The sequence below is a fragment of the Mercenaria mercenaria genome, chromosome 17 (assembly GCF_021730395.1).
Source record: "Mercenaria mercenaria strain notata chromosome 17, MADL_Memer_1, whole genome shotgun sequence".
NCBI classification, from domain to species: domain Eukaryota; kingdom Metazoa; phylum Mollusca; class Bivalvia; order Venerida; family Veneridae; genus Mercenaria; species Mercenaria mercenaria.
In genome coordinates this window covers 55,339,942-55,400,889 of record NC_069377.1, presented here as the reverse complement: position 1 = coordinate 55,400,889, position 60,948 = coordinate 55,339,942, and the positions used below count along the sequence as shown (strand labels likewise).

The window sequence follows — 60,948 nt, the reverse complement described above, 5'->3', positions numbered from 1 at the left end:
CACCAGGTCAAACAAAGGAAAAGCTTGTTAACACTCTTAGGTCACAATTTTGACCAAATCTTAATGAAACTTGGTCAGAATGTTACTCTCATTAAAATCTTTGATGAGTTCGATATTGGGTCATCTGGGGTCAAAAACTAGGCCACCAGGTCAAATCAAAGGAAAATCTTGTTAACACTCTAGAGGTCACATTTTTGGCCCAATCTTAATGAAACTTGGTCAGAATGTTACCCTCATTAAAATCTTGGATGAGTTTGATATTGGGTCATCTGGGGTCAAAAACTAGGTCAAATCAAAGGAAAAGCTTCTTAACACTCAATTTTGGCCCAATCTTGGTCAGAGTGTTATTCGCAGTAAAGTCTTGGACGAGTTTGATATTGGGTCATCTTAAGTCAAAAACTAGGTCACATCAAAGGAAAAGCTTGTTAACACTGTAGAGGACGCATTTATGGTATATCTTCATTAAACTTGGTCAGTGTTAATACTGATGATCTTAAGGTCCAGTTTGAATCTGGGTCATGTAGGATCAAAAACTAGGTCACCAGGTCAAATCAAAGGAAAAGCTTGTTAACACTGTAGAGGCCGCATTTATGACTGTATCTTCGTGAAACTTGGTCAGAATGTTAATATTGATGATGTTAAGGTCCAGTTTGAATCTGGGTCATGTAGGATTAAAAACTAGGTCACTGGGTCAAATCAAAGGAAAAGCCAGTTTACACTTTAGAGGCTACATTTAAGACTATGTCTTAATGAAACTTGGTCAGAATGTTAATCTTGAGGATCTTTAGGTTAAGTTTAAATCTGGGTCATATCAAAGGAATAGCTAGTTAACACTTTAGAGGCCACATTTATGACCATATCTTAATGAAACTTGGTCAGAATGTTAATCTTGATGATCTTTAGGTCAGGTGAGCGATACAGGGCCTTCATGGCCCTCTTGTTTCTAAATATATCTCTACATGGGGACCCCAACTGTTTTTCTCCATATTCGAGTTTAAGTAAAGCAACAAAATGTTCTTAAAATCTTTACAGAATGTTTTTGTAGATTTAAGTATGTTTTTCCATTGAAAAGTGGTCAGGTAATTACGTCAACATGTAAAAATGAAAGATTTGTTTGTGACATTTTATGCTTATAATATTATACATGTACTACTGATATCACCATATATTCTTTGTAACTCTAAAACCTGAAATATATAGAACATGAAGTGGAATATTACGTTTTATAAAGTACCCCCATTTTTTTAGCAATTTTACTTTCCAGTAATTCCAGATATGCTTTATAAACAGTGGGTCAAGAAAATGCTCTATAAATTACAAGTGCAGTGACCTGTATTTTTTCTGCTCTTATATGGCTAAGAAACTAATGTTCTTCAAGCTCAGAGTACGAACAAATTAATTGTAGAAAAAATTTGATCATACATCCTTAAATATACAGCTGAAATCTGTTAAGTCACTGTCAGAGGAGAGGACTATTGTAAATGGGCTTATACATCAAAATCTACACTATGAACTTACTGTGTTAAATCAAAGAAAACAAAACATTTTCAAGCATATTTTAATGTGTGCATGATATATGATAAATAACTACCAACATGCAAATCTTTCCAGTCATAGTAAACAGTAACAAAATATACTGTGAAAAATCGCCATTTTGTCCATACACAGATAATATTTTTGATATTGTCCTAACAGTTATAGAACTTGTATTTTGTCTATACACAGTTAAGTATTATTCACATGACTTATACTACCACAATGCTGGAGTCAATTCCTTCTGAACAGTTTCCTTGGAATCATTTTAACCCATTTGCATATAAAATGGTCTAAAATACACTGCATAAAAAAGTATTTTTAGACTACCAGTATTTAAAACAAGAGGACCATGATGGTCCAGAATCAATCACCTCTTCCCACATGACCCAGTTTTGAGTATGTCGTTTTTTCTATTATTTGACATAGTGACCTAGTTTTTGAGCTCATGTGACCCAGTTTTGAACTTGACCTAGATATTATCAAGATAAAAATTCTGACCAATTTTCATGACAATCCATTGAAAAATATGGTCTCTAGAGAGGTCACAAGGTTTTTTATTATCTGACCTAGTTTTCAAAGGTACGTGACCCTGTTTTGAACTTTACCTAGATATCATCAAGGTGAACATTCTCACTAATTTTCATGAAGATCTCATGAAAAATATGGCCTCTAGAGAGGTCACAAGGTTTTTCTATTTTTATATCTACTGGGCTAGTTTTTGACTGCACGTGACCCAGTTTCGAAACTGACCTAGATATCATCAAGGTGAACATTCAGATCAATTTTCATGAAGATCCATTGAAAAATATGGCCTCTTGAGAGGTCAAAAGATTTTAATAATTTTAGATCTACTGACCTAGTTTTTGACCGCAGTTGACCCAGTTTCAAACTTTACCTAGGTATCATCAAGATGAACATTCAGACCAACTTTCATACAGATCCCATGAAAAGTATTGCCTTTAGAGAGGTCACAAAGTGTTTCTATTATTTGACCTACTGACCTAGTTTTTGATGGCACGTGACCCACTTTCGAACTTGACCTAGATATCATCAAGATGAACATTCAGACCAACTTTCATACAGATCCCATGACAATTATGGCCTTTAGAGAGGTCACAAGGTTTTTAGCTCAACTGTCACAAAGTGACAAGGTGGGCTTTTGTGATCGCGCAGTGTCTGTCGTCCGTCCGTGTGTCCGTCCGTAAACTTTTGCTTGTGACCACTCTAGAGGTCACATTTTTCATGGGATCTTTATGAAAGTTGGTCAGAATGTTCATCTTGATGATATCTAGGTCAAGTTCGAAACTGGGTCACGTGCCTTCAAAAACTAGGTCAGTAGGTCTAAAAATAGAAAAACCTTGTGACCTCTCTAGAGGCCATATATTTCACAAGATCTTCATGAAATAGTCAGAATGTTCATCTTGATGATATCTAGGTCACGTTTGAAACTGGGTCACGTGCCTTCAAAAACTAGGTCAGTAGGTCTAAAAATAGAAAAACCTTGTGACCTCTCTAGAGGCCATATATTTCATAAAATCTTCGTGAAAATTGGTCAGAACATTCACCTTGATGATATCTAGGTCAAGTTCGAAACTGGGTCACGTGCCATCAAAAACTAGGTCAGTAGGTCTAAAAATAGAAAGACCTTGTGACCTCTCTAGAGGCCATATATTTCATGAGATCTTCATGAAAATTGGTCAGAACATTCACCTTGATGATATCTAGGTCAAGTTCGAAACTAGGTCACGTGCCGTCAAAACCTAGGTCAGTAGGTCAAATAATAGAAAAACCTTGTGACCTCTCTAAAGGCCATATTTTTCATGGGATCTGTATGAACGTTGGTCTGAATGTTCATCTTGATGATATCTAGGTCAAGTTCGAAACTGGGTCACGTGCAGTCAAAAACTAGGTCAGTAGTCTAAAATAGAAAAACTTTGTGACCCTCTAGAGGCCATATATTTCATGAGATCTTCATGAAATTGGTCAGAATGTTCACCTTGATGATATCTAGGTCAAGTTTCGAAAGTGGGTCACGTGCCATCAAAAACTAGGTCAGTAGTCAAATAACTGAAGAACCTTGTATGCCTCTCTAGAGGCCAATTTTTCATGGGATCTGTATGAAAGTTTGGTCTGAATGTTCGTCTTGATGATATCAAGGTCAAAATCTAAAGTGGGTCACGTGCCATCAAAACTAGGTCATAGGTCAAATAATGGAAAAACCTTGTGACCTCTCTACAGGCCATATTTTTCATGGGATCTGTATGAAAATTGGTCTTAATGTTCATCTTGATGGTATCTAGGTCAAGTTCGAAACAGGGTCATGTGCGGTCAAAAACTAGGTCAGTAGGTCTAAAAATAGAAAAACCTTGTGACCTCTCTAGAGGCCATACTTGTGAATGGATCTCCATAAAAATTGGTCAGAATGTTCATCTTGATGATATCTAGGTCAAGTTTGAAACTGGGTCACGTGCCATTAAAAACTAGATCAGTAGGTCAAATAATAAAAAAACCTTGTGACCTCTCTAGAGGCCATACTTTTCATGGGATCTGTATGAAAGTTGGTCTGAATGTTCATCTTGGTGATATGTAGGTCAAGTTTGAAACTGGGTCAACTGCGGTCAAAAACTAGGTCAGCAGGTCTAAAATTATTAAAATCTTTTGACCTCTCTAGAGGCCATATTTTTCAATGTATCTTCATGAAAATTGATCTGAATGTTCATCTTGATGATATCTAGGTCAGTTTCGAAACTGGGTCACTAGGCCAGTAGGTATAAAAATAGAAAAACCTTGTGACCTCTCTAGAGGCCATATTTTTCATGAGATCTTCATGAAAATTAGTGAGAATGTTCACCTTGATGATATCTAGGTAAAGGTCAAAACAGGGTCACGTACCTTCGAAAACTAGGTCAATAGGTCAAATAATAGAAAAACCTTGTGACCTCTCTAGAGACCATATTTTTCAATGGATCTTCATGAAAATTGGCCAGAATGTTTATCTTGATAATATCTAGGTCAAGTTGAAAACTGGGTCACATGAGCTGAAAAACTAGGTCACTATGTCAAATAATAGAAAAAACGACGTCATACTCAAAACTGGGTCATGTGAGAAGAGGTGAGCGATTCAGGACCATCATGGTCCTCTTGTTCTATTATTTGACCTACTGACCTAGTTTTTGATGGCACGAGACCCAGTTTCGAACTTGACCTAGATATCATCAAGGTGAACGTTTTAACCAATTTTCATAAAGACCTTGTGAAATATATAGCCTCTAGAGAGGTCACAAGGTTTTTCTATTTTTAGACCTACTGACCTAGTTTTTAATGGCACGTGACCCAGTTTCGAACTTGACCTAGATATCATCAAGGTGAACATTCTGACCAATTTTCATGAAGATCTTGTGAAATATATGACCTCAAGAGAGGTCACAAGGTTTTTCTATTTTTAGACCTACTGTCCTAGTTTCTGATGGCATGTGACCCAGTTTCAAACTTGACCTAGATATCTTCAAGATGAACATTCTGACCAACTTTCATAAAGATCCCATGAAAAATGTGACCTCTAGAGTGGTCACAAGCAAAAGTTTACGGACTCACGCACGGACGGGCGGACGACAGACACCGCGCGATCACAAAAGCTCACCTTGTCACTTTGTGACAGGTGAGCTAAAAACCAAAAAAACTTGCTATTATTCATACTGTAGGTCAAAACATAGATGCTAAGTTCAAAGCTGAAATGTTTCAGTACTTAGCTCATAAAGCAACATGAGTCCTAGAGCATTATGACACACAATGAACTGTCATGGTTTAACCAAGCATTACCTGTAATACATTTTGTTCATACAAACAGGTATATTATAGAACATCACAAATGAAATTTTGGCATCCATGTTTCAGTTGTATGGTCCAGATCTGCATACTGATGTTCCTAAGCCTTTGATTGATCTGCTTACAGGACACTTCTTTATTATTCCGCGTAAATTACAGTAAGATTTTCTTTGGGAAGTCAAGAACAAATTCCAAGCCCCAAATCTGGGGAAGAGAAGTCTGATATTGGGAATTCTGCAATTATTTCAAATTCACAGGACTCTGAATCACTCCCACAGCTACAGTTTAAAGCAGGTGAACTTGCCTCACTATCAGAATCTAACAAGCTACACATGGTTTGAAGTTCAAGCCATTTAGTATTTTCCTCGCTGCTTTTAGCATTATTTTTGTCAGTATTGGTATCCTCCCCAGGTAAATTCTGAACATACTTCTGGGTGGCGACATTTTGTGGAGAAATAATATAGGAACCATATTCCTCCCAATCTGGTGTCCAGTTTACCATTGGTGAAATGTCTGTCCTGGATAATTTTTGACACGGCAACACAACAGCTTTTGACTTAGGTGAATACAGTTCTTTCATTGACATTAAATCAGTAGTTGTATTTGGTGGAGTGTTTAATGGGGTTCCGAGTATCAAATCAGTCCGGATATCACAGTCTGTGTTCTCCTGTGTCAGGTATAGAACAGTTTGGAACGAAGGACTGTTAACAGGTGTCATCGTACCATGACCAGATTCATTACTTGAAATGCAAATATCTGTAAAACATCAAATTTATAACATTTAAACTAAAAGCTTTTTTAATACATGTCTGACGTTCTGAATGTAAATTTCCTATATCAGTATGGGAAATTTCCCATTCTCGAAGTTTTCCCTACTTCCTGAGCAGGAAGCTTGATACAAAATCTTGTAACTTGTTTTCCATTCAGGAAGCAAAATCTTTTTTTTTTTACTTATAAAGGTCAGGTGCATAAGAATATACATTGTATTATCAAATGAAATATGCCATGTTATACTTGACAATTATCTGAACATCTACTTTTCAACAATATTTTTAATTTCTTACCGAATTTAAAGGAATCATTTAAAAGTAATAGAACAGACTGATCTTCCTCTGTCACTTTTAATATCATTTACTTACGGCCAGAGTATTAGAATTATTTTCATTGGTGGACTGTATTGTATGTCATTATCTCTATATTTCAAATGAATGCATGTTACATGCAACTAAGTAAACTGTGAATGCAAAAATGTGGTCTGAAATTTGGTAATTAAAGGGACTAACCCACATATTTTCGGTGAAAAATGATTTCACTTAAAAATCCATAAAAAGTGAGTACTCTGAAAGTGACTAGTGGAACAAATTTATTGACACAATATTTTTGAAAGATATTCTTATAAATAACCAAATATATTATACAGAAGGTGGCAAACCGTTGCAATGTTTTTGAAATAATGCAAAAAAAAAAATTCTTTTATTTTGACCCACTTTATCATTTTTCAGTGTGATATATATATTCTATGCCAAACTTTTTGGAAATGAACATGCTGAAGAGTTTTACCCAAACTGTGGGTGAGTAGCTTTAAAGAACAGAAAAATAAGGAACCTTCATTATTCCAGTCTGTGGTACATGTTGACAGGATTGGGTCAGGTTCTTTCACAGGAGATGGTACATTATGCTGGGGGTCTGGAGAAGGCACTTGCTGTTCAGGACAATCTAAACCAACATTTAGGTCACTTGGACATTCGTCTGTGGAGAGCAGTTGCCTGGCAATTGCAGCTATTTCCTGAAAATATTGAAAGAGAATTGAAATTTCTGTAGAAATTTTCTGCGGTACTCAACCTTTTGAATATCTCTTATGTTATTTGAATTTTATATGGCTGGCTAATCCACATTATGATGACCACTTAAAGTAGTGAAAGACTTAACATTTTTCAAAATTTTATAATTTGTAATTAATGACAGGTAACTCTGTATCAGACATGGCGAAAGAGTTTCAAGACTTGTCTAACATTCGGTCAAGCGACCAAGGATAATTCGTCTAACCGAATGGAAACTCATATGACCAAAAATATGTTTTGTTATGCAGAAAAATGGACAGGTGTGTAAGAAAAAAATAATTTTGCGGTAGTAAAAACCGACCTGCTAGGTACCATATTGGACATACAGTTGGACATCCCAACGCTCCACGTTGGACCTCACCATTTTTTGTCAGACAGGTCCGACCGTCTGATGGGATTTCGCCATGGCTGCTGTTTGTTGATTTATAACTTAAATAAATGCCTCTTAAGATGAATACATTTCTGGGAACAGAATTAGACACCTGATTCTGATGTTGCAGGTTTGAATTGCAGTGAGGGCAGAATTTGTCTGTTGTCTCAACAACCCTTTACTTAGGCCCAAATGCTGATTAGAAGTCTAGGAAGGAGTCATTGAGAGCCAAGTTAACATTAGTTATTAGACCTTATTTGCAACTGTTGCGAAACAAATAGGTTTAGGTAATTACCTGTGTTTCTTGTTCATCACTGATATAGTGTAGTGTTTCTATGCAAAGATTTTTCTCCACTGAAATGTATAATATGTACTTTAAATCAGTTAGATATATCAGCTAGTGAAGATTTGATAAAATCAGCAAACACCTTAAAAAAGAAAAGAAAACTGCAGATAGTCCAAAAAAGCTGCACTTGTATGTTTAGTTTCTAACAAAGTCTTAGAGACGATATGAAATGTTCTGTTTAATAATAATTACCTGGATCAGTACTCGATTTATTGTCTGGCAGCGACCATTCTTTTGGATTACTTTTATTGTTGATTGCCCAGTAACAACCTTTACTACTGATAAAACTTGAGTCGAAGCGAATCTTTCTGAACCATTTCTGGTACAGGGCATGTCTTATGGAACTCTGAAAAGGAATTGATATTACAAATGATTTAGGCTAACATGGTTATGGGTATTTTAAAACTAGGTGACAGTTATTACATTTATTAGTAATAATAATAATTAGTTAGACGTTGAAAAATATTGTGATGCAATTAAATTAGTTATGGTACTGACAATATGCTAAGTCATGGGTATTTTCAGCATTAACTTAAACAGGCTTATTTAACAGGCTATTTGTCAATGTTTTGCTGATAGAGCTTTTCAAAATAAACATCATTACCCTGTTTAATTTCCCCTTAAGGTTCCAGCTCATTCTTTGCCAATCAGGAAAACAAAACTTTAAGGAGTTTAGGTTTAGTTTAGGAAACGTGTTTGCCACAAGAATTAAGTCTGGACTTACAGATTGGAGTTTTGATTCAGCACATATATCGGAACCTGTACCAATATCCCGACAATTTTTTTTTTGTGTGTTTATAAATGTGCATTTATTAAGATGGCACATTTATACTGGATTTTCTCTCAAGGAATTTAGCACAAAGAAATAAATGATCAAAAATTAAACTTCCTTTTGAACTCGAAAAAGTTTTAATTGAATCTTACAGCATTGTAATATATGAGAGAAGTGATCAAATTTAATCAATATTTTCTTTATTTTTTTGTGCAATCGACCCTACATGACATCATTTTTATTACATATAGAAGGAGAACTTTTAACATCCTTCCTATGATGGCCTACTGTACATTGAATTAATAATTTATGTCTTTCAAACAGATTGGCGAGTGTTTGTGCCAAATTATCTAAATATCCAATGCTCCACAAAAAAAGTTACACAATGAACAAGAATGACCTTAAATCCTTTATCTGTGACCTTGAATGTGACATGTCTTGTTATAAAATTGTTATACATGGTAAATATTTGTGCCAAGCTACTTGAATATCCATGCACACATAAAAAAAGTTATACAGTGGACAAGAAAAATGCACAGAAATCTGATCTGTGACCTTGACCTTTGAGCTGGGGTCTGGATATTGCATGCAACACATTGTTTAACTATGATGGTTATTAGTGCCATGTTATTTCAAAATCAAAAACAGTAATCAGTAAGAAAAGATTTTATGCACACACAAAACCTTATCTTTGAACTTCCTTGTAGCAAGGAGTTTGGAGGTTGCATTTAACATGTTGACTTAAGATTAGGGTGTATGATCAAACCTATATTTTAGGATCCTGGATGAAACATGGTGCTTTCTCAGATAGGCACATCACTTATTCAGATGAAAACAAAGCATATTCTGGAACAGCAAATGAAATCATCCAAAAATGTCACTAATAAATCTCACACATTTAAAAGTTGATTTTACAGTTACTACCATCAGGCTTTCAAGTGAAAAAGTTAGTAGTAGCCTCTGATATACAAGAAATTGTTGATGCATGCACAGACTGACGGACGAAGGGTGATCACAAAAGCTCACCTTGTCACTATGTGACAGGTGAGCTAAAAAAAAGTAGGAGAAAAGAAGGAAGAAGGATCTTATGAGAACAAACTAACCCCACAGTCTCTTACATTTACTCACAGTTATACAGAAGGACCTCAATCACAATATACAGGACCGGATCCAGAAATGTTTGATGGGGGCACCTGCTTAGAGCAAAAGCGTCACCGGCATAGCACCAAGAGGGGGTAGGTACAGGAGAAGGCCTCTGTCCATATGAGGGGGGGAAGGGGTCTCCTCCCTGAATGTTTTTTCATATACAGAATGTGGCCTCTGGTGAATTTTGGGTCTAAATTTGGGAGAAAATATTATTTCTTTGCCAAAATATAGTTTGGGGCAACTTTGATGCATACAGATCACTTAATTCTCAGCAAACTTGGGGGTGGGGGGCAGACCGATATATAAGGTCTGACTATTTTACCACGCTCTAAGGTCTAATTGTACATACCAGAACCTCACCAGTAGTATACATCAGTCCAATTATGTAACAAAACTCATTCTACAAATAGACTAACAACATTTGTTAACATATTTCTTCTTCTTTAATGTACCCCCCACACACACTGCCACAGTACATTGCAATTTGACGCACATAAGATTGCATAATTATGTGGACTGTATAAATATAGACTGTATGTATATAGTATAGTAACAAAAAAAACAAAGTCCTATAACTCTGGACGGATAGCTCAGTGGTTTGCACGCTGGTCTTCCAATCCTGAGGTCGGGGGTTCGATCACTTGTATGAAGTTTCATTAAATTGTGTCAAGGGGATGAGGAGAGATGGTGCCCACAAGATTGTGTCTATGTATAAAGCATAGTAACAAGTCCCGTAACTCTGTAAAAAAAAATTCTGGAAGAACCTAACATGCCCCATGCACAACTACTGTTGTTACTGATCACTTGTGTGAAGTTTTATTAAATTGTGTCTAGGGGATGAGGAGAGATGGTGCCTCAAGATTGTGTCTATGTATAAAGTATAGTAACAAGTCCCGTGGGTACAACTACTAGGAGTAAATTTGTATAAAGAAAAGGTGAATAAACTATTGATTTAACATTTGTGTTGATTTCCACGCCCTTTTCTGCAATCATACAAAGTAAACAAGTGTTTCATCTGCGAGATATAGGTTTGACCATACACTGTGTAACATGGTGGTTATTAGTGTCAAGTTATCTTAAAATCTGACAATGCATAGCAGTTGTTGCCCAGACAAGATTTTGTGCAAGAATAACACTATATGCATCCCCATCCCTCTTTTTTAATTGCGGGAGCATAAAAAATTCACACTGATATTATTTCATGGATTGAATTTGTAGGGTGTAAAGTATTGAATATTTTTAAACACAAGTTAGGGACAAACTTACCCTCCAGCTGTTGATAGCTACTCTGTCCATGTATCTGAAAAATGGGTACTTGTTTCTGAAAAAAAAGTATACAATTAAGAATTTCAAGTAGACAAATAACAGATTAAAACAACTGTTTCCCGGACTGCAAATATCAAACAGTTCCAGTGTTAATTGATTCAAGCACATTTTCAGTTGTAACTGATTCTGCTATTAGAAATCTGTAGTTAACCTTGCTCTTTGAGACAACTTCCATGAGTGAGACTTGCATTTCAGTCCAGTATTTGATAAGTACACCATATACTGTATGTATATACGTTGATTTATCGGTGGTGGTTTAATTTTGGCTATATTGGCAGTCAACAGAGAATGCGCCAATTCTAAACATTGCCAAATATAAGCACCACTCTTTGATAACATCTGCCAATAATTAAACATAAGGGTGGTAACTACTTTGGGTTCAGCCTGCAATGACTACTCTGTTGGCAAATACAACAGAAGAACGGTTATTTGGCGCTTGTCATTGATTCCCTTTATTTGGACTTGCTTTGCACCTATAATACAAATGTATATTTAAATTAGCAATTTAGTGTTACACCTAGCAAAACAGTGATAGTCATTTTATCATTGATCTTCATAATAGGGAGCTTCTTGACACTGTATAATTTTGAAGTTGTCAATTATAGGTTGATATCTCAAATACGACAGGTGTAAAAACATTTACAATAACAAACATATGATAAAAGATGTACAAGTGGTTAATGAGTTTATTTTAATAGGTGATAAAAACTGTGTTTTAATTGTCAGAAAAACAGTAGGGGGTTTAATTTGTCAATTTTCTGACAGCGGGTTTTATTTTGGCGGTTCAGAACTATAGCACCAAATCTGAACACCGCCAAAAAAATGACAACATTTGGCCATGCAGATATAACAACGTATACAGTACTTAATTAAATTGTTCAGTTAAACAGAATGACTGAATATTTCCACTTTTCATTTTACCAGTCATCCATCGATGAATGCTGTAGCTAGCACATTTTTCGAACAGCAGAATGACAAATTGAAGTACTTACTGCAGGAAGGTGTAAATCTGTTGAACTTGTAAAAGGCCATCTGGGCTGCCACTAATTGCTAGAGCAACCAATTCAACAAGTTTTGTTGGTGGTTTCACAAGTCTTGTGCCTGGCGATTAAAAATTAAAACAGAATGATGAAGTCAGGGTATAAGGTAAATTTTAAATGAAACTAGAAAAAAAAAACAAAAAAAAAACAACACATGTCTCTTCATGTACTTAATCCTGATAAGGAACTTTTTCTTATAGAAAATTTAATTTGCAAGTAAATGTTAACTCATAGAAACATAATTATACTGTAAATTATGAAAGTTGCTATGCAGATTTGATAAAAACATTTTTTTAAGGGCTATAATTCTGTGGACTAATTCAACCATAAACTGAACAAGAGCTCGTCGAACACAAAATGCCCCCCTTGATGCATTCAGTAATTGTACAAGGAACAGAAATTATATGCTCACTGTAAATTAAAGTTCTACCATTCTGGTTTAACTGACCTTGACCTTTAACCTATTAACCTAACAAGAGATTACAGAGTGATCTTGGCGCCATCCACTGAGCCATTTTCGAATGTTCCAAATTTCAAGACTAGCTCAAGGTCAAAATCATGGTCAAATTTCATTTCGGTACAAAACAATGTGTATTTGGTCCAAATTTGAAAGCTGTGGCTTGAGAAATGTGAAAGCAGGTCACTAGATCAATTTCAAGGTCAAAGTTCATTTTGGTAGACAGAACTATGCATGTGCTTCAAATTTGGAGGCTGTAGCTTGAGAAATGTGAAAGTAGGTAATAGGTAAAAATCAATGTCAAATTTCAATTCAGAACACAAAAATATGCATGCGGTCCAAATTTGAAGGCTGTAGCTTGAGAAATGTGAAAGTAGGTCACTAGGTCAAAATCAAGGTCAAATTTTATTTCGGAACACAAAACTATGCAAGTGGTCCAAATTTGAAGCCTGTACCTTCAGAAATGTGAAAGTAGGTCACCAGGTCAATCTCAAGATCAAAGTTCATTTCAGTACACAAAACTATGCTTGTGGTTCAAATTTGAAGCCTTTAGCTTGAGAAATGTGAAAGTAGGTCACTAGGTCAAAATCAAGGTCAAATTTTATTTTGGAACAAAAAACTATGCATGTGGTCCAAATTTGAAGCCTGTGCCTTCAAAAATGTGAAAGTAGGTCACTAGGTCAATAACAAGGTCAAAGTTTTTTTTGGTACACAAACCTGTGCATGTGGTCCAAATTTGAAGGCTGTAGCTACAGAAATGTGAAAGTAGGTCACTAGGTCAAGATCAAGGTCAACTCATGTCAAGGTTCATCTTGCCACTCAAAACTATACATGTGGTCCAAATTTGAATGATGTAAGTTATGGACATGAAGATTCTAAGTTTTTCCCTATATAAGTCTATATGAACCATATGACCCCTGGGGCGGGGCCATATTTGACCCTAGAGGGAAAATTTGAACAAACTTGGTAGAGAACCACTAAATGATGCTACATTACAAAATATCAAAGCCATAGTCTTTGTGGTTTGGACAAGAAGATTTTCAAAGTTTTTCCCTATATAAGTCTATGTAAACCATGTGACCCCCAGGGCGGAGCCATATTTGACCCTAGGGGAATAATTTGAACAATCTAAGTAGAGGACCACTAGATGATGTCATATACAAAATATCAAAGCCCTAGGCCCTGTGGTTTTGGACAAGAGGTTTTTCAAAGTTTTTTTCCTATATAAGTCTATATAAACCATGTGACCCCCAGGGTGGGGCTATTTTTGACCCCAGGGAAATAATCTGAACAATCTTGGTAGAGGATCACTAGATTTTGCAACATACCAAATATCAAAGCCCTAGGCCCTATGGTTTAGGACAAGAGGATCAGAAACCGTTTAACTGTTCCTGGCCAATGCGACCTTGACCTTTGACCTCAAAATCAATAGGGGTCATCTGCTGGTCATGGCCAACCTAACTATCAATTTTCCTGACACTAGGCCCAAGCGTTCTTGAGTTATTGCCTTGAAACCATTTTACTGTTCCTGGTCACTGTGACCTTGACCTTTGACATACTGAACTCAAAATCAATAGGGGTAATCTGCTGGTCATGACCAACCTCCCTATCAACTTTTGTGACACTAGGCCTAAGCGTTCTTGAGTTATCATCTGGAAACCGTTTTACTGTTCAGGGTCACTGTGACCTTGACCTTTAACATACTGACCTCAAAATCAATAGGGGTCATCTGCTGGCCATTACCAACCTCCCTATCAATTTTCATGATCCTAGGCCCAAGTGTTCTTGAGTTATCATCCGAAACCGTTTTACTATTCAGGGTCACTGTGACCTTGACCTTTGACATACAGACCTCAAAATCAATAGGGGTCATCTGCTGGTGATGACCAACCTCCCAATCAACTTTCATGATCCTAGGCTCAAGCATTCTTGAGTTATCATCCGGAAACGGATTGGTCTACATTCCGACCGACCGACCGACATCTGCAAAACAATATACCCCTCCTTCTTCGAAGAGGGGCATAATAATGTATTTCTTGGGCTGAGCGCGAAACTATTGTAACTGTATATAAATAAAGAACAAGATACAATAGTTTCGTGCTCAGCCCTCGATTTGTAATTAGGCTTGCTGCTTATCATTCCTACCATCTGCTTATAGTAAACAATTAGCATGGACAAATGTTATGAAAGAGTAGTAAGTCTGCAAGACAAAATCTCAGTAGGACCTGCCAAAAAATATACACAAGGCTTTATACCAATAAGCTGAATAACTTCTGAGCAGTTTCACTGAAATCCAAAAACGAGTATTGTAAATGAAACACAGACAAGAATCTTCACTTAAACTTTCTGTATAATAATCAAAAGGACCATATCCTAATGAAAAAATCTTTCAACCATATTTCTGTAACTTGTCTTGCTACCTGCTGACTATCATGAAACTTCAATCAGATCCCACTAATAGTTACGGTGAAGTTGTTTGAAAACTAAAAGAAATTCCCACTTCAACTCTAAAAAGAAATATTAAACAAGAGGGTCATAATGACCCTGGATCGCTCACCTGAGTAATGTGAGCTACATGTATCAAATGTCAAACTGATGCTAAAATATTAAGGAAGTAGGTTAGCAGGTCACATTCATGGTCACTGAAAGTCAGTTTTAAGATCAGTGTGCAAAACTGTACATGTCACCCAAATTTCAAGGCTGTAAACAAGAAAGTAGGTCAGGCCGAGGCCTCTTTTCACCCTAGAGGTGAAATCAACTAGGCAATGATACATACCAAACATCAAAGGCCTAGGCCTTGAACTTTCAGACAAGAAGATTTTTTATTTTTTTTCCTATATAAGTCTGTGTAAAACTTGGGACACCCTGAGTGGGGCCTCTTTTCAACTAAGGGGCATAATTTGAATAATCTTAGTAGAGGACCACTAGGCAATGCAACATACCAAATATCAAAAGCCTAGGCCTTCCAGTTTCAGACAAGAAGATTTTTAAGGTTTTTCCTATATAAGTATATGTAAAACTATGGACCCCCAGGGAAGGGCCTCTTTTCACCCCAGGGTAATAATTTGAAGAATCTTGGTAGAGGACCATAAGGCAATGCTACATACAAAACATCAAAGGCTTAAGTCTTGTGGTTTCAAACAAGAAGATTTTTAAAGCTTTTTCCCTATACAAGTCTATATAAACCATGTGACCCAGGCCTGGGCAGGGCAATATTTGACCCTAGGGGAATAAACTGAACAAACTTGGTAAAGGACCAACAGGTGATGCTACATATTAGATATCAAAGCCCTAGGCCCTGCGGTTTTGGACAAGAAGATTTTCTAAGTTTTTCCCTGTGTAATTCTATATTAACCATGTGACCCCTGGGGCGGGGCCATATTGAGGGATACTTTGAACAAACATGGTAGAGGACTATTTGATGACGCTACAAGCCCTAGGATCTGTGGTTTTGGACAAGAAGATTTTCAAAGTTTTTCCCTGTGTAAGTCTATATATTGAAATCATGTGACCCCTGGAGCGGGGCCATATTTAACCCTAGGGGTATATTTTGAACAGTCTTAGTAGAGGACCACTAGATGATAATACATACACAATATCAAAGCCCTAAGCCCTGTGGTTTTGGACAAGAAGATTTTCAAAGTTGTTTCTATGTAAGTCTATGTAAACCATACGACCCCCAGGGCGGGGCCATATCTGACCCTAGGGGAATAATTTGAACAAACATGGTAAAGGACCACGCTACTTTGGTTTTGGACAAGAAGATTTTTAAAGTTTTTCCTTTCAGTTGCCATGGCAACCACAGTTCTACATGGATTTCAATTCTTTGGGCAATTTTGATAGGGGGACACCCAAGGATAATTTCTGTGAAGTTTAGTGTAAATCTGCCCAGTGGTTTTGAAGAGGAAAATTTTTTGAAATTTACAATAGCCATATAGGGAAAACAAGCCCCGCCCCCTGGCGGCCATATTTTTTACTGAAACAGAATGGCTTAGGCAAATTTGCTAGAGGGTCACCTAGAGATCATTTCTACAAAATATTTTTGAAATCCGGCTAACAATTTCTGACAAGAAGATTTTCAAAGTTTTTCCTTTTGGTTGCCATGGCAACCACAGTTCTGCATGGAATTAAATTCTTTGGGAAATTTTGCAACTTAGCAAGGGGGGCACCCAAAGATCATTCCTTTGAAGTTTGATGTAAATTTGCCCAGTGGTTCTGAAGAAGAAGATTTTTTTTTACTGATTGTTGACACACGACGGACATCGAGCGGTCACAAAAGCTCACCTTGAGCCTTTGGCTCAGGTGAGCTAATATAAGATAATAATTCAATGAGTATGAGGAGCAGCCATATATCTCACACTGGTATTTTATTGTGAAACTAGGGTTAAACCAGAAGTAATGGTTTTGCACATATATATTTAACTCTCTTCAGTAATTTTGAAGGTTCTGTCTGCGAAAGCTTAAGTACAGTTTGGAACGAAGTTTGGATTGAAATGAACTGAAGAGCTTTCAACTGAGAAATTAATGTATAAATCAAATTTGAAGTTATGATCTTGCATCTTCTAATTGTTCTAGATTTGTCAAGTTTCTTCTTCCACCTTTTAAGTTACACTGTGGTAAAGAGACATTATATTCCATTTTACCTGGGCTTATTTGTTGCTCATACAAAATGGTTTGCTTAATAATTCTTTGAATATACCTATTGGTAACATTTTAGTGTTGTCAAAGATGTCTTCATCATTGTGATGGGTAACATAACAGTTTGTATTGCCATAGTTACGTCTCCTCTTTTTTCGAGCAGGAGCGTACACATCTTCTTGGAATTCTTCGTATCTAAGAACAGCATGAGGTACAGAGTCCTCTGATGGTAGGATACAGTACTTTGTATCAGGGATGGTGGTGATGGCATATAGATCGGCTCTTGTGTGAATGTCTTGTTCCTCCTCCTATAGATTAAATAAAAGAATATAGGTTTAGCTAACAAATTTATCAAACTAATAAGATTTAGTTTAATAATGAGTACATTTTATGATGTTATTGTGAATTTCTTACAAGTTAACAGTATTCACATTTCCCAGAATCTTGTTGTGCCATAGGAAATAGTTTTAAATTTGATTAAATACTGCACTGTCACAAATATGAAATTACCATACATTTGTATGTAGTAGCACTAGCTGAGATCTTGCATGCTTATGCAATTTGCATTCTACTTTAATAGGTTCAAGAAATTGCAATATTTTTCAGAGCAATAGTTACTAATATGCAGTGTTTTTACATAAATTAGTACACAATTAAATTTGCATTTTAATACGCAATTCAGTGAGTTAAAATATTAGGGATGGGCTTTATCAGACTTTCAGATGCCTGTATATTATTCAGCAACACTGTATTACGATGCATAATTATCATAATTTATTATCTGAAACATTGTTTCAAATGGGTTCCAAGTTTCTGTGTGTCTGTCTGCTGTATATACCAGTACAATGTATTAAGATTATCAACTAATAATAATAATCTGCTGCACCGTGGAGTATTGGCCTGAAAATTCGTCTCATGATATTTGCCATTTCACAGATGATTGTAATATACCAATATACAGTGATACCAACATCTCTATATATTAATGAATATCTGGAAGCATTATGCTAGCTAATATTTTGTTCAAACCAAAATGTACCAGTAATACCAGCTTATATTTTGCTCTGCTTTTGAACTTCAAACTTTCTTATAAATAGCACAACAATTACTGGTATAATAACAAATATATTAAATTGATAACAAATCTAGAAGGTCTTTTAGAGAAACAAAGCTAAACACAAAATTACAGACAGATTTGTTGACATCAGTATAGAGTATATAGTGTCTCATAAAATAAAAAATTTCAGAAGAAAAACCTGCGTAAGAAGGTGTTCCTTTCTAACCAACAGTTTAGCTTTTATACTCTTCTTCCTGTTTTCTATAACTTCTAGGGCATCTTCAACTGTTTTGGATTTGAACTGCTTGGCAGCTAAAATTTCAGAAGAAAAAAAACAATGACAAATGAAAACAGAAATGCAGTTTGGAGTGAAGGCTGTATTCCCAGACAGCATTCCCACCAACTTTTTGAAAATTGGGTACATGTACCCACAAACTTCAGTAAATGTGGGTACAGGATAAAACTAGAATGTGTCTGTAGGACACAGGGTGTGCCCCCACTGGTACATTTGTCACAAATGTGGTGCAATAATTCAAATGTTTGCAGTCTTAAGGGGGTAATATAGCCTCAACATTATTCTAGGTCATATATTTTTTGAGCTATGAGCATCACAAACAAAAAATCCACTATTTTGGCTATTTCAACAGCCATAACTCTGTAATAAGCGATAAAATTCTCAAGAAGAATGCCAAGTGTGCAAGGTCACATCATGATAAAGACTCAAGCAAGGTTTCATGAATTTACATCAAATACTTTTTGAGCTAGGCACATTATTAGGTGAAAATGTGCATTTTTGACTATTTCAGGGGCCATAACGTAAGTGTTGGAGCCAGCCAAAAAATAAGAGGTGCACAAGTTTATATCATGATAAAGACTCATGCAAGTTTTCAGCCATTTATATCATATACTTTTTGAGCTAGGTGCGTCACAAGGTGAAAATGTGCATTTTTAACTATTTCAGGGGCCATAACTCTTGAAATAGGGGGCGGAGGTCAGGCATACAAAAAATAGGAGGTGAGCAAGTTCATATAATGATGAAGACTCATGCAAGGTTTCATCCATTTATATGAAATACTTTTTGAGTTACACACGTCACAAGGTGAAAATGTGCATTTTTAACTATTTCAGGGCCATAACTCTGGAAATAGGGGGGGGGGGGGACCCAGGTGAAAAATAGAAGGTGTGCAAGTTCATATCATGATAAAGACTCATGCAAGGTTTAATCAATTCATATTAAATACTTTTTGAGCTAGGCCGGTCACAAAGTGAAAATGTGCATTTTTGACTATTTCAGGGGCCATAACTCTGGAAATAGGGGGTGTGCAAGTTCATATCATGATTAAGACTCATGCAAGGTTTCATGAATCTATATCAAAATACTTTTTGAGCTAGGTGTGTCACAAGGTGAGAATGTGCATTTTTGACTATTTCAAGGGCCATAACTCTGGAAATAGGGGGCGGACCCAGATGAAAAATAGGAGGTGCGCAAGTTCATATCATGATATGATTTTTCAAAATCTTTCGTCTATATTTAATACTTTGAGTTTAGCCGATGTGTACGCCATGATGGCAAAAAACTACATGTATGATTTTAGGGCTCCATCCCTATTGCAAAAATCAGTGTATTTTCCCAATTTTTCAGCTGAAATTTCCCAAAAAATTGTATAAAATTCCTAATTTAGGAACCAGCTAGCAGAACAATATAGGTTTTGACGAGTATTCAACAGAGAGAACTGACAAATGTCTCTCATTCTGAAATTTAAAAACATACACATGAAATAGAGTCATTTAATGGTATAACTCATTTTTCCCCAATTCCGACATTTTACGCATGATTTTTCCAAATTGAGTGGGCCCCAGTTCTGAAAAAGCAAATAATATCCCTGGATTTCAAAACCTGTTTTAAGATCGTGAACACTTTTCCAAGTCCACAAACCGTGAAACCGCCTCGGTAGCCTAGTGGTAGAGCATCAGCTTCTATTGCGGGAGGTCGTGGGTTCGATCCTTGGCTGTGTCATACCAGATGTAAAAAATGGTACAAGTAGCTTCTACCTCACTTGGGGCTCAGCATTAAGAGGATAGTACTAGGACTGGTCAGCCCGGTGTCAGTATAATGTGACTGGGTGGGGTATCATGTCATGTGTCTACGGCGTGATATTTCAGTGAGGCAGCACTATAAAATTGGGCATTGTGCTCACTGTCGTTCATATGACTGAAAAATTGTTGAGAAAGATGTTAAACCCGAACACACACACACGCACACACACACACACACACACACACACACACACACAAACTGTGAAAATTATAGCTGAATGTTTTTTATAAAATATATCATTATTGACCAAACAAATGAGCCAAATCATGCGAATGCCTATGACCTACGCAGTAAGGTTATCTTGTGAACCAGTATGTTATGTCCAGGCACTAAACAAGGAATCGGTAAAACCGAATGATGCTCCCCGATGCATGTGCTTGAGGGAGATAATTCAAAAAGTAGGTAAGGTAGAGTTATGGTTCTTTGACACTGCACTTCCCGCCAATGGCCACTTTGATTATGTGAAGTTTCAATCAAGTGCCATTAATACATTTCAAGTTATACTCCGGACAATCCTTATTTTGTATAATAATTTTAGGGAGATTATTCGAAAAATAGTAAGTTAGAGTTATGATTCTTAGACACTACACTTTGTCTCAATGGCCTCTATGATTACGTGAAGTTTCAATGAAATGCCATTAATACTTTTAAAGTTATTCTCCGAAGCCTTATTTTGTATGATAAAGGGAGATAATTCAAAAACTAGGTAACGTAGAGTTTAGGTTCTTTGACACTGCACTTTCCATCAATGGCCTCCATCATTTTGTGGAGTTTCAATGAGATGCCATTAATACTTTTCAAGTAATGCTCCGGACAAGCCTTATTTTGTATAATAAAGGGCAATAATTCAAAAACTAGGTAAGGTAGAGTTATGATTCTTTGACACTACACTTTGTCTCAATGATTATTTGACCTTTCAATCAAATGCCATTAATACTTTTCAAGTTATACTCTGGACAAAAGAGTGACGGACAGACGGACAAAGCGGCAACTATATGCTCGCCCTTTGGGGAGCATAAAAAATAGAAATCTACCTGTAGACAGCGATGTACCAAAGTTTAGATTTTCTGTCACTGACTGTGTCCATTTTTCCTGTTTCTTATGCTTCTTTCTGCGGTTTGAAGTTGCTTGCTTGCTTTTTGGGCCAAGGTAAGTATCAAGATCAACCTTAATGGAATCAGCATTTCTGGGCGACTTGACAGAAAAGGTACATGGCTGACTATCTGAACTACCATTGATATTCATAACTAGTGGCCTTTTCATGCTGGTGTCAGGATCAACTTCCTGCATTTGATCTTTAGACCCAGTTCTCACTACCTTCGGCAGTTTCACCTCGTTAAATTTAAACTGTGAACAACTGTCTCTTGCAAACCAGACATTAACGTAATTTGGTGCATAATACGTAGGCCTTCCGATCATACTTTTTGCCGTTATCATTGTTATTTTTTTATTTAATTTATTTCCGCATCGTCTGCTCTCAGGAAACCGCGCGTGCCGTCCTACCGTAACAGCTTATTCTATTGGCTGCTGTTTGTAATCACATTTATGATTGGTTCACGCGATTGAGGCTGAAAAGTGGCATAGGCGCGAATAAATAAAAAACGAATGAATGTATCGATATAAGGCCTGACCGGTTTATGTTGAGTGACGATGGCTAAGCTAATACTTTACAAATGTACGCGCCGAGATTTAGTAAAAATCCATTAGAATGCAAGGTTTAGCGACGTCTTAACTGTTAAGTTAAACCTTCGTTAGTGCCAGAGCTGAAAAAACTGGCCATATAAGATGATAGGTGGAAAATTTAGGCCTCCGTGAATGAATGTGTTTTTACAATTTCATCTGAAAACTTGTTCAGTCAGTCTCTTTTCAATATAGTTTTAAAAACAAAGGGAAATAACTGTCTTACACTGTAGAAACAAAATGTGGTCTAAACTCGACTTAATTTTCGGGATCATTGATTTCAATTCATTTAGATTTGAAGATTGAATAGATCTACTGCTTAAGCCGGTGCTAGGGGGCGTGGGCAGTGTTGCATTTTCCATTACTGCTCATGAACAGACTCAATCAAACCGAATCTGCAATTTTCACTGTTTGCCTTGTTCTCGGTGCTTCCGAGGGATCTACTTTCCAGATTTTATTAATACACAAAATACTGTGAACACTGTTAGATTCTATATTAACTTAATAATATATTTAGACATTAAACATATTATCTTGTCCTTATATTTGTCAATATAATTTTTGTACCATTTTTTTCATGCAAATCATGTATAATTACCATCATCACGGTGTGTATGCATATCGGACCCCTCTCTGTCACTCCGGGAGAGGTACGTTCCAACATAAGTCAAGTCTCAAAGATAAGATGTGACAACATCTCAACAACAATTGTGACGGTGTCGCTCCGTGCGACCTTGCTGATTCATTTATTATATATCTATGTGTAAATAAGCAATGTTTTCATAACTGAAAAGGTGAGCTTGAATTGTGAAAGTTATAAAAGCTATTATAATCAATTTGAAATGGAACGAACTAGTTACAAATAAACTTATGTACTATACACAACTGTTGCAAGGTCACAACAATAACAGAAAATATGTGACAACGCCTCACATACAGTGTTACAAAGTCTCAACATCACAATAGCCATTTGAAGTAGTAGGAAATACATATGTACATTTTATCCTTACGTCGACCATTTCTTGGACACTTTCATCAATGGCCGGATGTTGCCTGAGCAAGAAAAAAAAATTAGTATGTTGTTGGCGTTCACAAGCTGAACTATTATTCTACATTATAGTCTTACACAGACTGGAATAAAAATCGTCGAAATGGATGCATGCAATTACATGATTATTCAATTTTAGCTTCATTTTAAACGTAAACTTAATGCTCTACAATAAAAACAAGTGTTGCAAGCATTGTTGGTGACTCCTACACGATAGTTTTATTCAGCTAAACATTACTTATACATTCAGTTGTAAAAAGTGTATAGATGTTACGTATTTCAATGTTTACATTTTACAGTGATGTACCAAAGTTTAGATTTTCTGTCATTGACTGTGTCCATTTTTCCTGTTTCTTATGCTTCTTTCTCCGGGTTGAAGTTGCTTGTTTGCTTTTTGGGCCAATGTAAGTATCAAGATCAACCTTAATGGAATCAGCATTTCTGGGCGACTTGACAGAAAAGGTACATGACTGACTATCTGAACTACCATTGATATTCATAACTAGTGGCCGTTTCATTTTAATCTTAAATACCATGGAATGCTGCAAGCATTGTTGGTGACTCCTACACGATAGTGTTGTTCAGCTAAACATTACTTATACATTCGTTGTAAAAAGTGTATACATGTTACGTATTTCAATGTTTACATTTTACGTTACAAAGCGGGTAGGTAACCTGAAACAGAAATTTTATATTTATAAATTTTTATATGCTTTTTCACAATTATTTTATTGAACTCGGTTTTGACTTCTGTAACACTTTCAATTTTGTCGTGTTGAGCGACCAGCGGAGTTTTTGTGGCCACAATATAAATAAAGTGTTGCGGATGTCACTTCTGTGCCACCGTAAAGTTTCCACTATTTCCATTCTGATTTATCTGATAAATTTTCATAGTTGATGTTCATGTTACAATTAATACATTTACTATAAGAGGAAACTATACATGATAATTCACAGTGTTTAATCTTAATCAATATGATTGTTGTATTGTGTCATGCTGAGTAAGGCTTTAAAACATATTTTATCTTTGCACAATTCACTAAGTCGTTGCCAAGGGGATAAACAGTATTATGGCACAAAATGTAAGGTGTGAAATGTCAAATCACCCTGTGCTGTTTCAGATGTGAGGGGCTGGAGGGCTATCCAAACCTACTTTCTCGTGCATCTACTATATCGGATACCTTATAATATCTCATTCAGTTGCTATGTTATTTACTGCAAACCCCGTATATCACATATTCGAGGCACCAAAAGAAACTTGTAATATAATTAAATCACAAGTTTATTTCATACCCTCAAAGATTTAAGGCGAGGCATATCAAAGCACCAAGACTGCATGTGTGCGAATACTTTATATTCATAATCTCGTCTTTTTATTACTTAAACGTCTGACACTTATGTAGTTTACTGAATTTCTGTCTTTTCATTTTTACAAACTGCAGTTCCTTTCCGTTTCTTCAATTGTTGTTACTCATGCATGTACTTCAATCTTTGATAATTTTTTACGCTACTACATTTCTTTCTCCCCCGTCAAATAAAAGAAAAACATGTTCAATTGCTATATTTTATTATTTCGCGTTTTTTTATCTCCTTATTTCCCTTTAAAGACGGAAATTCACGAAACTTGTACATTGCTAAGATCCACCATACCTCTACAGCTGATTGCACCACTTTTTACTATTCTTTTTCAAATTTAATTCATGGAATTCATGCAGTTACACTAATCTTTTTATATTTACCATTGTTTTTTTCTTTCTTTAAGATAAAATTTATGAAAAAATAAGCATTTATTTTAATCTCTTGACAATTTTGTATTTTACTGCGTCCCCTTCTCTTAAACAAAAATAAAACTTGTGTATTGCTCCAACCTTTTCATCTATCTCATTTATTTATTTTTTTATTTCTTCTCTCCAAGTTTTGCAGTTGTATTTATTCGTGACAATTTTGCTATTTTACTGTATCTGTTTCTTCCGTCGTATTTTGAAACTTGCAATTTATTGAATCGTATGAATATACTTAAATCCCATATAGTTTTTCATTTTTTCCTTACTTCTTGTGAAAAAAAAATGTTTGGATACACTAGATATGCTTCCAAAAGATCTTTTTGTAGAGTTAAAATATGATCCACAAACATCTGTAATAGTATTTTGTGTAAATTGTACAGAAAATCATTTAAAGGGGCATTTTATAGATGCAGTATACAATTCCATGCGCACGCATTAAGTTCTTACGTTAAATTTCGCCATGTTGGGTGTAGAATTATCTCATGGGAGAAAGCCATCCAATTGGCTTGCAGAAGGTCGTTTGCTCTACTCAGATGCTCGTCCGTACATAAAATAATGTTCAGAGGGGTATCTAGGGTCTTCTGTTACCATGAAAAGCTGAAAAGTCGCCTTATGATTTATAATTGTTTGTGTGCTGTTAAACCAAACAAAAAAATTACTATGGGCCACATAATAGCTTAATTAATAATATGTGTGCACGTAATAGCTAATATGTGAGCACGTAATGACTAATACGTGCGCACGCAATAGTAAGCCAATAATCAACACTGCATGGATAATCCAGATCATGAAGCATTACTTCCAGAATTGTACACAGAAATTAGCTGTTTCCTACACATGTTTTTATTATCATGTGCATGCTTACTCCTCATTTTGTCCGTAAGTAATTTATTACGTGTAAATATATTTGCAAGCACGTGTATTAGCTATTACTTGCTCACTTTATGTTGCTTGGTTTCGTTCTATACCTCTAAAGGATCTTTCACTATTTTTCATTATAATCAAGACGTACGCACGCATAAGTCAACTTAGTCAATAAGTGTCACTGTACATGTTGCTTTTGTTTTTAACAGATTCGTAACAATCCATCAGCAAGTAAACAAAAACTCGAAAGTACTAAAAGTGCGATGTTGACAACCGATCAAAGTCATTCTTGGTGATAAATTGAGACAATATTAATTCATTTGGAAAATAAAGAAAACACCCGGAGTTCTTTAGGTTAATAAATGCTATGACTGGTATGTTATATATCTAAAGAAAAAGTCATGGGGAAAGTGTTTACTGGAAAAACGGGATCAAAATAAACTATTCGCATCTTGAACAGAATCTGAATTTTCAGCATAATTCTTTCCAGTCACATTTAGACTTGCTGGTATGTCTAACTCAAATATAGATAATATGTTTAGCCACAATACTTCGATGAGTGTTGTTAACCCCTCTTACCCTTGTCTTCGTATAGAGTTTGTAACATCATCGGTTAGTGTGTGGAACATGATATGGAATAAATATTGAGTGGTTGTAGGAACATATTTCTAAGGTTAGAACTGGCATTGCATTTAATTTATCATTGTCTTTATAACTATTGTTTTTGAAAACTTAAGGTGTTATATAACTTTTATTTTGGAAAATAGTAAAATGCTTCTGTAAACTCAATAACTAACACTTTTAAAACCTTTATGTTTTAACTAATTTGTACGATTACTTTTAGAACCTGAATACATGTCGATGCAAAGATACAAATAAATGTAATCAATGTAATTATCATATAGACTTATGTAAATTATCTTGGTCGGATCGTAACCAGTTTTCGTCGAGATGTTGTAACATGCTGTCGTCGAGACATGACTTACGTGGGAACGTACATTTCCCGGATGAGAAAACGGACCCCTCTCTGTTCGCGCACAGGACCTTCTATGTGGCAAACAATGAACTCCAACCTCGCCGCTTTGTCAGGGGTGTTGCAATGCCGGTGCTAGGACAGGGCGTGAGGGCTGTTGCAATGCTGATACCAGGACAGGGCGTGAGGGCTGTTGCAATGCTGATACCAGGGCAGGGCGTTAGGGGTGTTGCGATGCCGATGCTAGGACAGGGCGTGAGGGCTGTTGCAATGCCGGTGCTAGGACAGGGCGTGAGGGCTGTTGCAATGCTGATACCAGGACAGGGCGTGAGGGCTGTTGCAATGCTGATACCAGGACAGGGCGTGAGGGGTTTTGCAATGCCGATGCTAGGACAGGGCGTGAGGGCTGTTGCAATGCTGATACCAGGACAGGGCGTGAGGGGTTTTGCAATGCCGATGCTAGGACAGGGCGTGAGGGCTGTTGCAATGCTGATACCAGGACAGGGCGTGAGGGGTGTTGCAATGCCGGTGCTAGGACAGGGCGTGAGGGCTGTTGCAATGCTGATACCAGGACAGGGCGTGAGGGCTGTTGCAATGCTGATACCAGGACAGGGCGCGAGGGGTTTTGCAATGCCGATGCTAGGACAGGGCGTAAGGGCTGTTGCAATGCTGATACCAGGACAGAGCGTGAGGGCTGTTGCAATGCTGATACCAGGACAGGGCGTGAGGGCTGTTGCAATGCTGATACCAGGACAGGGCGTGAGGGCTGTCGCAATGCTGATACCAGGACAGGGCGTGAGGGCTGTTGCACATTTCAATTAATCTATTGAACAAGCTGAATCAATCCGAGACTGTAATTAAATTAATTTTCTCTTGGTTGCGTTCTGCGTTCCCAAAGAATCTTGTAGATCTTATTAACCATCAAATCATCAATCTTAAAGAACACTGAAAATTCTTCCCGTACTTGGGCTATTTCCTGGTCCTTCAGGATCATAAAGTCCGTTTTAATATATATCCAAATAACAGAATTCTGCTAAAGCCGGTGCCAGGGGGCGTGAGGGTTGTTGAATATTTCATTTGCTTCTCACAGATTCTGTATCATTCAGTTTGAGCAACTAATGAATGCTCATACAAATTAAATTCAGAGACCTTTTATTTATTTGATAATCACATTTGTTAATTCAAACAACTTTCGATCGGTAAAATTTGATAAATGCTCATATTTCAACTGAGGTCAAAATACGCCAGTGAACAGGTTTATTACTGTTGTTGTTGTTGTTGGTGGTGCTTGTGTTGCTTATTTATGTCGAAGAAATATTCCTTACTTTTAGGAATAATTTTTATACCGTTTTCTACAAATCTAACAAATGGGAAGATAGCCGGGTTTAAAATCCTTTAAAAAATAATCCAACTGCATTTCAAAAGAAAATTCAGCATTGCTGGTGCCTTTCTACCCTTCGTAAAATTACTGAAGTTAATGAGAAAAAAAAAGACGGCCCAAATTACCATAATTTGAAAGCAGCCAGTCTTGGTGTATTTTTTTCTCAATAGGTGTATATAAGGGCAAAAAATGCGCCTGGCCTGGTGACGATCTGGGTCGTGTCAGAGTGACAACAAAAATCATATAACTTTTAATGAAATATATTACGCATTTGTGTGAACTTGGAAAGAACATACTTCCCGAAGGTGGCGGGGAGTGGGGCACGGTCTCTCTGGTTATAAATAAATGATTTTAACATACCTATATTGTTATTGCACAATATCAAGCTTTACATCTCCAAATCGGCGAGAAAAAATGCACGTTTACATTCATGTAGCAAATCCGGGATTTCAAGCAATTATTGGTGGTTCAGTCTTCTTTGAATTTACATGCAGACAGAATGATTTTAACCTGCATGTCTTGGATCTTATCAAAATAAAGTGCTTTACAAAATAGTATTTTTTGCTAAAACTCTAAAATACTGTTTTGTGCGTTATTGATTTCATTAATTAAATGATTGGAATCTGCAGATCATCAATACACCACACGCATTTGTAATATATGCCTGTACGTACATTTCCTTGGTGATTTAGTATTGACATGTTGTATAATATTCAATGTCGTCTGCTTCTCGCCAAACTTGTAATCGCGTGTATATATATATACATGCAACTAGCAGAAATTTTAGGGCTGCACTTGTTGCCCTCTCGCGGCCACTGCTCCTATGCCGGCACTGCTTCACGGTAATTCCGATGTTGCAAAATCGTAATAAGATCTATATTTTTCGAACGGAGTATATTATATTCCTGTCTGAACAGTTTTCTTTGGCTTCCAGTTAAATTCGTGATGGTCATTAATTTCCGCCACTTTTCTTTATCTAGTTCTTAAGTGGAAGTCCATTTTAAGAAAGCAAACAGGGCCTGCTTAAGTTAAAAGAACTAGTCTAAGAGCTAAAATAGAAAAACAGGTTAAACGACTTTTCTCGTGAACCTGATAGACCTTCATCAAACTTGATATATAGCATTACTATAATGTTCTCGTCCAGTTTTTGGAGCACGAGGCCCCTTTTAGAGAGTTCTAGAGCTAGAAATAGAAAAAAAAAAAAAAAAAACAAACCAAAAAATAAAATAAAAACAAGAACTTTAAACGGCTTCAGCATCTTCTCATTGACCGCTCGTTGGATCTTCATCAACACTTGATCTATAGCATCATTATAAGGTTCTCTCCGAAATTTGTTCAAGAGCCAAAAAAAACTTTAAACGATTTCTTGTTAAAAACTGCCTGATGGATCTTCAAGAACTTTGGTCTATAGCATCATTGTAAAATATTCTCCGAAATTTATTCAAAGCAGGTCACTTAACTCCTTACAGAGAGCGCTTGAGCTGTAACTTGAAAAAAGAAAAGAAGCTAATTCTTCTCATGAACCGCTCAATGGATCCGTATCAATGTATTTATTGGATTAAATCTCATATTAAAGTTGGGCATTATTGACCGCCTTATTAAATCTTAGCACAACTACCAAATTCACATATAAATGACTATTACAGTAACGTATAAAACAGTTTGTATTTTTTTTGCACAAGGAAAACAGTAAGTGGTTTCTGTTAATTACAAAGATTTAATTAATTTTGTGCAAATGAAAATCGTAGGATGTCACCACTAATTGCATTGTCATAGATACGGATGAAATTAGTTCTCGTCATTCTGTACAGACCAGTCTGTGATCAATATTGCTTACTCTGTAAATGAGTTTGTCTCAGTGCGAGTTGATGAATGGGTATAAGACTGCTAAATTGTTGAAACAATCGTCACCAGTTTTGATTACTAGGTTATCTCGTACGTAAATCAGTCAGTGGTGTTATCAATCATATTTTTTGTTCAGGGTTCAAAATGACAACAAAAAAAACCACAAAAAACAACAATAATAATAGCCTAGAATATGTAACAAACAGATTCTTTTACATTAAACACTAAATAAAGAAAATGAGTAGATACAGCTCATACTTATTCGAGCGAGGAATTTACGCACGTCTCACAAGTAACTGGCAACTTATATTGGAAAGAATGTAGGGCGTTTCAGACATACTGTCGTCTGTAAAATTATTGTTTAGTCATATACTCGTACATTCCACTGAATTTTTTTAAACAAAAAACAATATCGTGTAAAATAAGAAGAGATTTCTAGATTTAAAACACAATTAAAGGCATGCCAATAACCAAACAATATGCAAGTTTGCACTGTCCATTATTTTGACAAATTTAGAAAAAATGAAATAATTAGAATCTATATTAATCTAATTTGATTCGCGTTTTGTAAAGCTATCGAAGAGGGCCAGGACTAAATGTATGATGAAAATACATACAAATTTAAAGGTCATCTTTGTTACCACCAGCGTACATCTTTTCACAGCAAAGAATATTAGCTTTGTAACAAACAACGGACTTTGGTTTCATTTCCTGTTATCACGGAAGCCGCAAGTTACGAGTCGTTAGTTACAGCGGATGTTGATTGTTTGACTTGCTGGTAGAATATTGTAACTTTCTTAGAAACAAGTACAGCTTGTTAACGATTCAAATCTGTCATGACATGCATGTATTTTATATACCTTTACACAATGTCATTTAAGGAAGCTGCTGAAGATAGCTTACAGGCTATGTTCGGCGTCCACCCGATGGTGAAAATGCCTGGTGTTCTCCTAACTGGAATGATCTTTACAACCTTTGCTGCTAGTCAAATATTATACTGACGATACAGTTTCTGCAGTCCGTTATGAATCATACGGATTGTCGTTATAAGGTGTTTCTTTTATAGACGTTTCAAGGGGCGTTGTAAAACTTTTACTGGTATGATAACTTTTCAAAAGTTGAGTATTTCAAATCGGTAACTGTAGAAAACTTCCCAGACACTTCCGTTCTGAAGTAATCTGTTGGACTGTTTTCGAAAATATTTTATTTCAATATTCCCGTACATTCCGTTTGAATTACTAAACCAATTTGTTAAAGTATTTCTTTTAATTTCAAAGATGACATACGCTAAGTTACAAGGACAAACTTTTGGAACTTTGTATAGAAATAAGCTTTACACATTCATAGGTGTCTTTCAAACACTCGAGTATTGTAGATTTTGTTTGTGTTGTGGAACTTGCACCTGAGACAAAAATACAAAAGTGCTATAGGTAATTCATACATATCATGTATACATTCCGTTGTTATTCACATAACGCAATATGGCCTGTTTCCCATTAATTAATACCCAGGAACATTAACAAAGAATTCAGATTCTATTTCAAAATTCTTTGAAAATAATTTTTTGAATTGGTGTAAGCATAACGGCTCATTCATCAAATATAATTGTTTCAAACGTTCAATGTAAATCATCCAAATTAAGTATATATGTAGGAAACAAAGGTAATGTTTAAAAGACTCATGGTTTTATTATATGTGCTATTAGAGTTTGTTGTTCTCACTACATACGCGCGATCATTCTGAATTCCTCTTGGTCGAAATTAGGTGATAATCTTTCTTATCACTTTCTCTTTGGTAATATTCCAAAGACTACAAAGAAATATCTACAGAGATTCCAAGACATATCAATTTCTTTCATAAGACGAGTGTTTGGAGACTTGCCGCCGTAAATTAATGTAAATATCTGACAAAGCCGACAAACGGTAATGTATCACTGTGCAATGATGTCAAGTGAATCTCCTGTATTTGATATGCATATCAATAAAAGGTCTAGACATATGTATACTTATCTAGAATTTTGTATGCAAATATTTGATTTCCCAGTATTCTTCATATTTGTCCCTTTCAAAACGTATTGAACTGTACTGAATAAGAAGTATAACTGAAGGCCTACGAAAGACCGACGATGTCTTCATGATTGCAGACTTCACAACTTAAAATCTGAAATTTCGAACTTAGAAATCATATAATTACGGTTTCATACTTCATGAATTCACATTTTTTTCTATAACACGTGAAGTCGTGAAGTATGAAATCACGAGCTTCACGAGTTCACACTTTACGACTTTTAAGAACGTGAAAAATGGAAGTTTGAAACCGTGAAGCATGAAATCATGAATTTCACGATGTCACACTTCACAAAATCACGATTTTTTTTAAACATCATAAAATGTGAAATCGCAAAGATTGAAATTGTGAAGTAAGAAATAAAGATTTTTACGACTTCACACTTAACAATATCTTTTTTCGCCCCGGCAAACGTCACCCCGCCGAATGATGCCCTGCGAAACGTCGTCTTTTCGCCTCCAGGATTGACAAGACTGAATTAATCAAATTGGAGATAAAAGGTGGTAATAGTTATGAATAGTAATGATATATTTGTCAGTCCACAACAAAGTGTTACTTGAGGATATTGCTTACTCTCCCTCGCTCCCCCAACTTGCAATCTATTAGTTAGTCCATCAGTAGCAGGATGTGTAACTTTTAAATAACAAGCTTGTTCATGACATATAGATAAAGAGCAATACGCGTCTGTCCTTTCGTGCGTGCTTGCGTGCGTCTAATTATTGTCCAGATTACAACCCTGCCGTTTATTTGGATTTGGATGAGCGGTTTGGGCAAGGGTTATGCTCACAATAATCCATCTGACTGAGGCAAACATATTGTATTTTCCGAATGTACGACAATAAACATGAGTCGGACGGACGGGCAGGGATGGGGATGAGGGTGTGAGGATAAGAGTGAGCAATTCCCTCTAGTAAATCTTCAATGGGGACTAACAAATATTTCATTACATTATGAATCCTACTAACTTTTATCTCCCATTTTAATTAATATTATAATGTCATTCCGGAAAGCGAAAAGACGACGTTTGGCGGGGCGACATTCGGCTGGGCGACGTTGGACGGGGCGACATTCGGCGGCACGGCGTTGGGCAGGGCGACGTTTGGCTGGTCGGCAATCGGCGGGGCGGCATTCGGCGGGGCGACGTTCAGCGGTGCGCCATAATGACGTTTAACGTTGTGTCTCTGCGACAGAAATAAATAACGAAATGACATAAATCAGCCACCATACAGATTTTAAGTGTATATTTTTTTATGGAGAATTGCAATGAAATTTGAACTTCGAACTTTGTCCTCTTAAATTGGCGGCTTTAGAATATTAAAGTGACCTAATTTTTCCGCATCACACATTTTCATAGTGAAGGATATTACTTTTTGTCACATACAGCGAGAATTTTTCATTTCCGGTAATCATGGAAAAAAACAGTTACAACCAGCTGTGAAAAGCTGTCATGTGAAACAATATTATTGCAAAATGACACATTTTCGAATAAAAAATATCCACAATTCTTTGTGAATCATACGAACTATGGCAATATTCCATTCATCACAATAATAGTAAACATCTTTTTTCTGTGTAAGATCAGCTTGTCATTCAAAAGAAAATGATTGATGGTGTATGGATATTGTTTGGAATGAACTGTGAGCGCTTCAGATAACTTGATATGCAGCTGCGTTGCAATAATATAACTGTAAATCAAACATCGTTCACGCTTTTCCATGTATTATTAAAGTTATTCTTTTTATATGGCGTATGAATAATTAAGGAAAATTACATTTGAATTTGCAAACAGTAATTTGTGCATGTAAAAGTAAATCTGACAGTATTGTCAAATTTTAACTGTATTGTATTTATGTTACTTCGTATGTAAAATTATTGACAAACTACTTTGCAAGATGAAATTGTCACCAGAAGTCTCAAATTTCTGCACTGAACTTATCGTATTACCCCATGCTGATCAGTATACCCGCGAGCACCATGAGTAAAGCTGCTTAAAGTCTTCTTAGAACTAGAGTGATGTCTTCTTACAGAACCTTCAAGAAGCAACAAGTGGAATGTTTGTATTTGACATCTGAAAGCGGGAAGATATATTCTAAATAACACACGGACGAACATGACTGGAGAAAAACGAAACGGATTGCTGTTGGGGTTTTCCGTAGGCCTTGGGTGGGATAACACTTAAATGTTAACCTGCAGCTTAACAAAACATAGGTCATAGGCATGTAAAACACGTGAATATATTGTCATTGCTTCAAACTCCAATATTAAGGCGATTGCTTATTTTCTCATGACACAAAGTCAATGGATGTAGGGTTAACGCACGTTTTTTTGTGTAACAACATCTGCAGAATCCCAAGGGATTGGTTGGTGCACGAGCCCGTAGGGCGAGTGCACCAACATAGCCCGAGGGATTCTGCAGATGTTGTTTCACGAAACAAACGTGTGTTATCGCTATTCTTGCATAAAACACAACTAAAGTGCTGGAAATATCGAAAAAGCAAGACTATTCAGCTGACATTAGCCGATCGAAGTCGGCCGTTTCAGGTTGTTATGGACACATGTTTTATTTATGCATTTCCAGGGCATACAGAAACAGTGCATATTTTATACATGTCGAACGGACATTCTTGTTGTGGTAATTTCTTTAATATTAAATATATGTAAAATAAGCATGACTTCCCCTTTTTCCGATATATCAGTAGGAACTTTAGCTTTAGAGGCTCGGAATTATGAGAAAAAGGCATACTGTACACGGCATCCTGTCTTTAGACAATTTGCAGGTGAGGTGCCGACAGAACACAATTCTGCTTGGTTTAAATTAATAGTCTGTCCCTTACGCTTTTTAAATGTAAATATTATCGTTTAATAGAAACTGGTATCGATACCTATATTCTTCATGTCGTTAAAAATGAAATCTCTAGGCCTATAACTAGAAAATTTTGCTTTGCACCCCACCCCATCGCGATCAAAGTTTGATAAACACAAAAATTTGAATTTTTCCAACATCGATATAATCAACTTAGATTGGATTTATAAACTCAAACATGGTTGGTGAGATCTACAAATAAATTGAAAATATATAATAAATACCTTCTGTTCATCAAATGTTCATTAACTATGGAAAAATTCTTCAAACTTTACGCTTCATCATGTTTATGCTTTACATTACACACCATCACTACATCAGTAGACTGCATAGATGTGTAAAGTGGACACAAACATTTTTTAAAAGTTTTAGTGTAAGATTTAAAGTTAGCGTGTCAACTTTCTCGACTCAAATTAATTTGGAAAACGAAATTGTATTTTTGTAAATATTGTTTGCCTATCATTTTCAGGGATTAAATCGCGGCGTGTAAACTTACTTTGAGTCTAATACGCGTAATAATACAATAATAAGGAACGTCAATTCAGTCGCGTATCAAGAGAGGTAGCGCTTATTACAAGTTAAAGTAAAGTTAGGTTGAAAAATGATATTTTTAATAAAAATGCAGATGAAAAGATTTCATAAATCTCGGACCTTTCGACTTCGGCCAAAATTGATTCGGGATCAATAATTTGCTTACGTTGGACCCGCAACAGCATATTCAAAACGTTCACCAACAGCGCGTGCTCACGAGAATCTCCTTGTTTGTACACGTTTTTTCCCTGTTTGTGCATGCCCGAAATCGGCAAAAAACAAAGGTTTTATGCAAGAATGCTCATTCTGATATACTTTTAACGCTCTGTCAGAATTCATTTCTGTGGCAAAGAGTATTCCTGATTTGTCAAGGCACAACCCGTTTGGTCCATTTACATTTTCAGATACTGTGCTCAAAACATACTCTTTTGTGTCAGTTATGACTATACCATTGTCTTTGTCTGGAACAAAATTTCCTTATGTTTACTTATAAATGATAATAGTGTTAAAACACTTTATGTTGATTTCATCAGAAACAGGTTTAAGAGAGTTTTAGTTTTCACCTGTTTGGCTGTAAATTTCTATTATATATGCAGTACAAACGTACGCATATCTATTCCATATGCAAGACCTATACAAATGTATCTAGATCGAAATAAAGTTATACTTTCAACGTCTTCTAAAATATTGACAATGGAAATCTCACAGTTTGCGAATGCAACTGCGACCTCATTTCCTTCAACATTGCAAATCATGGACACATTACCATATACATTTTTAGAAGCAATAACTTGAAATACGTTTGGATCCAAAATTTTAAGTCGACAATTTTCCGAATCTGTCAATACAACTTTTCTGTCCTCAAGCTGGCAAATCCCTGTAATAATGCAACGCTTGGTATCAGACAGAGTTCGTACTGAATATATTTCATACTCCGTAAAACTTTTATCTGTAGTCTCTGAGGAGTATTTATATCTTTGGTTTGTATGATTTCACAGAACAGTTTGTCCTTGTAGAAACTTGGTTTGTCTGTCTTCCGAGTGCTCTCCGGTTGTTTTTCTGTATGATGGAATTCTCTTAACATTCTAATCTTTGGGTAGTACAAGGTACAACTTCTACCAGACTCATATCTGGCGGAATTGGACTGATCCTTTTTGTAAAGTTCCGTTTCGATGTATTGGTAGTGTTTTCAATTATTTTATCCAGAACATCCAAGACATGATTCTCTGAAGTGGTCAGGATATCTGATTCTTCCTTGTTTCTTTCTCGACCCTATTTTCCTGTCTTTTTTACATATTTTTATGCTATATTTTAATGGCTAGAGCAAGTTTTATATAATAAATGTGAAAAAAAACAACCAAAAACTAACATTCTATTTTACTACAAAGTATACAATTACCAAACTTTTCATTAAAACAACTGCTTAGATAAACTACTAACCTACCAGTACAGAAATTTTAATCACAGAACAAGGGATGTCCCATTTAGTCTTAGGCATTTGGAATAGCAAGGACAATAACTGACATAAGTTCATGACATTTAGGAAAATATTCTGAAAACATGTTTCAGATTATGATTCTACATCAAGTGGAGCACATAACGACGACCGGCGCAGGCTGTAACGTCATTACTGTCAACACTTCACTCTTCCTCAAAATACTTCCCTGCGTGCTCAATGCACTTTCGATGACCAAGGAAACCATCGCACATTTACACGAATCATTGATAAGTCGTAAGTACATGTAGACAATATTACATGTTCATTTGCAGCATCTTGCCATTTCAAATACTCTTGACGCCTCCATACGGCGGTTACGACGACTTATATCGTCCGAGGATTGCTTTTCGGTTGTACTCGTGGGCCTAATTTCTAAATATCCCAGATAAAACTGCGATGCTAAATATAAACTTGTGACCGCAAACTTTCTGATGCTTCTAAACATGTCGGAACGACTTCAGAGTATACACGTGATTTTTTTAAGCATTCTGAACCAGTAGTGTCATTTTCCAAAGATGCGTCCGCTCACTCGTATGCATAAAACGAGTACTGTTCTACAATTAATTAAAATCTGGCTGCATGACACCCGAAATATTTACGTTGACGCATGTATGAACATTTATTCTAATATGCTTGTCTCTGTTAAAACACGCTTACGCTAGAATGACGTCACGTTAACGTGCGGTGACATCAAAATTTTTGTTGCGACCAAGAAAGAGCGCTACTATATTTTATATACTGTTTTAGAATAAGGGCATGTTAGATTCGAAATAATTTATAGCAAGAGTGTTTTAACACTATTCATTCACTCAGGCGGAAATACGTGAAATGCGCCCTCGTGAAATTATTACGCCCGACGTATAGCCGCCCATCGTGCATAAAAAATAGTGTTAAAACACTCTTCTGCTATAAATTATTTCTTAAACGAAAATATTGACAATACGCATTGTAATAACAGTTTGAAGACGGAAAACAAATTCTATGTTGTTGCGCCGTATGGGTTTCTTTACTCACATGTATCGTAGCTCAATAAAAACTAAAAAGTTACTTAAGTTATTTCTGTATAAAAATTATTTCTACAATATATATGTGCACGTGTAACACATTTGCAGTCGGGACATATTCCCAGGGTCTATTATTTATTAGGATAGCCCTTGTACTATCGGAAACTTATGATTTTTTTCTCAACATTCTAATTCTTTCACTTATTAAATGTTTTGTTAACATTATAACCAGCTTCATTTCTTTCTTTTTTTTATTTTTTGATATCAAAATAAGAAAACAAACAAATGCTGAAACCTCTCGTCAGCGACACATAAAGAGACGACACAATGGCCATCGCACTTCATATTGTATGTCTGTAAACACGTGTGACAAAAATATCTGTCGTGGGGTTTGCAGATTTTACAGAAGTTGCGTTAGTTTTAATTCCATTAAATATACAATTAAAGCATATGACCTTTTCAAATTTTGTTAGGTTGGGTTCAGCCTTTCCTTCTTCCCCAACTTTATCTTTAGCTAATTTGTCTTTACCTGTACAGAACTCTTCAACATCTGTCAATAATTCATCACCGCCGTTTTCTGAGTCCGCGTTTGACGAAATCATATAATAATGAGAACATTCATTGTCACTTCTTAGAGAATCTATGGTACCATCCTCTATAGAAGGTATTCCTCCAAAATATTTATCCGCCCCTTCGGAATTTATTTTGTCAAATTTTAAACATACGTTTATTTATATTTCTTAGAAAAAAATACTTAGGTCTTTCGTTGCTTCCCTGTCCCTCCCCCGTTTTGCTAATTTTAGAAAAAAAACGAAAGAGACAAATATTTAAATATCAAAATTTCAGCACAACACACACATGGAAATTCTGCTTGAAATGTTACAACCCACACTTTACTTTCATAATTTGAAAAAAATCTTACATTTTTATATAATGGTGATACTGCCTTAATACACACCAATGTCATGTCCTTCTTGGCAGAGCTTACATATTCTAATTTGTCTGATCAATTTTTATGTCAGATCGCCAATCAGTGGTGACTTAAAACTATATTTATTGTTTTCAACATTTATATTTTTTTTGCTGAATGCTGAATAAATAATCTGTATTGTAGTATATTATTGATTTGACAGCTCTTCGGGTTTCGTATCAATAGCACGAGAAGATTAAATCTTTGTTTACGAAATGTTGACTTAATTTAACAAATATAGCATGCCTAATGTTTTCTGTACCGTTACGAATTGTTTTACAATACAATATAATGGCACAAGATCCCTGACAGTTTCATTGAAAATTTAAAGATTAATGCTTTACTAGAAGCTTTATTAGCAAAATAAAAAATACTTGTTTTTATCTATTGAACGGACAAATAATCACTTTTCTAACTGATTTTTATTTTTATTCAATTTCATGTTTACTTTGAACGGCTTCATGTGTATACATCACACAGTATCTTTTGTCATATCTGGCAGCAATTTATATCTGCAGAATATTTAAATACTTTTTGTTTATACCTCATTTTCTTTATGTGTATTTTTGTTGGGCTAAATTCTAACCCGCTGATATTGTTATTTTGTCACTATTTGACAACGTGTATATGTCGAATTGTTTTTAAAAAGGTCTGTTTATATAAAAACTTAAACGTTGTACATTCTCGCTAGCTTGGTCTTAATCCATATCTGTTCCTTTCTGAGATTTATTATCGTCAACACATTTCTTCTGTAGTAACTGTTCTTGAGATACACCTAACATACCAACATTTTTTTTAAAAAACAATCGAAGCTGACGTCTCCTTGACACATTACCGACGTCGAGGTCTTACGTGAAGAAGAAAAAGCAAAAACTGTTTCTCAATAATTCGGCTGACAAAATCTTGAATGTTCAATATTTAATAGCGAAAAAGCAGCAAATGTATACATATCTGTACAATTGTTGCTATATTTTCGTCGTATATTCATTCAATTCTCTACAGTCATAATTAAGATAGTTACATAATTATATATCATCATAGAATCAAATTTCAGAGATCAGGGATTTTCTGCCCAGTGTGTTTGAAATACGTCTATGTGTGTTACAAACTTATCTTAAATTGGTGGACGGATAGCTCAGTGGTTTGCACACTGGCCTTCCAATCCTGAGGTTGGGGGTTCGATCCCTGGCAGCTACTCGGGAATTTTCAGAAACGCTTTTCAGTGTTTCCCACCGAACTAGAGGTGTACTGGTCGGGAACCCAGGCAATCTTTACGTGTATCAGTGCTATACACTGGGCACGTTAAAGAACTAGGCTGTCTATTTGCAACGAGCTAGGCTAAGTTAGCCGGACATGCCTGTATCTGATTTCTGATCTCTCTGTCGTGGGGGCTTTGTCTCACTCTGCCCCTCTGGTCAGATCGCTCTGTGTATGTTCTAGTAGAGGATGAATTATGCGCCCTGTGTGGCTGCATTTGAACTATGTAAAGCGCCTTTGAACGTGAAATTGATCATGAAAAGGGCGCTATATAAATCTGGTATAATAATAATAATAAATTAAAAGATTATAATGTTTCACCATTTACCAGGACTAGATGTATTTTAAACATTTAAATAAATACAAAGTGTCTTTATTTTACACACTTGTATAATTTACTACCGCAATTTTGTATATACATGTACAGGTATAATGTTATTGAAAACATGTAATAGCAATTGTTAAATTCTAGGCCCGATAGTGATAAACATAACTTATATAGCAGGGACGTGTTTGGCATTCTGGCCACCCACAGACAGCGTTTTTTCTCTAAAAGTCTTTATGTTATTCAAAAATTCAAAACAAGCAAGCGCGATAAAGACATGCATTCTGTATTGAGTAATTTGCCTAAGTACACATGAAACAGCTATATGCAAGTTTCATTGATAAGAAGAAATTTGACACAACTTACATTTCCTAATTTTGAGCAAAGAGCTATAAAATAAATGCATTTTATAGTTCTTTGTTTTGAGCACAGTGATATACTTCTATAAAGAAAAATGGTAAAGAATGATTTTAATGTTCATGGATGTTGACTGAGACAAATTAAGGGGTCCCTCAGAAAAAAAAAAGAATTGCAGAACAGCTCTGGTGCATGGAGATATACGCTCCCCACTTCTGTATTTTTATAAATAATTATACCTGTTGACATCATGAGTATGCCCTGACCTCTGCACCTTTGTGGCTTATCTGATGTAAACGCAAGAAGTCCTGACGTTATTGAAACGAAGGCCATGGTTGTGTAAACATGAAGATATGTAAGCACGAGTAGTATTGCATTTTTCAAAAACGTAGGTTAATGATAGTTAACATACATTGAAGGCAAATTCTATATGAACATATGAATATTGTTACTTTCCTAATTTTGTCGTCCCACCGACACATTTATGGTGACTTTCCGATTTTTGATGGCGGAGGAGGACCATAGGTGCCTCTGTGTACATTATGTCATCACGGGCGGGCACCTGGGTAATATCACCGACTTTTCGTAAGCAAGCTGAAACTGAACTTAGAATTTAACGCTCCGAGATAGACCCCTGTTTCCTAGAACAACATATTACTTAAGTCGCATATATTTTACACCTGAATTCACATATGTGTACAAAAATATGCCACTACAAGAACATAAAACTCATGTCAAGAGCACGTAAACACGTGGATGCTGTCACTCCTCCAAACACCAACAATAAGACGATTGAATATTCTCTCATGACACAAAGAAATTGGATAATCTTTTTGACAAACTTCTCGTACCACTTGTTTTACATTTCCATTTTCTGGATCGACTTTTAAAACTCTGCCCGAATTCATTTCTGTTGTAAATATTTTTCCGGACATGTCAAGGCACAACGCATTTGGTTCATATACATTATCTGATATTGTATTCAGAATATGACCCTCTTCGTCCATAATGACTATGCCTTTGTCTTTGTCTGAAACATAAATAATGCCACCATTTTTACTAATACTTATGCTCGTAGGGCATCTGATTTTAACATCGGTAGAAGCAGGCTGAAGCGAAGTTTTCTTGTCACCTGTCTCGCTGTAAATTTCAATCATATGTCCAGTACAAACGTACAAACTTCCGTTGTCATATGCAAGACCTTTACAAACATGTTTGATTTTAAATGAACTTCTTATTTCTATCTCCTCTAAAATGTCAACAATAGCAACTTCACAGTTAGCAAATGCAACTGAGACTTTGTTTTCTTTCATGTAACTTATCGAGCATGGATTACTCTGTAATTTGTGAGAAGCAGTGACTTTAAATCTGTTTGGATCCAAAACTTTAAGTCGGCAATTTTCGGAATCTGTGATTACTATTCTACCATCTTGAAGCTGGCAAGTACCTGTAACAAAGCAGGGTTTGGTATCTGCATCAGTTCGTATTGAATAGGTTCCATATTTTATAAAACTTTCATCGGTTGTCTCTGAAGGGCATTTGTATCTTTGATCTTGTAAGATTTCACGGTACAGTTTGTCATCATAAAAACGTGGTCTGTCTCTCTTCTGAGCGTTTTTAAAATCATTTTCAAGACCATAGTAATCACCTCTCAACCGTCTTATCTTCGGATGGTGCAAAGTACCACTTCTGTCTGGTTCTTGTTCAACTGAATTTGGTTTGTAGTTTTTATTACTTTCAGTTTCAACTTTACTGGTGCCACTTAGTTTTTCCTGAAATTCTGAAACTTCTCGGGTATCACTGTTTAAAATTTCCCGGATATCTGCGAAGTGTTCCTGTGAAGTAATCAGTTCGCTTGAATCTTCATTTGTTTCTTTCCCAGATCTGAATGTAATTCAGGATACAAAAGAAATTGATGAGAAAAATAAATTTCTGTTACGCGGGTTCATCCAGAAGTTCACTTATATTGTCTATTAATGAATTATTAATTTGAACACGTATTGTATGTAGCTTAATGTATATACAAAAAATGCAACATTTTAGAATCCAGTTAAAACGTGTATTTAAATAATAGAAAAGCGTGTAGATTTCACAGTTTAATTTATGACGTCTAAATGTATAACCTTGTGACAAAATACAAAATGTTATCAGATATACTTAATGTCAAAGATTTAAAGCAAAACATGTTATGACATTTTAAAGGTTTACAGGAATGTACAAACTCTTTTACAACATAAATCTCTGAATGATTTATATCAGATAAAGGCAATCTTTTGATTGGAAAATCAACCTATAAATACTTGTACAACGGTAAGTCAAAATTATAAAATAATTCGATAAGAATAAATGCTCAGAAAAGCTGAACAAATCTTTGAAATTCTTATCTAGAGAAAATTAAATCTTATCGCTTATAACAGCACTATTGCTTTTCAGTACAAGAACAGTAGGCGAAACTTTCCGTCCGGGAAATCAATTTATGGCTTTTCCATACTTCCCGAACGGTAAACTCGTTACAAAATATAATAATTTGTTTCCCGTTTGGGCAGCAAAATTATAATTGTTTTACTTGTTTCCACCAAAAGGCCTGATGCATAAGAGTATTCATGGTTTTATTAAATGAAATAAGCCAATTTAAACATAGATACTTTATCTAAATTTCTACATTTCAGATTTCTTTTTATTATCGTAACAATTTTTTCATTAAACTTTTATTTCTTAATTTTAGAGTTTCCTGAACTGGAAACGTAATTGCCGAACAACAACAACAAAAAAAACCAATAAAAAACACTAAAAATACAACAGAAAACAAAAAACAACAACAAAAAAAAAAAACCAAAAAAAAAAAAAAAAAAAAAAAACAAAAAAAAAAAAAAAAAAAAAAAAACAACCAGATATGTGTATTTACATTGAATTGCATTCCAGTATTATAATAACCCATATTCCACTCAGAAAGTTCTTTTATGTTTTCAGGTTTTTGTTCAGGTCCGCATGACAGCTTCTAATGATGCATACTATTGCATAAAATCATTTAAAGCCAGTACAATTTTAAGGCTCATAACATTTAAAACAAGAATTGCATGTGTATGAGTTTAAACTGTGTATTTATCATGAAGCATCCAGAATATTATTTTATTTTAACAATGATGAAGCAGAGCAATGTTAAAACGTGTTTTTAGTATTATTTGGTATTATATATATTTAATTTCAATGTGATATAAAATGAAGTAGTCCAAAATGTAGTTCCATGCTATGGATGAAATCTGGTATAATGAGTGACATGAGGAGGTGACAGTTATATTTTTGGCTTAGTTTAATTGCTTATTGTATTGAGAAAAGATCTAGACCATTTTCATTGTGAATTTCCAGGAATAAGTTTTATTCTTTGCGAAAAATGTCCACCTACGCGTAATTGCTAAACGGCTGTTTTCATGGGGGCATTTTTAGAGGGTGATGTTTCTCAGAACAGATTATTTTTCTTATATACAACATAACATGTCAATATTTTTCTATTTTTGATAAGAAGACATGTCATACTAAATGACCATATATGGTTTTCATATCATTGAAATGCTCTAAAATGCTGAAAATGAGGTCTGAATATTTTATTGTAAATATGAAATACAGAAGATATTGAATTGGTAGAATGTAACCTTAAGATTATTTATTTATCAAGTTTACAATGGTATTTTTAATTTACTGATACCATGCATATTCTTATGCATAAGGCCTTTTGAATGAAACATGCGAAAAAAGGATGATTTTACTACCCTATTGGGAAGCAAGTTACTATATTTAGAATAATATTTCCTGTTCAGGAAGTAGGGAAAAACCAAGTGGTTGACTTCCCCAAAGGAAAGTTTCCCCTACTGAAATATATCATAAGAATTAAGCCGTCAAAGATATACAAATGCTTTAGGCTTTTGATTTTTGTAACATGTATGTTGAATCGACAAAAGATTATATTTATCCATCGAATGCAGTTTAGCCAGTTGATTGGGTAAAAATATATTCACTATTAAAGAATGATTATAATATAATATAAAATGTTTATAAATCGCTTTGGATGCTTCAATCGGATCATCAATGACCTTCATAATTTTCTTAGAAAAGTATTTCATTTAGTAACATTAGCATACTGTGAATGTTGCTCGTACTATCTGAGAGAAAGACGTGAAAAATATAGCCATAATGGAAGATCAGATAAATGTGCAAAACAGGAACTAAGATTATAATTTAAAAGTTATCTTTTCTAAAAATAATTACATTCTGTGACCGAAAGTTCTTCTCTTTAAACATCATAGACAAACACATCGTCAAAATTCACGCACGCACGCAGGCAGGTACGCAGGCAGGCACGCATGCGTATGATTGACAGTCTGTTTACGAGTAGTACAGGGAAACGGCAAAACCCCTCATGCTCCGTAGTCTCAAAATGGAACAGATGTCATATAGACTGAACTTAAAAGGATACAGTGAGTATTATTTTAAAGGATAAAATAATAATTCTTATCAACATAACAGCCTTTTCAAAAGTCGGAGTGGCATGGGAAGTTGGGGGACGGGTTGGCGGGGAGGGGTGTATAGAGGCCATGAATCGCATTAATTAAGTGATAGCTGTTATCTGTTACTGTATCTCTCTTTAATAATCATACACAGGAAAAGAAAAAAAAAAGATACAAATATATACCTTCCATCCTCTACAGATAGTGAGACAACAAAATGATCGAGGGACCATCTGTTGTGACTCTGTAAACATTTGTGACAAATATATCTACCATCAGGCTTGCAACTTTTACAAAGGTGGGTCGCCTCTGTTTGTATTCCGTCAACATCACAATTAGAACAAACTTTCTTTTCAGTTTTTACTGGTTTGTTTTTAGAAATATCCCCTTTAGCTAGACTGTCCCTAAGCCGCAGCTCATCGAACATTTCTGACACATCATCAGATCCGGTCTCTGGATCAGCGATTGATGAAACACTAGGAGTATCCATTCCTGTGATCTCAGATCCTCTTATTGATAGATATGAACGGGAGAAAGATGTGATATCACTTCTTAGGGTAGAAGATGGACTTCCTGATACTAACAGGTAGTCACTTGTTGTAGTTTCGTCTTCAAAGTCGACATTTTTAATTTCAGTTCTTGTTTTATCCGATTTTCCACTTGCCATAATTATCCTGAAATATCTTTGAAATTCTAGTTTAGAAACCCGTTTGACCTCCTGATTGTTTTGTCATCTTTGTATTCTCTTAACTCTTCCGTGACTTAAAAGCACAGCTTACGGACCAGTTGCACTATTCACGATATAAATGCGTTCTTTAAAACAAAATGTAACTTATGTCAGTTGCGTAAAGTGTATAAAATGTTTACCATATTATTCCTTGCCGTTCTGCTTGAAATACTAAACTTAAAGCTTTATTCGTAAAGTTTGACAAAATATCTGATTCTAAATCTACGAAAGATCATGTTACCTATTTGTAATATTGTGCCACATGTAAGTAAACAAGGTCATAGTACACCAAGAAACGGAAGTTAAATATTATAACATCTAAGTATCATTTTAGAACAGTTTTTGTTTTTAGCTCACCTGAGCACTGCTCAGGTGAGTTTTTCTGATCGCTCGATGTCCGGCGTCTGTCGTCTGGCGTCTGTCGTCTGTCAACATTTAGCTTGTGTATGCGATAGGGGCCGTATTTTTCAATTAATCTTCATGAATATTGGTCAGAATGATAACCTTGATGAAATGTAGGCCGAGTTCGAAAATGGGTCATCTCGGGTCAAAAACTAGGTCACTAGGTCAAATCAAAGAAAAACATTGTGTATGCGATAGAGGCTGTATTTTCCAATTAATCTTCATGAATATTGGTCAGAATGATTGCCTTGATAAAATCTAGGTCAACCTTGAACATGGGTCATCTAGGGTCAAAAACTAGGTCACTAGGTCAAATCAAAGAAAAACCTTGTGTATGCGATAGAGGCTGTATTTTTCAATTGATCTTCATGAATATTGGTCAGAATGATTGCCTTGATGAAATCTAGACCAAGTTCGAAATTGGGTCATCTCGGGTCAAAAACTAGGTCACTAGGTCAAATCAAAGAAAAACCTTGTGTATGCGATAGAGGCTGTATTTTTCATTAATCTTCATGAATATTGGTCAGAATGATAACCTTGATGAAATCTAGGCCGAATTCGAAAATGGGTCATCTAGGGTCAAAAACTAGGTCACTAGGTCAAATCATAGAAAAATCTTGTGTATGCGATAGAGGCTGTATTTTTCAATTAATCTTCATGAATATTGGTCAGAATGATTGCCTTGATAAAATCTAGGCCGAGTTCGAAAATGGGTCATCTCGGGTCAAAAACTAGGTCACTAGGTCAAATCAAAGAAAAACCTTGTGTATGCGATAGAGGCTGTATTTTTCCATTATTCTTCATGGATATTGGTCAGAATGATAAGCTTGATGAAATCTAGGCCGAGTTCGAAAATGGGTCATCTCGGGTTAAAAACTAGGTCACTAGGTCAAATCGAAGAAAACATTGTGTATGCGATAGAGGCTGTATTTTTCAATTGATCTTCATGAATATTGGTCAGAATGATTGCTTTGATGAAATCTAAGAGGAGTTCGAAAATGTGTCATCTCGGATCAAAAACTAGGTCACTAGGTCAAATCAAAGAAAAACCTTGTGTATGCAATAGAGGCTGTATTTTTCAATTGATCTTCATGAATTTTAGTCAGAATGATTATCTTGATGAAATCTAGGCCGAGTTCGAAAATGGATCATCTCGGGTAAAAAACTAGGTCACTAGGTCAAATTAAGGAAAAACCTTGTGTATGCGATAGAGGCTGTATTTTTCAACTGATCTTCATGAAATTTAGCCAGAATGATTACCTTGATAAAATCTAGGCCGAGTTCGAAAATGGGTCATCTGGGGTCAAAAACTAGGTCACTAAGTCAAATCGAAGAAAAACATTGTGTATGCAAGAAAAATCTTGTGTATTCGATAGAGACTGTTTTTTTTTCAATTGATTTTTATGAAATTTGGTCAGGATGATTGCCTTAATGAAATCTAGGTCGAATTTGAATATGGGTCATCTGAGGTCAAAAACTAGGTCACTTGGTCAAATCAAAGAAAAAACTTGTGTATGTGATAGAGGCTGTATTTTTCAATTGATCTTCATGAATTTTGGTCAGAATGATTGCCTTGATAAAATCTAGGTCGACCTTGAACATGGGTCATCTAGGGTCAAAAACTAGGTCATATCTAAGAAAATGCTTGTTTTATCGCAAGAGACCAATTTTTTGGTCCAATCTATATGAAAATTGGTCAGAATATTTGTTTCCATGAAATCACTAGGTCAAACATGTTTTACACTGTTATGGTGTGTTTCTTAGGTGAGCGACCTAGGGCCATCTTGGCCCTCTTGTTTATACATTCTTCTTGAGAATGATTTAATGAACGAAAATGTCAATTACACAGAGTCAGGTCACTGTCAGAAAGCCTAAGGGGCGCGGTGGTCTAGTGGATAAGGTGTCGGCCGCTCAAATCCAGGGGTCGAGGATTCCAGCCCCACTGGGGTCACTACCATGATTTCTCATATGACACCAGTACTGGTTTTTCCAGGAACTGGACTAGAGAGCGGTTTCAATAAGCATTAAGCTTTCATCACAATCGAGCTAAAACAAACTAGTATAAATGTAAACTTATCAGAAAGCCTTTTATACATGTTTTAATTATTCCATATTCTCTTAAAGATTGATTACTTGTTTCTGTTTTATATAATTTTCAAATGCCTTGCTATTACAACAGTTTTCTAGCATTGCTAAATATAGGCTCAAGACTAGAAACGTGTCAGTTAGGACAAAAATGCATCCGTTATGTAATGTTAAGACACAGAAGTGTTTGTCCTTTTAGTAATGGAACCTTGACAAATGAACATTTAGACTGAGCACTAAGTCTTACATTGACGTTAACGTTTGATACAGGAATAAAAAACTTTCAGTGGATATAGCACTTTAATATAGTGAATGTTATATGCCAAGTTGTTTCAATATCCATCCACTAATAAAGAATTTGGAGTCACAACAATAAAATGATTAAACATATTTAACCTCCAAGGTCTGACTTAGACGTGGCAAATTAATTTCTCATGGTAAATGCTTTTCCAAATTATCTGAATGTCCATCCATGCATACAGAAATTATGGACTACACATGGACTGGGCTAGTACCAATCCTCTTGTTACAATAAATATTTGTGGCAAGTTATTGTACCCCTACCTATATTTCCGCGATTATCCATCCGTTTATCCGTCCGTGTGATATTTATTTAAAAGAAAAATTTATTTTTTTCATGAACCTTAATGTATGAATGGAGGGCAATATTGAATATACGCACTGAGTAATTCTCTTATTGTGTGCCTTTGCAAAAAGTTCTATGATAAAAATAGGAAAAACATATCCCTGTGATAGCATAAAAGAAACAAGTTGACAGAAGACAATATGGAGACTATGCAGTTATTATATTATCTCCATTTTGAAATTTCTTATAGCGTCGATGAAATACAAGCGCCTTTCAAACTGTTTTACTAAACGAATAATAATAAACAGAAAAATATATACATAAGTTAATACTTTCTCAAATCAAAGCACTAAGGAGTTAAATAATCAGTGCAGTCGAGAGATCATTTGCCCATCCGGTGACTCATTGCTTTAAGTTCCATAAGTCTAAAACAGTTGCCGAATTAGATTTTATGCATAATTGCTCTTCTTTCAATAATGCACGTGAACCTTTACAGTTAGAGCTCTAAAGGAGGCTATCAAAACAACTGAATGAATTATACTTTTTACTATGTTCAAACCTTTGACAAATACATGCATATGGAAAAAAGCATTTATCAGAAATTGGACTGAAGAAGAACTTAAAATATTCTACTTTCACAGCAAAAACTGTTGGAGTCACTTTAAGGGCAAAGGCATTATGACACTTAAAAGCATTACGAAAAATAACCACACGGAACTGGAATAACAGACAGTTTGTTTGCACTGTAATACAAAGCTTTCCTCTTTATTAGAGGTGGAGAACAAATAAAATCAGCTATACATTTTGGTACAATCATCAGGGAGAACAAACGCCGTGCTCATGTATCTAACTACCGACCTCTCTATTAACAATAAGCAGAATTTCAAATTGCTTACAACATATTTACGAATATACATTTTGTATTTTGTGTTCAAGACATCAAAGAAACTCCCTCATATCTTTTGATAGACAATTGTGAGAGGAAGCCACCCAACTGGCTTACAGAAGGTTGATAGGTCTACCCAGGTGCCCGTCCATGTCTGAAATAATGCTCGGAATGGCCTGCAAACTGGAAAGTCGCCATATGATCTATAAATGTGACATACAGATATTGATAATATCCCTGAGAACGTACATTGTATTAACAAAGATACATTTTTCAGAAAAAAAATTCCCGCAATAGATATGTTCGTTTAAATATTTCTGGCATTCATTAGATTCATTAAAGATTAAATTTTGAAAACAATTTTGAAAAGTTACAAAATAATATATATCTTCGTTTCCCCTTTTTTCTTTTTACAGATAATTTTCTTATTTTCCTTTATGCATTTTTTAAACTCTGAGCAAAATGCAGAAACATGGTTTACGACTTTTATGTCGTGTTATTGGTACTGTTTAGTTTACCAGCTTGAACATTTCGGCCTGGGTGGTTCCAATACTCCCGCTTTCATAGCTTTGGGTATTGTATAATCACTCCTTGGATATGGTGTCTGCTTTTTTACTTTGTCTTTTGGCAGTTTCTGTGATATGCAGGCTCCATAACCTCGGACCTTCTTTCTAAATTCCAGTTTGTTTAGTTCTGCCCATTGTTTTCTCGTTTAGGGCAGACCAATTATTTTAACTGAGGACAATACGTCGCTTTTCATGGAATTACGCGCTAGCGTATCATCGAAGGCTCCATGTGCACTGCCGTATGAATACATCTGCGGATGTTTCTAAATTGATTTTTGTACTTGTCGCATGTGTAAATGTTGAGTTCTGCTCAACTCGGGGCTAGAGGGCGTGGACGGTAGCATACATTTCCATGAACAGGCTCAATCAAACCGAGCTTGCAACATTTTCGTTTTCGTCGTGTTGATCGACCTGTGAATTTTCCACTTTTTCTAGTTTACTGTTATTTATATATTCGTTCTTAGCATACAAGTTTATATCAATTATTCAATGGATAATGGAAACGCATCTATAATTAAGCCCCACCTGTACTCAGACCATTAAAGTCGCTTGAATTTTGATCTTTATGGAACGTTGTAAACGTTAGGGGCGTAACTGTTAAAACAAGTATAAAGAATCAATGCCAATAAACGTTACAATAGTTAGGAGATCAAAATCAAATAGATAAAATCGTTTTGTACTGTCTGATACCTTTCAGTGTCAAAAGGTATCGATTAAGTCTAATGCTATCTAAAAAAAAGGTTCTATAAGTTAGTCAAAACCAAATTTCCATCTCATTCTATTTTTCATATTTCTTAAAGCAAGAAATGACAGTAAATTGAAAACAACTTGATGTTTATACTGGGACAGAAGGTATGTAAATATTTCAGATCTTTTAAAGTTTAAATAAGTGTAAATAATCAGCCGTGAAAGAAACGATTGAACACTTTTAATTCAAGCACACATTTTTACTACCCAGAATACTTATATAAGAGTATATATCGTCATTTAAGGCCTTGAATTAATAAAAAAATGATTACATTCCATTTATTGGTTGATTTTAAGATGGTTTCGTGGATTGTAGGACAAAAGACGTGTGATGGAAATAATCTGCTTCTTGTTTCAATGAAATGATACATTAGGCATTAAGGGCATTTCAGACAATTGTTACTGCGCAACCTTTAGCAGCTGAATATACAGCTTCTAGTCATAACTTTATTTATTATGCATCAATGTAATTAAAATGTAGCTTTTGCTATCAGGAAATCATTTCTTGATAATGCTTAGCTAAAGGATGGCTCATAGTAAAGAAAATGCTTGACAAAACCAGTGTCATGTGTTGCGTTGAATGGAGTGAAGCTGTTTGGTTGAGATGGAGATATATTAGGTCTAAACCATGGTACACTTTATTTCTATACAGTTTATTCTGTAAACAGAATTAAGGGATTTTCAACCGGGAATAGATAATGGTGATTCTTTCTAGGTATAAGGATTTGTCTGGTCATGAACATTTTAGTAACATAAAGGAATTTATTATGTTTTGTAGGTAGGGAACTATGTCAAATTGCAAAGTTCTGTCATATATTCTACGCAATCTCATACGGTAACTGTACCTTTTAGTAGTTAAGGAGATATCCATGGGATGTTTCTTGCGTTCTTTGTGTTACGTCAAAGAGGTGGTTATTGCAATTAACAAATTCTTTTAATATTAGAGCCGATGATTATACCAGCACATGGTACCTAGCTTAGTAGGATTGTCATGGAGTCACCATCTAGTACCTGACATCATCGCAATGCCCGGCTATATTTGCATATGGTTCCTAGCTTGGTAGGGTCATTGTGGCAAAGTTGCCATCTAGTAAATGACATCATTGCCAAGATCGGCTATATTGCCATATAATGCCTACTTTGGCATGGTCGTCTAGGCAGAGTCACCATCCAGATGATGACGCCACTGCCGGACATGGCAATTTGTACCTACTCAGTGTTTCAGTGTCTCAAATATGGAATGTTTTACTATTTAAAGATACCATAAGTACATAACTGTCAGTAGGAAAGCATACCTTTTTGACTCACACCGACCAATGCCTAGAGAACACAATTATCACTTAATAATATAGACGAACATATAGTTTTCTGGATTTCGGATACGTTCCAGAACAAGTCCTTAACATGGAAAGAAGAAGACTGTTCGTATAACCGTAGACACCACACATGCAGTATGTAGAACTCGGCATTCCTTGGACAAACTCGATCAATAAAATTGTAAACGAAGGATGTATGTAGGTCATACATTCCCGAGTTATTGTCCACTGCATACAGCATCTTGAAGTACTGCAAGTAAAACATACCCTTGAATATCAGATGACTGAAACTGTTACACGTGATCACGATGTTGTTAAAATGTACTAGTACTAGTATATCAAAATACTTGGATTCAGTGTTGTTATATTTTCTTGTCCTTTGAGATCATGGAGTCCATTCAATAGATGTGTAATACAGTTCCCTTTAAGCTGGTGCTAGGGGGCGTGAGAGGTGTTGCACATTTTATCACCTCTCAAGAACAGACTCAGTCAAACCGAGTCTGCTATTATTCTTTTTTGGTTGCATTCTATGCTTCCAAGGGATCTTTTTACAGGTTGTTTTGTTATTTTGTGTAAAATTCTACTTTTGATATTAGTCTTATGTGGAAATGGTTCAAACTTTTACAGAAAACTACTCTTATGTGTGAGATACTTTCTAAACGGAGAAACTGCTGTCTGTGTCATTCGTTTACTTTGAACATATTTTTTTTGTTTCTAAACAAGTGCACCAAAAAATAAAATGCACATAATTTCATGATTATTAGTTTTAGGTCGACATCCATATAAACTTCTCTCGGTCATATGCGTCATACAACAACGTTTTACATATGTTCCTCAATATGTCGGGATATTGGGACTTGCCGTCGCAAATTTAAGTAACTGACTAGTTAACCCTTACCCTGCTAAATTTCTCAAATGGAATGGTCCATCATTCAATTTGGACAATACCATTTATTATTCGAAGGGGTGTTCACTGAAAATTTACTGACTGAATAGCGAACAGTGCAGACCATGATCAGACTGCATGGATGTGCAGGCTGATCTTGGTCTGCACTGGTCGCAAAGGCAGAATCACTTGCCGCCAGCAGGCTAAGGGTTAATTAACTACTGTGCAACGATGTCGGATATCCTTATCAATTTCAATAAAAGTCTGCACAGATTTGCTTAACTATGAAATCTGTACGCATATAAATATTATGGTTTTCCAGTTTATTTCATAGGTGCTTCTTTGAAGACAAATTGAATTATACATCATGCAACATGATATAAGGTTTGAATTATTTCTGCTGCTTTGTCAGTTAGGCATTGATTACGATACCAGAGAGATTTTTATTATTGTCAAAACATTACGTCTGTAGTGACTGTTCTTGAGATACAGCTAACATACCAACATTTTTATAAAGAAATCGAAGCCGACTTCTCGTTGACACACCACCGACGCCGAACTCTTGCGTGAATACAACTTCGAAAAAGCAAAAACAGTCGTTTAATAGTTGTGCTGACAAAATTTTACGTTTTCAATATTTAATAGCGACAAATCACCATTTATAAATATCTAATTGAACCTTCGTACAACTGTTGCTATACTAATATACCTCCCCTGCAATATTTTCGTTTTATATTCATACATTTCTCTATAGTCATAATTAAGATGTTAACTATAAGATAGTTACATATATATCATCATAGAATCAACTTTCAGAAATAAGGGATTTTCTGCTCAGCTTTGTTTAAATACGCATATGTGGTTACTGAAGATTAGAATGTTTCACCAGGACTAGATATATTTACGGTGGTATGTTTAGGACATGCAATTATTTTTTTAGGATTAAATTATCTTGAGCGATCAACATCTTATCTCGTGCGCACGACATCTTATCTTGAGCGATCAACATCTTATCTCGAGCGATCAACATATTATCTTGAGCGATCAACATCTTATCTTGAGCGATCAACATCTTATATCGTGCGCACGACATCTTATCTTGAGCGATCAACATCTTATCTCGTGCGCACGACATCTTATCTTGAGCGATCAACATCTTATCTCGAGCGATCAACATATTATCTTGAGCGATCAACATATTATCTTGAGCGATCAACATCTTATCTCGAGCGATCAACATATTATCTTGAGCGATCAACATCTTATTTCGTGCGCACGACATCTTATCTTGAGCGATCAACATCTTATCTCGAGCGATCAACATATTATCTCGAGCGATCAACATCTTATCTCGAGCGATCAACATATTATCTTGAGCGATCAACATCTTATCTTGAGCGATCAACATCTTATCTCGTGCGCAAGACATCCTATCTTGAGCAATCAACATATTATTTTGAGCGATCAACATCTTATTTCGTGCGCACAACATCTTATCTTGAGCGATCAACATATTTTCTTGAGCGATCAACATATTATCTCGAGCGATCAACATCTTATCTCGAGCGATCAACATATTTTCTTGAGCGATCAACATATTATCTTGAGCGATCAACATCTTATTTCGAGCGATCAACATATTATCTTGAGCGATCAACATATTATCTCGAGCGATCAACATCTTTTCTCGGTCATCTTATCAATATCTATTAAGGACCTTTGTGTGAATTCAGATCATTAGTAAAAACATACGGCTGCCACCGTTTTTGTTTTTATTTAGATTATACTTATAACCGTTTCACATGTTTGCAGGGTTAGACATTTAAATAAGGAAACTGATAAAAAAGGCAGCAAAAAATCAGTGATGATGCAAAGAAATAAATTTAAGTCCTTGACAAAAAAAAATAGTATGTAGGCTTCGCTATGGAAGCCCTGGAGGGACAATTGATTTCCGTACTTCCCACTTCTGACTTCTAACTTTTGCACTTCTCACTTCCAACTTCTTGACTTCCTACATCCTACTTCTAACTTCCGCACTTCTGATTTCCAACTTCCCGACTTTCGACTTCTGATTTCCAACTTCCACACTTCTTACTTCTGACTTTTGACTTCTTACTTCCTTCTTCTTACTTTCGCACCTTTGACTTCTAACTTCCGCACTTCTGACTTCCAGCTTCCTGACTTCATACTTCCGACTTCCAACTTCCACACTTCTTACTTCCGACTTCCAAAAAAGGAAAGTTGGCAGTCAGAAGTGCGGAAGTTGGAAGTCGAAGTCAGGAAGTTAGAAGTCAGAAGTGTGGAAGTTAGAAGAGTGCGATAGTTAGAACAGGCAAGTAAAAAGTCAAGAAGTCGGAAGTAAGAAGTGTGGAAGTTGGAAATCAGAAGTCGAAAGGCAGGTAGTTAGAAGTCAGAAGTGCGGAAGTTAGAAGTCAGAAGTGCGGAAGTTAGAAGAGGGAAGTAAGAAGTCAAAAAGTCGGAAGTAAGAAGTGTGGAAGTTGGAAATCAGAAGTCGAAAGTCTGGAAGTTAGAAGTGCGGAAGTTAGAAGTCAGAAGTGCGGAAGTTAGAAGAAGGAAGTAAGAAGTCAAGAAGTCGGAAGTAAGAAGTGTGGAAGTTTGAAATCAGAAGTCGAAAGTCAGGAATTGGAAGTCAGAAGTGTGGAAGTTAGACGTCAGAAATGCGGAAGTTAGAAGTAGGAAGTAGGAAGTCAAGAAGTTGGAAGTGAGAAGTGCAAAAGTTAGAAGTCAGAAGTGGGAAGTACGGAAATCAATTGTCCCTCCAGGGCTTCCATACTTCGCCCATATATTAAACGATTTTCCTTGTTTTCCCTTAATTCATACATGCAACTTTTCTGCGCGAATTTATCAGTCGAACTGAAATTTGTTGCTGTTCTAACATGCAGTATGCATCATTGGTTATGTTTATTTGATTTTGAAGATAGGATGACCAATTATATGCATTGCTTTCCCAATTGATGTGATAAACTTGTACATGTACTTGTGGGAAGTTTAAATAACAGCGGAATAGGCGTGACCCTAATTAACAACTTGTCCGTTTGTTTTACTGATGACCTAAATGCACACACAAAGGGCCTTAATATATATAAATAAGATGTCGTGCGCTCGAGATAAGATGTTGATCGCACAAGATAAGATGTTGATCGCTCAAGATAATATGTTGATCGCTCGAGATAAGATGTTGATCGCTCAAGATAATATGTTGATCGCTCGAGATAAGATGTTGATCGCTCAAGATAAGTTGTCGTGCGCACGAAATAAGATGTTGATCGCTCGAGATAAGATGTTGATCGCTCAAGATAATATGTTGATCGCTCAAGATAATATGTTGATCGCTCGAGATAAGATGTTGATCGCTCAAGATAAGATGTCGTGCGCACGAAATAAGATGTTGATCGCTCGAGATAAGATGTTGATCGCTCGAGATAATATGTTGATCGCTCGAGATAAGATGTTGATCGCTCAAGATAATATGTTGATCGCTCGAGATAAGATGTTGATCGCTCAAGATAATATGTTGATCGCTCAGTATAAGATGTTGATCGCTCAAGATAATATGTTGATCGCTCAAGATGATATGTTGATCGCTCGAGATAAGATGTCGTACGCACGAGATAAGATGTTGATCGCTCAAGATAATATGTTGATCGCTCAAGATAAGATGTTGATCGCTCGAGATAAGATGTTGATCGCTCAAGATAATATGTTGATCGCTCGAGATAAGATGTTGATCGCTCGAGATAAGATGTTGATCGCTCAAGATAATATGTTGATCGCTCGAGATAAGATGTTGATCGCTCGAGATAAGATGTTGTGCGCACGAGATAATATGTTGATCGCTCGAGATAAGATGTCGTGCGCACGAGATAAAATGTTGATTGCTCAAGATAAGATGTCGTGCGCACGAGATAATTTAATCTTAAAAAAAAATAACATATGTCCTTAACATACCACCGTATATATTTTATACATTCAAATAAATACAAACTGTCTTTACTTTCATAATGGTATAGTTTACTACCGCATTTTTGTATATACATGTACATGTATAATGTTATTGAAAACATGCAATAGAAATTGTTAAATTCTAGGCCCGATAGTGATAAAGATAACTTATGTAGCAGGGACGTATTTGGCATTCCCACCACCAACTTAACATTGAACAAACATAGCATCTATATAAGGATGTTGTTAAAATATTACAGGTGGCGCGTGAATATTACATGCGTGGTAATATTACCACGCGTGTGATAATTACGCGGCGGCGTGAGAATCGCACGGTTCCGGGTATAGCCGTGATAATCACACGGTGATACATAAAATTAGTCAGGAATGATTTCTGCATCAACGGGTATAAAATAGTTGGGTGTTCAGGCGCGTATCAATTCGGGGTTGTGCATCAAGGCCCAGTTTTGATAAACCGTGGACCTGGTCACGACCGTGTGATAATCACGCTACACAGGGTTGTAAACCAACTTAATAAATAACACTGTTACCCTGCTAGATCACTAACAAACTTTGTGCTATTCCCGTATGCGACGACCGGATGTAAACAAAACATTCGTAATGAGCATGCCCAACTGTCAAGTACCGCCCTTTTTGTTGTTGTTGTTCTAGTTAATCGAACGAATGTGTAATGTGCACTGTACATATACATGCATATGTTACAGTAGCTGTACACGAGTTTTACTGGAATATCTACGTTGGCATTGCGGGCGTAACTGCGTGTGAATATCAAGTTGATATTATAAGATTTAGGATTACATGGCTTTACGGACGTAATTATGTAAGTGTTTTTATCTACTTGGTTTTTCAGTTTCACGATTATATAAGGCTTTTGGAAGTATATTTTATTAAGAATGAAGATGTAGTTTTAATAATTCACCTTTGGTAAATAATTTATTAGTGTGATTTTTTCCATCTCTTCTAGCAGAGCAGCAGGGATCTTGTGATGATCTTCATGTCTGTCCGTCCGTTCAGACTCCTTTATAAAATACCGTTGGTACTGGAAACTTGAAACTTGCCAAAATACCGACATGGGCTTTGAAGAATACAAAATACCTTTAGAATTTCAATACGACCCTTGGGTCATAAGCTAATGGGACAGAAGGGGCCGGGGTCAATATGAGAAGAATTGGTCAAGTAATTGATAATGAAAGTATGGCAAAATTTCTGTTTTCCGGATTTCTATCAAGAAAAGTCAAGGGTCATATTTTTTATCACTAACTTTGACAAAATTCAATCAGAAATGTCCCTTTTAACAATCCCCATTATAACACCGTAGGGATATAATGATCTTTTTTTCTGATTTTAGTGAAATATGGCTGAAGCAGCCCCAGAATGGAGAATTCTGCCATTTAAATCAAAATCTTCAACCAAAGACAAAGCTACAAGAAAAAGAATAGAACTCGACTTAAGAAACTCGGATTATTTTCCTGCAGAAGGACACTGCTATCTAAAACTTAATTCCAATGATAACGAGTCAACTCTATTGTATTTTGGGGGAGCACGTAGAGTGCAAGAAAGTGAATGGAAGTATGGTAATGACTTATTCCATATAACATTTAAGTATGACGAAGATGATGCTTACATTAGCCACATTCAAAGGTTCGAGAATATTTTAGGGGCACAGTTTCCTAGTTTACAGTCTGCGAGCGCTTGGCTTGACCAACAGACAGTTTTTGTATGGGGTGGATTAAATACTGATACATTTGACACTAGCAATGAACTTATCAAATTGGAATTCGTCAGAAACAAGTATCAGTGTACAATTTGCCAACCTGCTGGTAGAGGTGTACTGAGTAAAGACGTCCAGAGGGGTGATATACCGACTGGCAGAACCGGTCACACTATCACACCGTTGGGTGATAATATAGTAGTAATGCATGGCGGAGTATCACTACCCAACAGACATACGACAGGCCTTGTCAGTCCCTTTACTCAAGTTTGCAATGACGGTTCTTTCTATGAGTTTGATTCATCCACATATTTATGGACAAGAATAAAAATATTCCAGATGTAAGACCGAGAGCCTATCACACTGCGAATTTTGTGACATTGTCAGGTACAAAATGTGTGATTATAATAGGAGGTGTGTCGTTCAAAGGGAACGAATCTGTACCATTAGAAAGACTTCCAATAAATGAACTTTTCATTCTGAAACTGCATAACCTTACTGAACATAGATACACTTTAGACAAGATAACGGCTAAACTTCAAGTAGACATATTTATTTCGTACCATAGCATCGTTGCGCTAAATAATAAACTGATTGTCACTGGAGGGTACGCTCAAAAGGAACCTGAGATGACTGATACTCCTTTAACAAGTAACAAGTTGTACACTATAGATTTGCAGTCTTTGAACATTGACACTACAGAGTTAGACACATGGCACTGCACTGCAGGAAATTCAAGTTTTGCTTTGTCAGATGACTGCATTATGGTTGTTGGAGGATCGGCTGAAAATATTTTTGCATACACTACCAAACCACTGCGACCAAGTTCGTGCGATTTAGATGATGAATGTTGTATTTTTGAATCTCCGGAAATTTCACCTATAGCATGGGTTCAGTGCGAAAGCAAATGCAAGCGTTGGTTACATCAATACTGTGTGGGTCTCCTGGAAAAAGGTGTTCCTAAAGGAAAATATACATGTACAACATGTAAAGCCAAAGGACGAAAAAGGAAAAAATGATGTCAGGAAAACAAGCACTTTCAGTAAAATTTTTATTAAATGAACCATTACTACAAAATAAACCTTGACTTGTGTTCTTTGTTTTGCTGACGGGTGTTCAACCATGAACACATTAATGTCCTCGTTTTGATTTAACAATTTCGTGTGGCCATTAATTCGTCTTGAATACACTTAAATAAGTAACGTCATGGTATAATATTACAATATTACAACAATGTTTCCATACAGTTTGCTTTAAAATATTGTGAATTTCAAAATTGACGAATAAAGATAGGAATTTGAATGAATCGTTACGTAAAAATATCTGCAAACAGGACATTCTAGGTTCTACTTGCATATAAAAAAGCATATAATATGATAATGAAATAAAGAAAATGTTAACTGCGTTACGAGAAAACCAGTATACTGCATTTGCGACTAGCATGATCCGAGATCAGCCTCCGCATAGGTGCAGCTCTATCAGGATCCATACTGTTCGCTAGAAAGTATTCTACCAATTATAGGGTTTGAAATCGAAGAGTATGGATCCTGATCAATCTGCACGGATACACAGGCCGATCAAGATATTTGCTTGATGCAAATACAGTATGCTCTTTACTCATGGTGTGGCTTTATATATATATATATATACA

At 35.8% G+C, this 60,948-nt stretch overlaps 4 protein-coding genes across 4 annotated transcripts; 2 read left to right on the top strand and 2 right to left on the bottom strand.

Moving 5' to 3' along the window:
• Nucleotides 1-4,345: 4,345 nt before the first annotated feature.
• Nucleotides 4,346-21,958, bottom strand: LOC123537466 (uncharacterized). The gene is made up of 9 exons (XM_045321188.2): nucleotides 21,487-21,958; nucleotides 18,554-18,666; nucleotides 17,359-17,605; nucleotides 12,155-12,263; nucleotides 11,103-11,157; nucleotides 8,111-8,264; nucleotides 7,868-7,926; nucleotides 6,967-7,147; nucleotides 4,346-6,117 (listed from the first exon to the last, which is right to left on the bottom strand). The coding sequence occupies exons 1-9, from the start codon at nucleotides 21,887-21,889 to the stop codon at nucleotides 5,540-5,542; spliced, it is 1,899 nt and encodes a 632-aa protein (XP_045177123.2). The 5' UTR covers nucleotides 21,890-21,958; the 3' UTR covers nucleotides 4,346-5,539.
• A 4,831-nt stretch (nucleotides 21,959-26,789) lies between these two features.
• Nucleotides 26,790-27,623, top strand: LOC123535706 (elastin-like). Its single transcript, XM_045318453.2, has one exon. It carries the CDS (start codon nucleotides 26,790-26,792, stop codon nucleotides 27,621-27,623), a length of 834 nt encoding a protein of 277 aa, XP_045174388.2.
• Nucleotides 27,624-39,863: 12,240 nt separating this feature from the next.
• LOC123537202 (uncharacterized) lies at nucleotides 39,864-46,309 on the bottom strand. Its single transcript, XM_045320838.2, has 2 exons — nucleotides 45,587-46,309; nucleotides 39,864-42,783 (listed from the first exon to the last, which is right to left on the bottom strand). The coding sequence occupies exons 1-2, from the start codon at nucleotides 46,066-46,068 to the stop codon at nucleotides 41,634-41,636; spliced, it is 1,632 nt and encodes a 543-aa protein (XP_045176773.2). The 5' UTR covers nucleotides 46,069-46,309; the 3' UTR covers nucleotides 39,864-41,633.
• An 11,855-nt stretch (nucleotides 46,310-58,164) lies between these two features.
• LOC123537085 (uncharacterized) lies at nucleotides 58,165-60,853 on the top strand. The gene is made up of 2 exons (XM_045320642.2): nucleotides 58,165-58,406; nucleotides 58,935-60,853. Exon 2 carries the CDS (start codon nucleotides 58,941-58,943, stop codon nucleotides 59,640-59,642), a length of 702 nt encoding a protein of 233 aa, XP_045176577.1. The 5' UTR covers nucleotides 58,165-58,406; nucleotides 58,935-58,940; the 3' UTR covers nucleotides 59,643-60,853.
• The last annotated feature ends 95 nt before the right edge of the window (nucleotides 60,854-60,948 follow it).

Coding starts and splice junctions, on each gene's coding strand:
- LOC123537466 (XM_045321188.2), bottom strand. CDS start 21,889: ATGATAACGGCAAAAAGTATGATCGGAAGGCCTACGTATTATGCACCA. Junction 18,667..21,486: donor TGGTACATCGCTGTCTACAG/GTAGATTTCTAT, acceptor CTGAAATTTTAG/CTGCCAAGCAGTTCAAATCC. Junction 17,606..18,553: donor AGGAACACCTTCTTACGCAG/GTTTTTCTTCTG, acceptor TTTAATCTATAG/GAGGAGGAACAAGACATTCA.
- LOC123535706 (XM_045318453.2), top strand. CDS start 26,790: ATGCTGTCGTCGAGACATGACTTACGTGGGAACGTACATTTCCCGGAT.
- LOC123537202 (XM_045320838.2), bottom strand. CDS start 46,068: ATGGCAAGTGGAAAATCGGATAAAACAAGAACTGAAATTAAAAATGTC. Junction 42,784..45,586: donor CTATCTGTAGAGGATGGAAG/GTATATATTTGT, acceptor AATTACATTCAG/ATCTGGGAAAGAAACAAATG.
- LOC123537085 (XM_045320642.2), top strand. CDS start 58,941: ATGGCTGAAGCAGCCCCAGAATGGAGAATTCTGCCATTTAAATCAAAA.